The following is a 72,089-nucleotide window of genomic DNA, read 5'->3' on the forward strand; positions in this document are numbered from 1 at the left end:
CATCTGCCGCGCCCTGTAAAGCAGCCACGTTGCCAGTCACCAAGACGTCACTCCGTAAATCTGCACGACAGCTCGGTGAGCTGGGAGGGGCTGGCAGCTTTATGAGGTGACATCTCTGTGATGAATGGGGCTGGGAGCTGTACAGGAGGGAGGTGGTGGGGGGGGAACGAGAGAGCAACCGTGCAGGCGAGGGCATGCACTCACACGCACACGCACACATACACGCACACGTGTGCACGCACACACACAGAAGATGCCAGGCTTTGCCTGAGGATGCCAGGGACACTGAGTGCATTTCTTTTCACAGCTTACTTCATGGCTGGAGCTGCCCCACGCTGCAATATAAAATCAAACAACGGGAAAACACGTTGATGTAGACGTTTGCCTGGTGAAGATTAGAGGCCCACGGGGTATGGTTTCTTCCTCCATCTTGGCATTTTATTTCAGATATTTGGACCTTGAATGGATGCATTTGGAAAAAAGATCTATCAGCTACTGTCCATAACAGGAAGGCAGAGAAAAATGGTAGGTGGGGACATTTATTGAGCACCTACTGTGTACCAGAGCCCCCACTGTCCCACCATTGTCTACGCTTGTCCTCTTGTGTGCTACTTACAGCCCCTCTTTGAAAGGGGGCAGGTGGGGGAAAATGAGGTTTCATTAAGTGTCCCAACTGATATAAAAGGACAGTGGCAGGGCTGGGGGCCAAACCACGGTTACCGATGCCAGCACTGTGCTTGGTCTAACACATCCACCGCATGTAACATGTGTTTATTCAACTGACAGTGAAATATGGCTGCATGCCCAACAAATCCCTTCAAAACTTAATCAGTGTTTACTAAGGATATGAATTATGTACAAAACTGTGCGACTCTTCAAAATCCTTCCCCTGCCAATTTGTAATTTTACTTGGAGGTGCTGTTGATTTATGGTATCGACTTGGCTTCAGTTTTTATAGCTTCCAGCCTTGAAACCCAGAAACTTCTGGTTCGGGAGACTCCTCGAGCCCCAACCCAAGGCTGTGCCTCCAAGGTGCTCATCAGATGCTTGTTAATCAAAGGGGAGGAAATGAAGACATAAGTGAGTAAGAAGATATTGTTTAAGCCTGTGCTTAGACAGGTGGGCGCATGCTTGTCAAACCAAAGGTCATGTAGAAGTGAATTAATTCATGAAGTCAAGGACCACCACCGACCATCGGGGCTAATGTGGTCTGTGGGGCTCTGTGGCACTCAGCACCCCAGAAGCTGGGGCTCACCTATTTGCTCACAGGGGGGTGGCCATTCTCTGACAGCCTGATATTTGGACACCACTGCCTGCAAAAGAGGAGGTGCTGGGAGAAGAAGAGGCTGTGGCAGCAGAGATGGAGAAGAATGAGGACAGACAGACAGGAGGAAAGCTCGATGTGATGCTGGCTCCAACTGTATGCGAGGGGTGAGGACAGGTCGGGCAACTCCCAGGTTTCCAGCTTGGTTAATGAGGCGAATAAATGGGGGCAGTCTCTCTTGACAAAGAGGACAAATGAGGAAAGAGAAACCAAAGAAAGAAATATTCAGAATTGAAACATGGTCTGCAGCTCCAGTCTCTGCCTAGGAGGGAGGCTTAAAAATGCTGAAACACGGAAGCACTGACTCTTCTGTTTCCTGCCACATCTGGAGAGATCCCCACCATAGAATGCCCGATATGCAGGATAAAGCATAAAAAGAAAACAGCTTTTTGTATGCATGCCTGGGTTCGTGGAGACAAAGAGGATATTGTCAGAGCTTGAAACAAGTGTAGAACTGGAGTGGACCAGTTGCTGAAGATTGTCCTTTCCTGGGGATATCTGCCCATCCCTGGTGGCTCATGGCCTGGATTCAATAAGGCACTTGCCTAGGGCCAGAGCACACACCAGGGGGATTCAGCCAGGCTGGAAGTCAGATCAGAAAATCTCAAAGTCAGAACCCCTAAAGAGTGCTACTTCAATAGGCAAATCTTGGTGGAAAAACAAAACAATGTGCCCTGCTGAAGAGATGGTCCTACTCTGGGTGGATCTAAGTAGAGGAAAAGTATTCTCCAAGAACTTCTAATTTAAAGCCTATACTCACAAGAGTTTGGGTGGAGTTCACACTATGACACTCCTGGTGTGGGGAAAAAGAGCTAAAAATTTAAAGAAGTCTCAAGTGGGGGCACCTGGGCGGCTCAGTCTGTTAAGTGTCCTGACTGCAGCTCAGGTCATGATCTTGTGATTCGTGAGTTCGAGCCCCATGTTGGGCTCTGTGCTGACAGCTCAGAGCCTGGAGCCTGCTTCGGGATTTTGTGTCTCCCTCTCTCTCTACCCTTCCCCCATTCACACTCTGTCTCTCTGTGTCTCTCACAATTGAATAAACATTAAAAAAAAGTCTCTGGTAGGTCAATTCCCTGGGCACCTAGAAAATGCAAATTTGGGGGAATGAACTTTAACCCCAGGCCTCAACAGGTAAAATCCTATGGAGCATGAATTTATTCTCAAATGGCACAATTCACACAAAGAAACTAGCCACCATGAGGAAGAGTCAGCAGAAATGACAAATTGCAGAATGTGATCCACAAAGATTGAAGATGTTGCAATTATCAGATGCTAGACCATAAAATACATTTATTTTATCTGTTTCAAGAAGTAAAAGAAAATGTTGAAAGCACTATGGGAAAAATTATCAACACAATAAACAAGTTGATGCAAAATAAAACCAATTAAACTAGTAAATATGCTAATTAAAACTGAAATCTGGGGTGCCTGGGTGGCTCAGTCAGTTAAGCATCCAACTTTGGCTCAGTTCATGATCTCATGGTCTGTGAGTTCAAGCCCCACATCGGGCTCTGTGCTGACAGCTAGGAGCCTGGAGCCTGCTTTGGATTCTGTGTCTCCCTCTCTCTCTCTACCCCTCCCCCATTCGTGCTCTATCTCTCTCTCAAAAATAAATAAACATAAAAAAATAAATAAAAAAAACTGAAATCACAAGCTCAATAGATAGGGTAGACAACAGATTAGATACTGCTGAAGAGAGACTAAGTGAATTAGAAGATCGATCTGAAAAGTTTCCATAGAATGCAAAATCTGAAAGAGGTGAAAATTATGAAAGAGAAAGAGAGGATGAAGACAATGGAGGAAGGGCCACATTGGAGAGATAATTGCTGAGAGTTTCCCACAACTGGTGAAGGGCTCTGATACTCAGGTTAAGAAACTCTAATGATAATCAAGCACAGTAAATAAAAAGAAAACCACTCTAGCAGCATCATAGTGAATTGAGGGACACCAGAGACAAAGAGGGCATCTAAAGATGGAGAGAGAAAACAGATCACCTCAAGAGCAACAGTGTTTGCTCCTCACTTGTTGAAATGTTGACATTTTCAACAACAAAAGAAGCCAGAAGAAGCACTTTCAGAATATTTAAAGACAATAATCCCCAATCTAAAATCCTGTATCCTTGGAACACCTGGGTGTCTCAGTTGGTTTAGCATCTGACTCTTGATCTCAGCTCAGGTCTTGACCTCAGGGTCATGAGTCCATGCCCACATGGGACTTCATGCTGGGCATGAAACCTACCTAAAAAAAAAATCTGTGCCTACAGTATCTTCCAAGAATGAGTTGTGCTAAAGGTTCCTTAGACTGACAAAAATGGAGAGAATTCACAACTATTAGACTTTTTTGAGGGTAATTCTAAAGGAAGTGCTTCAGGAAGGAAGAGAGCTCAAGAAGGTCTGAGATTCACCAAAGGATGGTAAGTATATGGGTGAGCCTGAACACTGACCATAAAAACAACAACAACAACAACAACAACAACAACAACAATAACAACAACAACAATAATAATGTGTAGGCTGTGGGGTGAAAGAAACACCGAATAGCAGTGTATTAATGAAACCAACAGCATTCACATTGGGAAGGGAATGATCAGAGTTAAAACATTTTAGAGTCCTTTTTTAAGAAAGAAAGGTAAAGATTTTTGTCTTAAGCTATATTAATATTAGACCATATAAAAGCTAAAGCAAAGATATTTAGTAGAAATAAAGAGGGTCAATAAATATTGATAAACTGTTCAGTTTAGCAGGGAAATATAATAATTTTAGTCTTGTGTAGCCTAATAATGTAGCTTTAAGATGTATAAAATAAAAATTGGAAGAACTAAGAGAAATAGACAAGAATCACCAACTTAACGTACTACTCCTAGTAATCAGAAGGTGAAAAAGAGAGCTCTCAGAAAGGGTAGACAAGATTGAACCAATGTAATTAAAGGAGTAGGCCCAGCAGGGCTACAGAAAACATCACACCCAACAACCAGAGAGTGCTTGCTCTTCCAAGAATGCGTGGGACATTTCCAAACATTGACCACATATTAAGGCCAAAGCAAGTCTCAACCAAGTTCAGAGAATTCCTATCACGTGGACGGTGTGGTTTAGCCATACTGCAATTGAGTTGTAAATCAATCACAAAAAGACACGTGTGTGTGACCGTGTCACAAATTCTAGCCCAGACTTGCTGATAGACTGACTCAGCCCCGTTGAGGACATCGGCTTCCTCTATCACCTCTCCTGATAGACTAGAGACAGCCTTTGTCTCCAGTCTAGAATGGTTGTTCTCCAGACCTCTTATTATTTCAGACCCCGTCCTCATTGTCATCTTGCTGAGAGAGGTCTTCTCCATGTCATACATCTGTTCAAGCATCTATCAAAGTTTCTGGTGTTAAAAAATCCTCCCAGGTAATCTTCTTGTTCTTTTATGGCTTGCAGGCAGGTCTCCCTGGGCACAAGTGTTCGATGTTTAAGCCACCCCCAAAACCTGGGGGCAGGTCAACCCACTCCACTGTTTCCCTGCACGTGCCCTAGGCTGGAAGGTTCAGCAGCCTGTCCCAAGGCATTCATGAAGTGCATCTCTAAGAGGAATCCCTCACGGGCTTCTGCCACGCAGCCCCTCAGGAAGCCACCGTATCCCATCTCCATCCCTGGCCTTGAGGCAAGATGACTCTGTGGCAAGCCTTCCTGCTCCCAAACTACACAGTTTGTAAGCAGATTCAGTAGAGACACGTGGAGTTAAATTCTGCCTGACAGCACAGCGCATGACTGCAATGACCCAGCCTGCAACATCTGTGGAAACAAAAGAAAAAGTTGCCACATCGTCTGCCATGGTTATAGACCACATCTTCCCCATCTATGGGAGGGAAGGAGAGGGCTCATGTACGCCCATAACACATCCCCTTGTTCCACTGCACTCTGATTTATTTACTGGTTGCATTTCAAATATATAAGCACTGATATATTCTGATGTGTATTCGGAAAATAGGATTCTCCACAGAAGCAGAACCAATAGGATATACAGATACATTAGAGATTTACTATGGGAATTGGTATTCTGTGATCACACAGTCCGGGCAGACCCATGATATGCTGTCTACAGGCTAGAGAACAAGAAAACGGGTGGTGTGGTCCAGTCCAAGTGCAAAGGCCTGAGCACTGGCGGGGAGCAGAGTGGGGTGGGGTGCTGGTGTGGGTCCCAGCATTGGAAGGCTGGACCGGGAGCTCCCATGCGCTCCCATGTCTGTGGCAGGGAGGTCCCATCTTGTTCTATGTGGGCCCTCAGTGGATTGGATGATGTCCGCCCACACTGATGAGGGCAGATCTTCTTTACTTGGTCTACCGAATCAAGTATTAATCTCTTCCAGAAACACCCTCACAGACCCACCCGGAAAGAGTGTTGTGTCTGCTCTCTGGGCTTCCCTTAGCCCAGCTGATGCAGAAGATTAACTGTCACATGCTGGCATATTCTTCTATCATTTCCTAAGGGCCTGTCGATTCCTGGCTCAGGATGATGAAGATGGGGAAACGGGGCTCTTTTCCTTGAGTTTATGAAGAACTCAAACTCACAGAACAGAGGGTTGGGGGAGACAGATATGGGGGGACCGGTCCGTACTGAGAAGTGCTGTCCCAGGGGCCTGGTGGCAGAAGCCACGGAAGCACAGACTGGATCGGCATCACATGGCGTGCGTGTGTGTGCGTGCGTGTGCACACACACTGCTAGACTTCGCGGCCACGGTGACATTCGTGGCAGGTCCTGCAGTCGTGATGTCCTAGCAGCGACATCAGTGTTGATCAAGCTGGGGTCTGTGGCAGTTTCTCTTGGAGGCTTGAGAAACTGCCTTCATATTCTGAATCAACCGATGGCCAACTTCCAAACGACGGAGCCACGTGATTTCTGCACCAACTTTGCATCGTGGTCCTGGTGGAGGGACTGGTTTTTTAATGGCCCAAGATAAAGAGAAAAAACAAAGGCGGCCTGTGAATGAACAATGCATTTGCACCAGTTGGGGGGGGGCAGAGGATTCCAGGGTTCAGCGGGCACGGTTGAGAGAAACAGCTTTCCGCGAGGCACATGGACACGCGGGTGTGCAGACTCACAGGAACGGTCACGCCACTTGGCACCACATCGTCTTTGGAAGAGGCAGGTGGCCTCAGCCCAATAACCATCCATTCATTAAGCAGATACTCTAGGTGGGACCTCAATGGTTGTTAATTTATTCATTCTCATTAGGCATGTTTCTTTTCCTTTTCGGTCACATGAGAGCCATTATTAAGAACCAACACTTCGGTGTGTGTTATGCGTATTCGTGTGGCATCGTCACACAAACAATTAATTAGCTGTCACATGGTGGCTTATTTATGGATGCTGGACATCTGTAAAAATTGCTTTTCCTTAAAGGAATCTGTATATTATACAAGTTTGAGAAACACTGGTCATTTTCTTTTTCTTGTAAAAAATAATTGCTTCTCTATACCATAACACTAATATATCATCACATTTTGCTTATGTCTTTTCAATGTTTCAAACTCTGCTTTTGATTATCAAAGAAGCCGGGCAGTTCTCTCCTCAGACCCACACTGTGAAATAAAGAACATGACATTCCATTACATTAGGGCTTCGTAAATGTTGCAGCACAGTTTCTTAAAAAGATGATGAAAACTGAAAACATCAATGAGTTTTTATCAGAGAAATTTCCCCCACCTTCAGAAAAGACTGGAACTAATTTGTGGAGTCCTGAAAGAAGTCATGGGGACGGTGCTGGCCGAGTTCTTTCTCACATAGCAACACTCAACCCCTTCCAGGCGACTTTTCTCTTAGCTCTCCTAATGACAGAGGTGGTCCCGGGGTCCCCGTGGCGTGTCCCACTGAGGACAAGCTGCCAAGCTGACAGGGGTTGGGGGGGCGTGATGGCCCGTGTTGGTGGGTTTACCCGCCAGCTTGCCCTGTAGATCGAGTGGGTTTCACTTCAAGTCATTACAGCTTTTCAAAAGGAGATTGTGTCCCTTTGAAATTCTCTTACAGAAGAAATTCCATATCTGCTTTTTATTATACTATTGCATTAACTGTTGTATTAGGATAAAAAGAAACATATTCGGTTCTTTAAACAATAGAAAAGGGAAATGGTCCTCTTACCAGCCTTTTCTTTTTGGGGAATTCAAATGCATGCACATCCTGAAAGGCATTTTCATTCTTTGTGGGGAGACTTGAGGGCCAATTAATATTAGCCCCTTGGAAATAGCATGAGTCTCCCTTCCCATGCTTTAGAAACCACCCACAATGTTTTGGTTTTATCTTAATAAACACAGAGATGCCATTTAAGAAGTTCAGGATCCAGCTGGACAGAAGCAAAGTGTTGAGGTAGCTCTGTGTAGAATTATCTGGAAGGAGAGAATAAGTAGCCCCAGGGGGGCCCGCTCATCTGGGCTGTGACAGTCTGACCCGGAACTGCAGAACCTTCTGGTGTCACCATGCCTCCTCCAGTTACCAGTGGGCCTGGATGGCCGTGATAGGCGTGTGGGGTGGGCGGTGTGGAAGCATCGTTCTGTTTGGGCTTCGGGGTAAGAAGTTCTTACTAAGTCAATCCTGAATTTCCTGAGTGTGGGCTGAAGCCGTCAGCATAGGGTCTGGATTACTGTGACAAGAATAACCAAAACCCTTTTGAATTGGAAAGCTAGTTTTGAATGGGAAGCTCAGAGAATGGCTGAAGAATATTATTCTTAAGTCACTGTTTTACTGGCAAAACACACTCTCTCTTGCTTTTCGGTTTGCAGGTTTGTGTGTTCCATGTCTTCTAATCACGGCTTTGTTGTCTTTATAGTTTCTAGAAATGTTTGTATGAACATCCGAGTCACAAGCTAAGCCATTATCAATGTATTCTCTTGCCTAGTATATTGTTTATGACAGAAATATGCAAAATGCTAGTCCTATCTTACGTTTGAGAAATTCCATCAGCATCATTATCACAAGAAGCATTAGCATCTCAGGCCCATTCTTGGAATAGCCCCTGGCTGGAGTCCTCACATGGGACTGAAGTGTACTGAGGAGGGAAGTCTCATTCTCGACCAGTTGAGCTGGGGACATTTGCCAGGCGATGACCCTCACTTAATCCATAGGTTACAATCCATGTGTCAGTTGACTTCGTTATTGTCCCTGCCTGCTTTCATATCAGAGAGCATGAAAGGAACACTTTCTACGACATGTGACCGTCCCAAGTGACAGCAGCACCGATGCTGTCTTCATGCAGGTCTCCCCCACCCTCGTTCTCATCTTCCGTGGACCATGGTTAGTGTCTCTCCAACCAATATGATTTGCCTCTCTTGTTTATTATGCCGACTAACACCAGCCAAGTAATCTACTGGAAAATCAGCAACATCTTTAGACTTTTATGACAGCAGTAGCTACGCTTGATCCAATTTGCAGGAGAGGACATAAAACAAAGAACTGAAAAGTACAGTATCTGAAATAAACATTTCACTGGCTGTGCTTAATGGCGGACTGGAGTTGGCAGAATAAAGGTTGGTGAACTTCAAGTTGGGTAAATAGGAAAGATTCTCTCTGAGCAGTGAAGAGAAAAAACAAAAGAATGAGCGGAGCTCAGTGACGTAACAATTCTGTTTCCAGGGCGTGCCCGCTGTCTTCCTTTCTTTCATGCACGCTTCAGTGCCTGCTTCTCTTTCTTCCACTGGCCGCGAGTTCCATGATAAGACTGGGTCTCACCTGCTTTTGCAACCCCAACACCATGCACAGCACACGGCAGACATTCAACCCTCTGTAAATACACAGTAAAGGAATGGATGGGTATCGTTTGCAGAATGACTTATACGTGGGAAGCAATCCAAACTCCCCAACATAGGGAAGTGGTTGAATGATGTGCGCCTGAATGATGGAACAGATCACAAACACTGAAAGTTTATTTTTGAAGAATATTTAAGGACATGAGAAAATTCTCCTGATACGGTATTAAACAAAGATAGGAAGATACACATCTTTATATGCAAATGACCTTGCTTTTCCTTACAAATTGTGTCTTTTCATTCATTCATTCAACAGACACTTACTTGTGAACATTATTGCTAAGCATCACCTGTTCTAGGGGCTAACTGCGTGTCTGTGTGTGTGTCTCTGTGTATGTGTGCATGTGGTTATGTGTATATGCACATGTACGTGTGTGCATGTATGCATGCACACACATGTTCACGAATGTGTAATATGTGTATATGCATGTGTGGGTGTGTGCACATGGGTATACGTGTGTGCATGCATGCATGCGTGTATGCACGTGTCTGTGTATGTGCACGCCCGCATGGAACTTGTATTCAAGACAGGGTAAACAGACAGAAAACACAATAAATAAATTGTGTATTTTAACTAGGTGGCAAGTTCTATGAGTAAAACACGACAGGGAAGGGATGTGAGCAATTACTTACAGGAGCATCTTTTCAATAGGATTATCAGGAGAATCATGCAAATGTTGAACAAAGACTTGAAGGAGGCGGGAGACCAAACCATATGGATAACTGAGAGGAGACATGGCAGGAAAACCAGGAAGCTCAAGGGCTCTGAGTCAAGAGACTGGTGTGTCCGAACACCCGCAAGGAGGCTGGTGTGGCACAGCCGAGAATGAGGCGAGGAGGCCCCGAGGGTCCAGCATGTGTAGGACCAGGTGGGTCATAGGGAGGACTTCGGTTTTACTCTCAAATAAGACAGTTCAGAACAGAGAAGTGACATGAGCTGACTTGAGTTTTGAAGGAATCATTCTGGCTATTCAGGGGGCTAGGCCCAGAGTATCTGTGTGCGTGCGTGTGCGTGTGTATGTGTGTGCACACTCACACCTGCCGTGTGACTCTGGGCAAAGCCTGAGACACTGCACTCAAGAGGAAGTCTCAGTTTGCTGTCTCTGAAATGAGTCTTGGAGTTTAGAGGGTTGTTCTGAGGAAAGAATTTGAGCAAGCCCGCTGTGAATTGGGAAACAGTATAAATCTTACGAGGTCCCAGATAATAGTTTCCTAGGCAGTTGGAACAGAGCTCTACTGATATTTCTTGAAATAATATTGTGAAATTTTCAGTTCCTTTTCTGAGATTAAGACCAGGTAGTAGGGGAGAGGGAAGTTGGGGGTGGTTCCAAATGACCCCCTCTTAGTAGGACTCAGGCCCCTGTCCTATATGGGAAATGGTTCAAGAACTTGCTGGAATCGCTCCTCGTGTGCCCACCCTGGGCCTCTGCAGCAGGTGGCGTGGGAGCATTATGGAATCTCGTGGACCTTGTGTGCGGTGGGCACTTGGCATGTTGTTTTCCAAAGCTGTAGCCTGGTTTCCAGGGGGAGAAGAATAAGGAAAAATTTCACTGCACCTGTGTGGTCCTGATGGCTTGTTAATTGCATGGCATTTCTTGGTCTATGGCAAGTTGTATCAATTCAATTATCATCCCGTGGCATTAAGAATATCAAGTGATTCTTTTCCACCCCTCCCTCCCCGCCAAACACTCAATCTGTGAACATCTTCATGAAGCTCCTCCTGAGATTAAACTGATCAGGAGGTTACAGGTGACTTCAATTCGACTCTTGATTGAAGGTTGACTGAGCCTTTTCACTTGTCCTCTGCCGTGCCCTGGGGTCCCTGCCAGAAAAGTGGGGATCAGGTGTCCTGGATACATCTGAGTGCACAGCATCACAGGAAACACCTCCTACTGAGCAGCCCCTAGCTCTACGAGCCTGTGTGCCTCATGGTTTTCTGGGTGGTTCTGCCAGAGGCAGTCTTGCTGTGTGTGCCCAGCAACAGAGCCCCCCAACAAGGTAGACACTTTACTCAGTCAGGGGGATGCTCTTAGCGGTCCTTAAGTGACACGTTGTGGATAATCCTACCCATGATTTTGAGCAAGACCTCTTATTTGATTTTGATTTCTGGGGCCGGATGAATTTGCAGCCTCCCTGCCCACACAGTGGCCACATCAGTAGAACGTTTTTCCCTTTGGCTGCCCTTCTGGGGTGGGTCCACTGGCCCCCTGCTCTGCACATCTCTGTCTTCCACATCCCCTGAAGGCAGGTTGTGTTCTCAGACTTGGGTGCTCAGGTTTTGCTGCTAGGAGTTATGCTGACGAGGACCTTTCCCCGTGGGCTCTCTGCAGGATGGCAAGCCAAGCCACGGAAGCCTGCTGCCTCGGTCCCTCCCACGGTGCAGAAGACAGCAGTCGACATCAGGGAGGGGGGGCCAGGGCTCCTGGTCCACTGCCTCCAATGAACTGAGATGTTCGTTCCAACATTCCATATGAAACACGGCCTCTAAGAACGACTGTCTGCTTGGTGACAGCCTATGTGGCCTAACTCTTTGTCTCAGGCTGTGACCCCAGATCAGACATAGATGAATGTCTATGTCAAGTGTCAGAAGGATGTCGTCTGGAACACGAGTGGTGAGTGTGTAGGGATTTCAGGACTGATCGTGGTTCCTATATTGGTTCATAAATGTCAGCCAAAGTCACGATTGTAGACACTGCTCTATACAGAATTTTAACCACTCTGACTTCACAATGGAAACAATTTAAGTGCTATTTCAAAATATTATCCCATGGAGGGGTATTAATTGTATTCAATGAAAGTACAAATCAGTGCATTTTATATGTTATAAGAGAACAATTGTAAGTCATTAACTTGAAGGCTATGAAAAATATCTAGTATTTATCTTTGATTTTTTTATGGCCTTCATAAATATAATTCTAAAAGGTCTGTACAATTGAAACAACATTCACAGTATCTATTTTGGTGTGGATGGTCTGGAGGTTTAGTTCTTTGAATTCCATCAGTTCTAATGGTTCCAAAATCTTTTAATATGAATTACACCCATCTACTGGAAATGCCTGAGAGAAGGCATTGCGACATGTGAATTGTGCACAGACAAAACTTCTAATTATAGGAGAAGCATCTGGTGGCTATTCGTCTGAAACGCTCTCTCTGGGCCAGACGAGGTCATAATTAACTCCTTAAATTTCTTGGATCACAAAAGGAGAGAAAGAAAGAAGAGGCCGGGAGAAAGCCCGGGTTTGGAGGCTTTGGGGTCTCCTAAGAAGTGAGACGGCAGGTTGCTTTAGGAGAAGCAACGATGTGCTTAATGGACTACCCAGGTTTGTGAGCAGGGAGCCGTATCTCGAAAAGTACGGCAGAGGGCTTGACTCTGAGGACTATTCCGCTTTCCAAGATCCCAGCTGCCTGTGCCCATGGGTTTTTGAATAAAATGGTTTTCAGAGCCACAAAATTGGGACCTGCTGTCTCCTCCCAGCCAGACAACACTAAATGACTGCTTGCCGTCGGTGTGCGTGGAGACTGAAGGAATGCGTCACCTTCTCTGAGCGCTCACCGGATGACTTCAATTATTACCAAAAGCAACAGAATGAAGCCATCTCGTCCTGGCTCCGTGTTGCCAACCTCTTCCTCTGTTTCACCCCCAAACCTCTCCGTGGTGCAGACCTGACGAGCTCCCCGTCCTGGAGGAAACGGGGTTGAGGAAAGGCAAGAAGCGGGGTCTGTGACCAAGCGGCTGCTGTCAGCTTGTCACCAGGCTGGCTGGGGTGTGACCCTGGCTGTGGCTCGGCGGGGGCGGCCGGGAAGGTGGATGAAGCACACCCCCTCGCTGGTGTGTTTGCTCAGCTTCTTCCCCCTTCCGTGTCCTTCCCTGGTCCATCCTGCTATCCTGGATGCCCTCATTTCCAGGAGCTCACAGTGCCCGCCTTCTCTCGTGTGTGTTTCATTTCCGTTTCGGAAACACACCATCACTGATGGTTTTAAATTTGAGCTTCCCCGTGGCTCTCCCGAGAGGCAGACAATGAAGCGTTCACCGGGCAAAGGTTGGGAAGATGAATTCAGGCCCTCACCTCCCGGGCCGTGCGGAGCTCTTGGGGGAGTAGAGTCTGCACTCACCCTCCGTGTGCGGGGCTCACGTGCTCAGGGTCTCAGCATTTTGCCGGGGGCTCGTCTGCTCCTGAGTCCCTGCACATTTGTGTGATGCCGTGCTGGGCTTGTGGGTGAATATGACCGGCCTGGGTTTCTGACGACCGACTCCTCTCCTGGCGGGGACCCGGAGCCCGAGGCCGCAGAGAGGGGGGAGCTGAGTTGGGGAGGGGCAGGTATGGCAAGTTGTCTAAACGCTGGAGCCGGGGTCCCTCATGTACAAAATGAGGGTAATCCTGACTTCGTGGGATTGCTGTGGGCATCAAAGGTGCCGATGCATGCCCGCCCCTGGCCCTGGGCCCGGCGTATGGCACCTGCTGTCTGCCCATGGCACACTGGGTAATTAGTACTCAGGGTATCTGCTCATAAGAGATGCACTTCCTATGCTCTGCTGTGTGTGCATGATTTCACTACAGGAGGGGATGACACCACATGGTCTCCTAGTTGCGACTTCTGCACGCTCCTGGTTGCAGAGCCTCGACCCTGGCCCCACGCCTCCAGAGCAGGAATGAGGAGGAGTCTCCGGGCTCGGGGTGCCCAGCAGGGTCCCCGAGCCCCTTGCTCAACTCTCCTGCCTCAGCACCACCTGACCTGCAGACCGCGTCCGACCCCAACGTGCCCGTGGCCCTTTGGGGCTCAGGCCCCTGCGGGCATCTCAGGTGGGGGCTGTCTCCCTTCCTGCACCTGTGCCCAAGGTGGGAGGTGGGGAGGCGTGGTGGGGATCCTCCTGCTGCTGCCGGATTCTGCTCCCACCACGCCCGCCTGCAGAAGGAGCTCACCCTCCTCCCTGGACCTCCTCCCGATGCCCTTCTGCTGTCACCCACACTGTTTCCTCCCCTAGCTTCATACTCCAGCTCCTGGGTCTCTGCTCTCGCCAGAGAGCCTTCTCTCTTAATTCTCGTATTTTCGATACCACTTCTCTCCTGCCTGAGACTCGGCCTCCCTGTTGTGTGGACTGACATCGTCTTGGGCAAATCTGCCACGGTGACCATTCAGTGCTCTGAAGCCTTCCTGGGCACAGCCTCCCCCAGCCCCCTTTCTTTCTTTTCTTGTTTAGCCACACTCCTAAGTGCCCCCTTGGGGCAGAACATCCTTGATCGGCTCTCCAGATCTGACTAGGACCCACTTGTTCCCGTGTGGGGGCTGGGTGGGCTGTGGGAGGTGGGGTTGTGGAGATCCACTTGTCTTGTGGCCCCCCGAGACACGCTTCCATCCGTAAATCCCCCAAATAAGCCATTTCTTGTCAAGCTGGGCTTGTAGGCCTCTTTCTTGGGCTCCTGCTGCCTTTGGGGGCCGTTCTGCACAGACCCCTCCCTTTCATGGGACACCTTTCCCCAGCCTCCTGTCCCCCAGTGATGCCACCTCACCTGGATTCTCATGACCATTAGCCAACCTGGTCATTCTCATTCTAGCAGCCCTGCCGGGTCTCAGCTGCAAGCACCCTGGATGCCACCCCGCCTGCTGCTTCCAGCTCACTCTGTCGGGCACTGGCTTTAGTGCCGCGGCCTGACTTCCATCCCTCCTACACTGTTCCTGGGTCCTTGCCCTCCCACGTCCTCGCTGCCACCCTCCCCAGCCTCGATGTCACAGCCCGTCTCCATTATCCCTGCCTTGGTCACCTCTCTTGCCTTCACACCTGTCACTGTCCTCACTCACAAAACCAACTGCGGTCACCCCTCACCCGGTCCAGCTACAGAGATGTGTGTGCAGGGAAACCCAAGACAGGCTGACCAGCCCATGTACAGTCATCCCCACTGATGCCCTGGGGCTGCCCAGCAGGCTCTTCCATTCCAGTGCTCCTCCCTACCCCTGAGCGAGGACTCATACATCACTACCTCCCTGGTTTCTCCGACATCACTACACCTTCCAGCCCCCATTCTCTCCACCAGCAGAGTCCAGACAGCCCGGAAGCTCCAGGAGTCCTATGTATGAAGCCCCTTTCTGGCCTCCACACACTATTGCCAGGAATGAGGAGGGGGCCTCTCTGTGCTTCACTCCCTTTCACCATCAGCTTGTGATTGTCTGTCTAAGCCCCTAGAAGGTAAGCTCAAACGAGGGCAAGGACTTTTTCATTTTTTCTCCAGTTCTTAGATCGGTGCTTGGCAGGAGTACGTAGCCGTGTATTTATGCAGTGGGTCTGAATGTCCGCTCTCCACCGATGACTTTGCTTCTCCTTTCCTGAGAACATGGAAGAAATCCGATGAGAACTTCCACATCCCCCCGCCTCGACCACCATGTGACTGTACCTGACTTCTCTCCTTCTGTGTTGAACACGATTCCGTCTTATCTGCTTTGTTGGCCGATTGGCTGTAAATCCACATTGTTATTTTAGGGTTTATAGTATATACTGTACCTTTATGTACTGTTCTACCACTTGTCACATTTGGTAGGAGGACCGTATGGCAGTAGGCTTCTGTTTCTTCTTTCCCAGACTTGGTGCTCTGATTGTCCTGCATTTCACATCTACCTTTATTATAAACCCACAATTCAGTCTCAGTGTTTTTAAAGACATGAAGATAATAAGAAAGTAATATCTTATATATACCCACCAATTTTGATACTCTATTCCTTTTTGGCAGATATTTATCTCCATCTGGTATCATTTTCTTTCTGCCTGGAGGAAACATCATTATTTTGTGTAGTTCAGGTCTCCTGATGAATTCTTTCAGCATTTATACATCTACAGAAATTTTTATTTCCCTTTTGTCTTTGAGAGATACTTTTGCTGGGTATAGAATTCTTTTTTTTTTAATGTTTATTTATTTTTGAGAGAGACAGAGAGAGAGAGAGAGAGAGAGAGAGAGAGAGAGAGAAAGTAGCAGGGGACGGGCATAGAGAGGTGGAGATATAGAATCCGTAGCAGGCTTCAGGCTCTGAGCTGTCAGCACAGAGCCTGAGCTGTGAGATCATGACCTGAGCCAAAGTTGGACGTTTAACTGACTGAACCACCCACACGCCTCATGCATGGTATAGAATTCTATGTTGAGAGTGTTTCTTCCAGTACTCTATGTTATATAATTATATATTGTTCCTCTCTCCTCTGGCTTGCGTTCTTTTCTTTCTTCCTCTGTATGCAACATGTCTTCTTTTTCCAGCTGAGTTTGACTTCCACTTTTCACTAGGTTTATGCAGCTTACTGTTGCTTCATGTTTTTAGGGCTTGCAGTTCATGGAGTTTCTTGGATCTGTGGGTTTTTAGTTGTCATCAAATTTGGAAAATTTTGGCTATTATGTCTTCAGATGCTTTTTCTCTTCCCCTTTCTCACTCTTCTCTTTTGGAGGCCTTCATTAAGTGTTTATTGGACTGCTTGAAGTTTTCTCCCAGCCCACTGATGCTCTGTTCATGTTTTCAGTCTTCTATCCCTGGTACATGTTGGGTAGTTTCTACTGCTGTGTCTTCACGTTTCACCGATCTTTCCTTCTGCAATATCTGATCTGTCCTTTGTCCCAGTTATTATTCATCTCCAATATTGAAGTTTTTTTTTTCAACGTTTATTTATTTTTTTTGGGACAGAGAGAGACAGAGCATGAACGGGGGAGGGGCAGAGAGAGAGGGAGACACAGAATCGGAAACAGGCTCCAGGCTCTGAGCCATCAGCCCAGAGCCTGACACGGGGCTCGAACTCACAGACCGCGAGATCATGACCTGGCTGAAGTCGGATGCTTAACCGACTGTGCCACCCAGGCACCCCACCAATATTGCAGTTTTTATATCTAGAAGTTCAATTTTATCGTTTTTATACTTCCCTTGTTTCTACTTCTGTGTCCAGTCTTTCCTGTAGCTTCATGAATATATGGATTATAGTTACAACAACTTTTCATGTCCTTGCCTACTAATTATACAATCTGGGTAATTTCTAATTCAGTTTTGATTGACTTTTCTTCTTTTTGTGGCTTGTGTTTTCTTTGCATGTGTGCTGGTCTTTGATTGGATGCCACATGTGGTGAATTGTACCTTGTTGTGTATTCTGGTAAACATTACTGAGCTTTGTTCTGACACACATTTAAATTATATGTAAGCAGTTTGTCACATCTGAGCTTTGTTTTTAAGCTTTGTTAGGCAGGACCATGTCAACGTTGAGTCTGGGCTAATTTTGCACTGCTACCAAGGCAAACCCCTTCTGAGAACTCGTCCTGGTTCTTTATGAATTTTAAGGTTTTTCCACTGACTGGTCATAATAGGAATGATTCCTGGCTCTTTCCAAGCCCCATGTATTATTTGCTCTAAACTTTGCAGATGGGTTTTCCTGTCTTCAGGAAGCTTCCTCACATGCATGCACTAAACGGTACTCAGCTCAAGACTCAGAGGGAAAGCCCATCACAGATCTCTGGAGCTCTCTCTCCTTCCCCTCTCCCTCTGTCTCCCTCATCTTCCCTTTCCCCTTCTCCTTTTCTTTCTCCCTCCCTCTTCCTCTCCCTCTCCCTCTCCTTCTCCCTCTCCCTATCTTTCTCCCTCTCCTTCTCCCTCTCCCTCTCCTTCTACCTCCCCCTTTCCCCTTCCATTCTCCCTTTACCTGTCCTTCTCATCTCTCTCCCCCTCCCCCTTTCTCACTCTCTCTCCCCCTCCATCTCCCCATTCTTCTCCCTGCCTCCCTCCCTCCCTCCCTCCCTCCCTCTCTCTGAGCTCTTTCCTCTACAGTTTTATGTCTTGCACACTCTAGCCATTTTGGACTTCCCAGACATCCAGTACCATCTTCTCAACTCAGACAGACACTTGGACTCCCTCTCCTCACACTATGGTCTATAAATCCTCTCTGGGTCATAAACTGGGCAACTGTGGGACTTCCCTCATTTATTTACCATCTCTCAGGGGTCACTATCTTTCTTTGACTGATATTTAATGTCTTAAAAGCTATTTTTTTTAATGTACTTTATCTGGGATATTAGCTGTTTCAGACAGGAAATGAATCTAGTCCCTATTAACCCATCTTGGCTGGAAGCAGAAGTCTGACCTACTGTTATAATTTCTATGGATTTAACCTTGAATAATTTGCTACCAAAACCCCCCAAGAACCATAAAAAGATAAGATAATTTATAAAAAGTTATGGAAGTGAGCATTTCAGATTATAAATTGAGTCGATTTAAGTAGTAACACTATAGTAATTAGAGGGTATTTATTGTGATCCGAATAAGTGGAATTTCTTATAGTGAATGATGCTTAATATATAAACACAGGCTATAAATATAATTTGGGATTAGGAAAATCTGGCATACTTTTTTTAATTTAGGGTAAAACTGGTTCGGAAAACTAAATTATAAGTCAATATGTAGTCCACCTTCATAAATATTTTTTGTTCAAATATTAATATTTATAAAAAATTGGTTAGCAATTTAACCAAAATGGGTAACATAAAGATACCACAATTTTTTTAGTTTATTTATTGATTTTGAAAGAGAGAGTGAGAGTGGGGGAGGGGCAGAGAGAGAGGGAGAGAGAATCCCAAGTCGGCTCCGTACTGTCAGTGCAGAGCCCGACTCAGGGCTCAAACTCATTAACCGCAAGATCATAATCTGAGCTGAAATCAAGAGTTGGATGCTTAATGGACTGAGGCACCCAGGTACCTCAAGACATCACATTAAAATTTTTTTTTAATGTTTTTATTTTATTTTATTTTTGAGAGAGATATATATAGAGAGAGCATTAACAGGGGAGGGGCAGAGAGAGAGGGAGACACAGAATCTCAAGCAGTCTCTAGGCTCCAAGCTGTTAGCACTGACCCCGACGTGGGGCTCGAACCCATGAGTCGTGAGATCATGACCTGAGCTGAAGTCGGACACTCAACCAACTGAGCCACCCAGTTGCCCCAAAACATCACACTTTTTAAAGCACTTTGATCATATATACAAAATACCCTTAAAACTCAAGAATAAGAAAAAAAGAAACTGATTTAAAAATGAGTCCTTTGATGGCAAAAAGCATATGAAAAGGTATTCCACATCGTACATCATCAGGGAATGCAAACTGGAACAATGAGATGCCACTACACATCTATTAGGATGGTCAAAATCCGGAACAGTGACACCATCAAATGTTGGAGAGAAAATGGAGTGACAGGAACTCTCACTTAGTGCTGGAGGGAATGCAAAATGGTGCGGCCACTTGGGAAGACAGCTTGGTGGTTTCTTACAAAACTTAACACACTCTTACCATACGCAAGCAATCATGCTTCTTGGTATTTACCCAAACGAGCTGAAAGCTTATGTCCACACCAAAACTTGCACACATTTACAGCAGCTCCATTTATCAAGGCCAAAACTTGGAAGCAATCAAGATGTCTTTTAGGTGAATGGATAAATCAGCTGTGGTCCATCCAGACAATATTATTCAATACTAAGAAGAAATGAGCTAGCAAATGAAAAGACATGGAGGAAACATGAATCTATATTACTAAGTGAAAGAAGCCAATCTGAAAAGTCAACATACACTAGGATTCCAACTGTAGGAGCTTCTGGAAAAGGAAGAACTATGGAGACAGTAAAAGGTCAGAGGTCGCCAGGGGTTAGGGGGTTGGGGCGGGTGATGAACAGGTAAAGCACAGAGGATTTTTAGGGCAGGGGTAGCATAATGACAGACGTATATCGTCACACATTTGTCCAAACCTATAGAATGTACAACACGAAGAGTCATCTCTGATGTAAACTATGAAATTCTGGGATAATGGCGTGTCAGTGTGGGTTCATCAGTTGTGTGTCCATAATGGGGGAGGCCGTGGAGGGGCAGGGACATTTCTGTATCTTCCTCTCAATTTTATTGTCAACCTAAAATGGTTCTAAAAAACAAGGTTTTAAAAAAAAGAACTGAGAAAAAAATGTTCATATGAATTACGTAATATTAATAATGTTACAGAGTGATGGTATGATGGAGAGGTTAAAAAAAAATCAAGGGGCGCCTGGGTGGCGCAGTCGGTGAAGCGTCCGACTTCAGCCAGGTCACGATCTCGCGGTCCGGGAGTTCGAGCCCCGCGTCGGGCTCTGGGCTGATGGCTCGGAGCCTGGAGCCTGTTTCCGAGTCTGTGTCTCCCTCTCTCTCTGCCCCTCCCCCGTTCATGCTCTGTCTCTCTCTGTCCCAAAAATAAATAAAAACGTTGAAAAAAAAATTAAAAAAAAAATCAAGGCAATGATAAAATGGTGTAGCCACTAAGGAAAACAGTCTGGCAGGTTCCCAAAAAACTAAAAATGGAGATACCAGAGGGTCCGGCAATTCCGCCACTGGGGAAGTTCTCCAAAGAACTTAGGGCCGCGTCTCTGAGAGCTGTTTGCACACCGTGTTCACAGCAGCCAAAATGTGGAAGCAGCACAAGTGTCTGCCAGCAGATGAGCAGGTAAGTAAAAGGTGTCACAGACGCATGGCGGACTATTATCCAGCCTCAAAAGAGGGGATGTTCTGACTCCTGCTCCAACATGGATGAGCCTGGAGGACCTTGTGCGGATGAAACAAGCCAGTCTCGAAAGGACAGCTACTGTGTGACTCCGCTTACGTGAGGTCCCTAGAGCAGTCACATTCACAGGGACAGGGAGCAGAGGAGTGGGTGCCAGGCACTGGGGAAGGGGCTGGGGAGTCAGTGTTTCATGGCGACAGAGTTTCCGTTTGGGAAGACGAGACCGTCTGAATGGGTGGTGGTGACAGATACGCAACAATGTGAATGTATTTAATGCCACGGAACTGGGTGACATGGTCAGGGTGGTAAGTTTTACGTGTATTTTACCACAATCAGACATTTCTTAAAGACAACACGATTAAAAAAGAAGACAATGATTTGCTGCTCTGTCCCTGAGTCCGTTGCCAAGCTCATGGGCGAAGCATGGTCCTCGCCCCTTTTGCAAACCCCCTCGGGGCCAGGCTCCTCATGGCTCCCGACGCATCTCTGCTTTTCCCCCCGCAGGGATGCATACGAGGGATGTTCTGCTCCCTGGGAACTGAGGAACGTGGCCCTGGACACCCAGCTCCGAGGGACGTTTCCCTCAGCCTGGCCTCCGTTGTCCCTCCAGGCACTCCCTTGGACTGGGGACGGCTGAGCTGTGATAAAGCATGGCTCCTGCAGGCAGCAGCGAGGCCGAGGCCCCTGCGCCTTCCTGGGAAAGGCTGCCCTGAGCTTGGAACAAAACGAGCGTGCGTGGGCTGGTGGCCTCGCAGCGTGACGGCCACGTGGGCCAGTGGGCAGCCGCGGTGGAAGCGTGGCTCCACCCCAGTACAGATCTCGGGGAGGGGGAGACACCCCCAGGTGTTGGTGAACTGAGGTTCCATCTGAGTCCACGAGGAGAAGGTGGTGCCAAGGGAAGGCGCACGCATGGGGTCCGGGAGGGAAGACGGTCGGTGAGAAGCACAGTTTCCTCCGGGCGCTTTCAGCCCTGCTCAGAGGCTGAGTGCCAGGGTCTCCCCTGTGAAGGGCTGTTGGCCCACAGGGGAGCCAGGCCAGGGGCCACGTTGGGTGGGGGAGGGAACGGCCGGTGGAGCAGAGGGGGTCATCTTGGTGTCTCTTGGCTTGCGGACATTGTCACCCCGCCTCTGCCTCCGTGTCCTCGTGGCCTCATCCCTGTGGGCTGTGTGTCCAAATTTCCCGTCTTGTAGGGACACTAGCCACATCGGACTGGGGCCCGCCCTAGTTTAGTGTGACCTTCCAGTAACTAAACTAATGGCATCCTCAACGATCTTCCAAATAAGGTCGTAGTCTGAGGTAGTAAGGACTAGGGCCGCACGGTATGAATTTGGGGGACGCAATTCAACCCATTACAGGCTGTGCTTCTGCCCAGTGGCAAGTTTCTCTGGTGCTTTCTTCTTTCCCACCGCAGCTGCCCCCCTCCCACGGAGCAGCCCAGGGAGGCTACAGGTACCAGGCCAGGGGCTGGTGTCCAGGGCACGGAGATGTGACCGTGGCCTCCACCTGCTGGACCAGTTCTCCCTGAGGAGCTGCTGCAGGATGCTGGGGCCTCCGGGTCTCCTCCTGTCACCTAATCTCTTTAAAGATGCTTTAATTGTAGACCTCGTCTGCCCCACGATTTCCCTAAGACGTTGCTCTCTTCCGAGTGAGTGAAGATGACACCAGGGATCTCACGCCTCCCTCCGGTGGGGGGGGGGGCACAGAGCTGGTTGTCCCCCGTGTGTACGTGATGCTTTTCATCCTGCTTCTTTGCACACCAGCCTGAGTGCTCCGACAGGGTCGCTGCTTTCTCGTGAAACACAGAGCCCCTGATCACTTCATTAGCGCTCATTAAGGAGCAAGTGGAATTTGACCTCTGGCCTTGGACTCCGCCCACCCCGGCTATCATGCCAAGTTCTAATTTCAGCCTCGGAAACTGCTAACAACTTGCCAAGAGGGAGTCCCTCGCCCCTGCCCCCATACAGTTACGAATACTTCAAAAGACTAAATGTTTTCAGAAGAAATCACAGCCAATCAAGAAGCCATATGGAGAGCGTTTGGGTGAAAAGCATCACACGCGAATGATCCTAACAGCCAAGCTCACCCTGAGCTCCGGTCCCCGGGACTTTGTGGCCTGGCGGGACGTGGCCTGCTGCTCCTTCCCTGTCTCCGTGGCTCTGGCCTGTGTCTTGAACGCTTCAGACACCCCGCCCAGGCCCCCGTGGGCACGTGTGGGCTGCGTGGAGCAGGACTCTGACCTCTCAGGAAGGCAATGTCCCCTCTGCTTCCTCAGGAAGCTTGATGGACCAAAGAGGCTTGCGAGGCCTCATCCGCCATCACCCGTGACCTCCAGAGTCTGGGAAATCCAGAGGCTGTGGCTTTATCATACAGCGGGCATCAGCAAAGGTCCGGCCTTCCCGGGGCCCAGACAGTCACATTGCTGGATGGCCATCTCATGGTGCGGCATCTCCAGCGGGAACTCAAGGACCCAAGACTTCCGGTTCCCAGTGCTCCACAGAGGAGCGACGGAAGTGATGTGAGAGAGCACACCAGGGCCAGGGGACATCCTGGAAGGCTTCTCAGGGGAGGTGATCTTTAAAAGGCATTCCAATGGGCGGAGAATCCCGGGAAGAGATGCGAACAAACATCAGCAGAATCCCCGAGTCTTTCTTGTGCCGAGCGCATCAGGGCAGAGCGCCAGTGCTGGGGAAGAGGAAGCAGCCCGGCCTGGCCTCGTGGGGGTCACAGGCCTGGAAGCAGAGACCACGTCAAGGCTAGTCACTATGGAAGTTACCAGTGCTGACCAATTTCCAGCCGCTGTCAAGAAAGAGATAAGCGGGGCCTTGTCACGAGGGACGATGGGCAGGAGCGCCCAGAGTTGGGCTAACTTCGTGCTGGGCACCGCTGGACGGTCTTGGACCCGGGGGCAGTTCAGTCCTCCCTGTGTGTTTAGAAGTCCCCCTGGCCGTCAGGGCTGTGGAGGGAGGAGCCTGCAGAGGGGCTGACAGGGGCCAGCGGAGAGGTGCGGGTGGGTTGTACGGTGTCCCAGCATCCCAATCCGAGTGAAGACTGGCGTGTCCAGTGCAGGGAGCTCTGTGGCCCCCGGTGCCCCCTGAGGCCTGCCTTTCCACCCCTGGAAGCCGAGCTGTTCCCAGCTTTGCTCCGACAGGGACCCCGAGGTAGGTGTAGATCCCTTGAGGAAAGACGCTCACTAGACGGAAGAGGGACGAGTGTCCGAGAAGTGGGTCAGCATCCAGTGCCTTGAAGCTGCGTGAGCTGTGACACGTGTGTCCACGTGCGGTGCCCCCCACTGCTCAATCCAGAGACGGGCCGGCCCTGCGCCTGGGCCCCGCAGTCCTCGGCTCCCGTGCAGCATCATCGGCTACCTGGGCACTCAGGGCCTCAGAGCCTCGGCCCCAGCGTCTATGTCCCACTTTCCCTGCCTAGGGCCCGTCTGGGGAGCCATCGGTTCAGGTCTCAGTTGGCACAGAATGTTCCAGAGGGTGAGCCGGCTTTGTACCCTTTCTCTAGCCCCTCATCCGTGTGGAGCTTTGTGCTTTTTGCTGTCACACGTCAGAAGGCTGCTCTCTTAAGGGAATTTGTGTCTTTTCCCAGCAGCTTCCTGCAGCGCAGAGTGGGGACGTTGCAGGGAGCCCCCGAGTGGGAGACGACAGGGCCCCCGGGCATCCCACGGTGGGTCTCCGGCTGCACAGCCTGGTTAATGAAAAACACGCCTGGTGTTTCCGGCTAATTTGGTTTCCTGCCAGGACGCAAGAGTCCGAGTGGCCCCTGCTTCCCCCGGGGCAGCGAGGCCGGCCCTTTGGTCCCGAAGCTGCCAGCCCAGCCTCACCGTCGGCCAGCCCCAAGCAGGGCTGCACCCCGCACGGCGAGCACGTGGGCAGCCCTGCTCTCGGTCACGGCCCGGAGGTACGGCAGGTGGGGTGAGAGGGAGGGGGTCCCCCATCCTGACAGGTGTCTCAGCCACAGCTGCCCCCCCCTCCCAAGCACGCGGCGAGGGGATCCCCAATCCGAGGAGTCGCGGATTCGCCCAGCCCTGCAAGACGGGAGTGCCGTCGAAGACACAGCATGGCACAGAGTGACAACCTCCATTTTCCTGCTTCACCCGAGACCCTGTCGTTTTCATCTGATCTGAGAAAACCGTCCTGTGCTTCAGCCCCCCTGCCTCTCGGCTACGCTCGCATGCTGCACAGCAGAGAGCGGGGGCAGGTGGTCTGCTCAGTCCAGATCCTGGACACTTTCTCCCGTTTGTGGGTTCAAGCATGCAACCCTCACGGGCTTTTGAAAAAATGTTTAGTTTTGAGAGACAGAGGGGGAGGGACAGGGAGCGATGAGGACAGAGGATCCGAAGCAGGCTCCAGGCTCTGAGCTGTCAGCACTGAGCCCGACGCGGGGCTCGAGCTCACCAACTGGGAGACCATGACCTGAGCTGAAGTCGGACACTCAACTGACTGAGCCACCCAAGTGCCCCCGGCTTTTTTTTTTTTTTTAATTTTTTTTCAACGTTTTTTAAATTTATTTTTGGGACAGAGAGAGACAGAGCATGAACGGGGGAGGAGCAGAGAGAGAGGGAGACACAGAATCGGAAACAGTCTCCAGGCTCTGAGCCATCAGCCCAGAGCCCGACGCGGGGCTCGAACTCACGGACCGCGAGATCGTGACCTGGCTGAAGTCGGACGCTTAACCGACTGCGCCACCCAGGCGCCCCAAACCCAGCTTTTTATGAATACCTGTACAGCCCCTCTGGGGAGTCTGAGGGTCGGCACGGACACAGTTCTCGCACAGAATCCCTAAAAGAGCCAAGTGCTACTCTTACGTTGAGTCAAGTCCAGCTCAGAGCCAGTGCCTCCGTCATGCACAAACACTGACTGGGCACCTGCCTCAGTGCCCCTTCAGGGCAGGAGGGTAATTCTGGCAGATCTCACAGTCATGGGGGCTGAGGAGGGAATGTCTGGCCTGCACCGGTGACATCGGGCCCTTTTGTGAAGGGACACCTCGAGCAACGGTGCGAGCTCAGGTTGCAGGCGCAGACAGGTGGATGCCCTTGAGCTTGGATGCCGGCCCCACACGTGCCACTGTGTGGCCTGACCCAGCCTCGAACTTCAGCCGTAGCATCTCTCAATGGAGGCTGATTGCCAGCTGAGAGCAGGGAGGAGAAACCAATGTGACCTGGTCCGGACTAGCCTGGGCCTTTGAATTCCAGCATGCCAGTCAGGAGGCTGCTGCAGGTGGAAGAAATGGCCCAAACAACAATAAAAAGTAGAGAGATATACGCGGTGTGCTGGGGGACAGCGCAACCAGATGCTGGCGGTCCCCGAGACGGGTCTTTGGTGGCCTTTGGTGGAGCCAGGGGGAGATAGTACCGTGGTCTGGTTGGACAGACCTGCAATGGGAGATGACAAAGCTGAGATTAGGGTTCAAGGTCAGGATAGAAGAGGGGACAGGATAGAGTTGGCGTAGGGCTAGGAACAAGCCACCGCACGGGGGGTGGGGACAGGCAGGAGCAGCATTTTTCACGGTCAGCTCATTCCCCCAGCGTTTACAGGGACTCCGTTTTCCTGAGTGATGCTGAGAGTCCGGAAGACACTTCCTAAAATTAACTGATATGTCCTGGAGTTAAACACAGTCCTTCGTAATTTCCGAAAGCGTGCTCTCTGCATCTCAAGCCACCTTCTCTCCTGTTCCGCTGGCGGATCCTTCTGAACCCCCAGGACTACAAAGCCCCAGCGGTTTCCCATCAATTAATCATCTGGGATCTGGAGTTTGAGAGCTGGTGGGCGTGTTCCAGCCCCGTCTGCAAATACCGGTGCCCAAGAGGACTTCCCCTCAAAGGGTGTCCGGTGAGTGGAGGTGTCTTACTTCTGTGGCCCCGTCTTTCACTCTGGGCAAGGGGCTCATCTGTGGCGAACCCAGCCGCCGAACCGATCTGCATAAATCGTTTGTAATATTCCTTTATTCTCTTAATGTCTTTAACGTCTTGGTGACCTGACCCCTTTATCGCCATGGAATCACGCTCTTTAGCCCTGGTGATATTCTTTGCTTTGCAATTGACTTTGTCAGATATTAATATCAGCACTCTAGTGATAAAGCAGCATAAATTAGTGTTAGCACAGCAGGGTTTATCTTTTTTCCATCCTTCTACCTTTTACCCATTTGTGTCTTTGTATTTGAAGGGTTTTTTTTGGGTAAACAGCATAGTTTGGGTCTTGCTTTTTATCCAATATGGCAGCACCTGCCTTTTAATGGAGGCGTTTAGACAATTTATATTCGATGTGATTCTTGAGATGGCTCAGTTCCAGCCCATCACCTTCCTTTTCTATTGGTCCCATCTACCAATTATTCTGCAATTTCTAGATTATTTATGACTATATTTATCCCCTTATAAGGCTCATTGGCTATAATTCCTTGTTATGTTATGTTCGTGGTTGACTTCGGGGAAGATTACACACCTGGGGTCACCTGGTGTGACCCCTCAGGTGGAGTCTAAGAACCGGCCAGTGGTAGCCTTCCATCCACCCTCCCCACTCCTGGCCTCTGTGCTGATGTGGTCACACATTTGATTTACACACACACGTGAATTTTATTTTATTTTAAATTTTATTTTAAAGTCAATTTTATTTTAAAGACACTTGTCTCCTAACAACAAGATTAACCTATCGACTAGGTGGTCACCACTTCTGGTGCCTCCATATTCCTGTGTGTCAACCCTTGTTTCCAGTGGTGTCATTTTCCTTCTGAAGAACTTTCTTGGACAGTTCTTGTGTTTTGGGTATGCTGTTGATATATTCTTCCTTCCCTCCTTCCCTCCTTCCTTCCTTCCTTCCTTCCTTCCTTCCTCCCTTCCCTCCTTCCTTCCTTCCTTCCTTCCTTCCTTCCTTCCTTCCTTCTTTCCTTCCTTCCCTCCTTCCCTCCCTCCTTCCTTCCTTCCTTCCCTCCTTCCTTCCCTCCTTCTTTCCTTCCCTCCTTCCCTTCCTTCCCTCCTTCCATTCCTTCCTTCCCTCTCTCCTTCCTTCCTTCCTTCCTTCCTTCCTTCCTTCCTTCCTTCCCTCTCTCCTTCCTTCCTTCCTTCCCTCCTTCCCTTCCTTCCTCCCTTCCTTCCTTCCCTCTTTCCCTCCTTCCTTCCTTCCCTCTTTCCCTCCCTCCTTCTCTCCCTCCTTCCTTCCCTCCTTCCTTCCCTCCCTCCTTCCCTCCTTCTTTCCTTCTTTCCTTCCTTCCTTCCCTCCTTCGCTCCTTCCTTCCCTTCCTCCTTCCTTCCTTCCTTCCCTCCTTCCTTCCTTCCCTCCTTCCTTGCTTCCTTCCCTTCCTTCCTTCTCTCCTTCCCTCCCTCCTTCCCTCCCTCCTTCCCTCCTTCCTTCCTTCCTTCCCTCCTTCCTTCCCTTCTTCCCTCCTTCACTTCCTTCCCTCCTTTCTTCCTTGCTTTCTTCCCTCCTTCCCTTCCTTCCCTCCTTCCCTTCCTTCCCTCCTTGCTTCCTTCCCTCCTTCCTTTCTTCTTGTGATAAATTTTTTCACCTTTTGTTCTCTTGGGGGAAAAAGGCTTTGTTTCACCTTCATTTTTGGAAGATGCTGTAGTTGGGTTAGAATTTTAGGTTGACTTCTCTTTTTGTTTTTGTGATTTAAGCACGTAGCTGCACCAGCTTCCCACTCACATCGTTTCTGGTGAGAAATCTATTCTTATGTTGTCTTTGCTCCTCTGTACAGAAAATGCCATTTTTTCTCCAGCCTCTTTTAAGATTTTTCCTCCCCATCAGTGGCTTCCAGAAGTTGGGCTCTAGTGCGACTTGGTGTGGTCTGCTTCATGTGGTTTCCTCATGACCAAACTTCACTGAGCTTCTTGGGTCAAATTCTTTTTTAGCATTATGTCCATTTTCCTTCAAATATTCTTATATCTTCCCTATTTTTACCTAACTTTTTGGACATATGAAATATTTTTATGGTAACTGTTTTAATTTTTTCCCTGTTAATTCTAATATCTGAATCTATTTCTGGGTCTATTTCAGTTTATTGGCTTTTCTCCTCATTACAGTTCCTACTTGTCTGCTTTTTTCACCTGCCCAATAATCTTCGATTGAATGCCAGATATTGTCCATTTCTTCTTGTCGGGGGCTGGGTATTTTTGGATTCCTGTAAATATTCTCAAGCTTTGTTCTGGGTTGTGATTGAGTTTCTTGCAAACAGTTTGATCCTCTTGAGTCCTGCTTTTAAGTGGGATCAGAGTCTTGTTTAATCAGGGTACTTATTCTCCATGATGGAGATGGGGGCTGGTGTTCTGCCAGCGCCCACGAGGTCCAGTCTGGCTGGAACTGCCACTATTCCCAGACGTGTGTGTCAGGCACCGGCCCAGTAACCTTTGAGGTGATCCTTCTTCTGGTCTTGGGTAGTTTCCTTCACACACATCTGCTGATCAGAAACCAGCTTAACACTTCAAGGTGAGCCTCTGTGGATCGGCGGCATGCTGTCAGGTAATGAAGCTGGCACTCTGCCTTGCAAAATGGGACCGCCTCGGTCTCCCCACACTCTCAACGGTATCCTCCCAATGCAGCGAAGCCCGTTGGGCATGCCTGGGCCCCCCTCCCTGTGCTGAAAGCCCAGCAGGCTGGGCAGTGGAGCCCTCATTTCTCCACGAGCCCACAGGGATCACTGTCCTTCGTTGCCTGAGCCCAGCGTCTTGACACCAGCTCTTTCATTTATTTCGTCTGGTTTTTGCTTATTATTATTTTTTTTCAGGCAGAAGGGTCAGTTTAGTCCCTCTTACTCTATCGTAACCAGAGGGAAATGGCAAGGTCTTCAGTTGTATTTTGGCTTCTCCTTCCCCACTAGATCTGTCTCATCCGTAACATCCCAGTGCCTGCATTGGTGCTGGGCGCACAGTAGGTGCTGAATATTGATGACATGATTCAATGAGTACATGAATTTTACAGGAATAAACGAATAACAAGCAGAAGGTGTTTTTCCCAAGCGTAAGGCATGAAGCCACCATCTTGGAGACTTATTTGTACTTGAGCCTGGTCTCCCCTCGATGACACTCTTGAAGGTATTCGATGATACTTGATGATACTCTGTTGGGTTAATTAATTCATTCACTGATTGATTTTAAGTAAGCATCACACCCTGCACTGAGCCCAATGCGGGGCTTGAACTCATGACCCTGAGATCAAGGCCTGAGCTGAGATCAAGAGTCAGACCGAGCCCCTCAGGCGCCCCTGTAGGGTTTATTCTTCTAACACCCTTAGGACTTAACAACTTTGTCTTGCATGCTGTAGACTTTTAATAAATATTTGTTTAATGAACCAATGAACAGGAGACATTTACACTGGGGGTGTAAACAAACTTGAGTTGAGACACCCCCACGACACACTTTCTTTCTGCCCGGCAGTGCCCTCATTGTCTCCCCTGGCACCACACCATCGCAGCCCCGCTCAGTGGCCGGCCAGTGACAAAAGGGTGATGTGGGGATGCGGCCACCCAACGCAGCATTAATTCTCACCCTCCACGTCTGCGTCTTGTCAAGGTTTTCAGATCGTCATCGGAGGGGAAGTGTGAGGGACAGAGAAAGTTACGCAAAAATGTTAGCTGCCGTGGAAAAGGACGACAGAATGTTAGCGCAAGTCAGTTGGCAAACAGAAGTGTCTCCACGAATGTGGAGCCTAGGGCAGTGCCCGGCAGGTGGGAGCTGCTCACTACGTCTGGCATCCCAACTCCACAGTTCATCAGCTGCTACGGACACAGCTTGTCAGGAGGGACTCTCCCCTCCAGGACGTTCGGGTAAGCAGATGTGGCAGAAGGGTCCCTGGGCAGGCTGGTGACGGGCTTCAAAGCAGCTTGCGTCAGGGGAACAGGTGTCAGCCTTGAAGGGGGGAGTTCATAACTATTAATCAGGACACAGGACACAGGACACAGGGCACAGGGCACACTCCCAACCGGAGGGGTGGCTATCCTGTTCAGTTAGGGGGCATAGGACACAAATAGCCCTCTGGCTGGAGCAGAGCAGAGGCCGTGAGGACCAGAGAGCGGAATGCAGGCGGGGGGAGCCCTTGATTTCTCTCCCCTTTTGGACTAGCTTTCAGGTTTCCCATCTGTGACTGAACGCGCTCCCCTGCCCAGCAGCTCAGGTACAGCGTGTAGGTCACACTGGGATGAATGCAGGCTCCTGGTGGCCCCGGCCACCCGGCCTGCCTCCTCCCCAGAGCCTGGGAGCCTGGGAGCCTGGGAGCCTGGGGTGCACGGTATTTCGTTTTTAAAGCCTGGCAGCAGTGTGATCAATACCTGACCCTAGAATATTTCCGAGCCATTTTCATTGTTGAGCGGATTCCACTTGGTGGTTGCAAGCTGTGCTGGTTCTGAGTGGTGTCAGTTCTAAGCATCCCCCCCCACCGCGTTCTCAGCCCCTTGGAGAAGCCGAGGGGGCACCCAGCCCCCAGAGACAGAGACCTTGAAATACTCCAGGAAAGACCCTCGGCACACGGGCTGTGCTGCACGCTCACAAATCCGCTGCAAGCACTGCCCTCTTGTGGTCACGCCGCAGATGAGACACTTCCTACAGGACGGCTCGTGCACAGTGGAAATGGGTTCCCCGTCAGGAAGAGTCCGGCTGATCCTTCTGTCCATGTCGTGCACAGACACCTACAAGCGAGCGGGACGTGACATCAGGTTATTCTCCTCTGTCATGAAAGAATAACGTGAGCATTCGATTTTCCAAAAAAAAAAAAAAAAAGTCAGAACCGTAGATCATGGTGGTGAATGTCCAGAATCACAGAATGTCCAAACTGGAATGAATGTCTAAGAGGACCTTGTTCAAATCCCCCTTTTGTGAAAATTGCCGGAGACTAAAGTCCAGAGGGGTGAGGGACGTAGATCACGCAGCAAATCTTGGACTGTTTCTGGAGCACTCTTTGTGCGTGGCTCTGTCACACCCGGGAGTGGCTCCCGCCCCCAGGCACCGGGTCCCTTCGCATGATCCCCCAGCAGAGAGGAGGGCAGGGAGACTCAGGGGCAAGAGACCTGCAGGGAGGAGATCTGAGTGGCCCTGTGGGCAGGTGGCTCACTTCTCCCCTTGCCCAGCCCTCTTCCTGTGCTGGGACCATCTCTGGCCCCAGCCTGGCTCGGGGCCCTAGTGCCAGGACCAGACGAGCCGGGCTCGTGTGGCCACACAGTTGAGGCACCAGCTGGGCCTCGAGAAGAGTAGGGCCTGACCCAGAGCCTGGTCTTCCTCTGGATCTGTTTGCTCTCTGCTTCTGGCTGCTCCTTCCTCGTCACATGGGGCCACCGGTGGCTGCCTTGTGACCTCATGGAGTACTTTAGGAGTTTGGGTGGGGTTTTTTATTTTGGTGTACGAATGAAATTGTGATTTTCTTTTTTTTTTTTTTTTTTTTTTTGCTGTGGTGGTAAAATATACATAACATAAAAGGTACGGTCTTCAACGTTTTTAAATGTAGGGTTTAAGGGCTTTAAGTACATTCACACTGTTGTGCAACCATTACCACCATCTGTTTCCAGAGCTTTCTCATCTTCCCAAACTGAAACTCTGTCCCTATGAAACACTGAGTCCCCGTCCCCTCCCCCAGCCCCTGACACCCACCCTTCTTCCTGTCTCTGTGCATCTGATTATTGTATGCCCCGTGTATAAGTGACGTCACGGAGTATCTGTCCCTTTGTCACTGACTTATTTCACTGAGCACGATGTCCTTTTTAAGCCTGAATCACACTCCCCTGTGTGGGTGGACCCCATTCGCTCCCCCAGTCCCCCATGGATGGACACTCGAGTTGTTTCCACAGCAGAGCGGTCACGTCCCTCTCTGCGAGTGGACCCGTGTCCCCCCCCGGGAGCCAGGCATCCAGGAGACCCTAACTGGAGGCCACAACCCCCCTGGGCAACCTGGATTCCTTCCATTCCGGCTCAGGCTGCAGCTGGGAATCTGATCTGTTTGAAGTTTGGAAATGGATTCAGAAGGATCCAGAACCTGAAAAGAAATGTCCTTCCAGCTGATTTGAACACGCAGAAAACTTCTCAGTTCTCTGAAAAGGTGGTTCTCAAATGAGCAAATCCCCACCAAATGCATCAGACGGGAGTGTCCTTAGAGGGCGCGTGGGTGGTGACGATCTGGTGGCCGCAGAGTTGGAGAAAGCTCGGTGTGGCCCGTGGGGAGTTCGGGGTTTCAGCCCACTGTCTCTGCACTGTTCTCATGAAAGCAAACACAGAATCTGTCTGTAACTGGGCTTCCTCCTACCTCCCGTCCTCCCTGAACGTAAATGTGCCGGACGGGACGTTGACGAGTCTCTGTGCCACTCTGCTTTCTGTTCGCGTCTGCACCCACCGCGCTCTGGACCTCGCTGGCCCCGAGGGCTCTTTCCGTCCCCAGAGGCCAGGCCACGTCCCCGGGTCCCCAGCCACCGTGAGGCCATGGCCCTGGCTGTCGCTCTTGCACATTTCCCTGCCCTTGGCGAATTTTCTCTTTAAAATCCTGCAGCGGGATCACCGTGTTCCATGCAAACGGGCTGACTGTGCCTTCCCGCCCCTGAAAGCTCAGGGAGCACAGGTAAACGTCGTCTCTGCTTTGGTTTCACTCAACATGCTTTGTCCAAACAAGGGCGGAGGCCCCTCCTCGCCCCCTGGGAGGACTTGTGCACGGGCCGGGGACAGCGGCCCCCAGGACAGGAGCCCCACCCGCCGGGCAAGCGCGGGTCCCCGAAACCCAGCAGCCTGAGCACTCGAGGGTTACCCAGAGTTCAGTCAAACTCCTCCAATGGAGGGTAAGTGCGATGAAAAAAAGTTCAGGAACGCTAAGGAAAGCCTCAACAATGGACCATAAAGCTATTATTCCCTCTTTAGGAGCTCTAGCAAATTGCTTTGGCAAATGAAAGTGCCATAGAAGGAATATTCCAGTGGGACCCAGGGACGTCCTGTGTGCAACTGGTCACTCAGCAGTCTGGAGGGGGAGGCTGCGGCAGCGACGTTAAAGTTCTGAGTTTGTTTTAAGCTGTGGCCTTGGCTGATCGCGACGGGGCTTTTTACCAGTTTTTCTACCGAAATGATAGTCCACTCAAGTCTTTTAAAAACTGACTTTTAAAACTAAAACTGTGTTCTCATGGCGGTTCCTTCACTTGTCATAAAATTAATGGAGACCATTTCGTAGTTAATGGAATTGTTTCTTTCAAATTACTTTTTAATTTCCACTTACTGGAGCTCTTAGGAACTGCAGGTTGCAAAATTGAAGCTTAGGTGAATTTCTTCTTTATTAGCAGAGAGGAAGGCGCCGAGGCCTTGCCAGACAGCTTTGCACTGAGTTACAAATGAAAAGTAATTTTAAATCGTGCAGGAAAAGATCTCACTGAAATCACACAGCTTTCTTTTTTGCTGGAACTGGGCGACGTTCGAGTCTTTCAAACCCTCGCGTGCAACCGCGAAAAGAGCAAAACCTCTGAGCAAAATATTGGCGAATCCCATGTCAGCCTAGGCATCATTTTATTTTCATTATCTTTTTCTTTAAATCTCTGACTCTATTGAAGGCTCTCTTTACACTTCATGTGTGGGTTAGGAATATGGGTAATTGTGAGTGTATCTTCCCAAAAGGGTTTTCTAGGAGAAGAAAGGAGAGGGTTTAAACCCTCTTTTCCCATTGTTTCAGCTGCATTTCTGACACAGCACAGTGATATTTTTGATGAAAATGTCTATACCAAGCCTCTGGGTTTTCCTGAATTTGTCTAGCTAGAAGGGAAGGACCAAGATCTTTTCCGTCTGTAATTTTTTAAAGGTGTAAGACATTTTTTAAAAAACCCTGCATTAAGTTAGCAACGGAAACAGTGGTCTCTGCTCCTAAGCATTTGTAGAACTGAGAATCCCTTCTCTTCTCTAATTCTGGAGCGTGCACAATTCTCACACAACACCCACGTCCTTACTTACACATGGACACACAGTCACTGCAGACTGCAACATTTCTTCCAAGATACATGCCCCGCGGGGTTTTAAAATGAGTGTGTTGGGCCCATCGACCCATTATATGACAACAGGTTTATGAGACATCAGGTCTGGGACCACTGATTGTTTGCTGAGCCTCGTCCCGGGAAGTGTCTCTCGTAAGGAGAAAACAGCGTGGCAGGAACGAATGGTAGGAGGCTGGTCTCACGTGCCATGCCAGGTGACCCTTGCTGCTTAGCAGTGACACACGAAGTAAGCACATCCGCGGAGGCTCTGCATTTACCTGGTCCTTGATGTTTGGAGAAGGACGGCCGTCTGTGTGCAGGCACGAGTCCACCCGCTCTCGCTGCTCGGACTGGGATGCCTTAACTCCGCGTCGTCTGCCACTGGCTCCCGGAGCGGAAGCACGGCCCCTGACTTTACTGTGCAAGCGCTCCCAGCAGGTTGGAGGCGGTGGGCGCACCTGTGGGGACCCCTCCCCAACACACCCCCCACATCTGAAAACCTTGCCACGTTGCCTCTATCTTTGAGGGGAAACGAGTTTGTGTACTTTTTCTGGATTCATTACAAGAGTGCTCGGCCCGGGTCGGGCCCCAGCTCTGCTCCTGCCCGTAAATCTACAGGTGTTGTCAGCCCCGGTCCAGTCCGGCCCGGGGCCGCCAGCCGAGGGCTCCGTGTAATCAGCTGGGCTCCCCGGCTCGCCTTTAATCAGCTGCTGACACCTCACTGTTCAATATCACGGCGAGCCCGGTCGCACACAATGAAGGACAGACTCCTGGAATTAAAAAAAAAAAAAAAAATCTCTGCTTAGTAACAAACATAAAATCCATCATTATTCAATGCCGAGGAATTTTGTTTTACTGTAACAAAGCATCAGTTCTATTCCTGGTGCTTTATTTTGATTGCAGGAGTTCTTTTTTTGACAAAGCCCGGGTCTCTGTACAAAGAAACATTGTATCTTTTGTTTATTTTCATCCCTCGGAAATAGGGAGCACAAAATAGGGAACAATCTTTTGCGGAGAGCAATTAGTCCCATCCCTGTTTCAGAAAACGTTTGAACACACAGGCTTAGAGAAGAGAATAGTCCCTCAAAAATTAACAACCATTAAGTCATAAAGGCGACTTAGAGGCTATTTTCCTCCAGCAAATAACCATAATTTCCTCGAAGTCCAGTTCTTTCTGTAATTAAAGTCACTTATTCATTTGAGGGTTTAAATGTGCTTTAATATTTTAAATGTTAAATGGCCGCAGTGCCCGCGTAAAACTCAGTATTTTGAGCCCAGCACGGGGGTCAACTACACATATAATTTTGCCACTGCTCTGTAGTGCGTGTTCCCCTTCTTGGAATAACGGTTTCAAACGCTAGCATGCCGCGGGCAGGAATCAGGAGACGATCCGTGCTGTACCCGGCGGGGGCTCTATTTTCCCCGGGCTCCTCCAGAATCTCCCAAATGAGTCTCAAAGCCCGAAGGTTTACGGCAAGGCAGAGAGAGGGTCTCGGAGTGTTTATTGATACAGAATGTTCGAGACTGACAGACAGGCCTTTGCGTATGATCAAGCAACTTTCTGTGCAAATCTTATGGAATGTGGCATTCCAGACTTTAAAGGGAAGGAGAGATCACCATGGCAACGGCACATGGGGGCTGGAGATGGGGAATCCCCTTGGGAGCTCAAAGGCCAACAGAATTTTAAGCGTTTGCAACTTAAAAAAGAAGAGGAAAACTCCGTTAACTCTGTCAACGATGTCTACAGAAATGGGATATGGTTAGAGGTCTCTTCAGAAAGATCCGAATTAACCCAGCTCAGGCCTGGACGGTATGACCTAGAAAGGACAGTTGGTTTTATTTTTTAAAGAAGGGCAGGTCCTGGTTTTTTTTTTTTTTTTTTTTCTGTTGAAGAGGGAGATGTTGTCACTGCTAACATCCGGGAAGGAGCAAAATTTGGGAAAGAGGCCAGGGACCGGCCAGCAAGTGTCGTCGGCTGGGGGCCGCCCCGCCTGTGGGCTCCTGACCACCCAGGCTCAGTCTCTCCCTGCTGGGAAACACGGCACAGCTGAAGGCCGCCTGCGGGCCCCGGGCAGCCTGGCCCAGCACGCGGCTCCGGCTCGGAGACAGGCAGAGCCTGTCAAATACAGCCCGCGGCCAGCGTGACGCGTGGAAGCGTCTTACGACGCAGGTGAGAAACGTGAGAGATGGGGTGTAAACAATTGTGATTTGTAGCATCTACAAGAGACAACTAAGAAAAGATAACAGATTTGTAAATGGGGTACGTCGATCTCACTCAAAGCAGATCCTTTGTATAGCACCCCGCACCCCGCGCCCCGGTGTCCCGTTCCCAAAAAAAGGCCATTCTGAAAGTGCAGTGTGAGGATCCAGGGGTCGCTGATCAAGTGAGTCAGCACGTGCTGGGAGTAGAGTGTCCGCGTGGTGGGGACAGGAGCCGACACGTGGCCCTGGGGCTCTGCAGGACTCCTGGGCCGAGGCCGAGGCCCGGGGACAGACAACACAGATACGGAAGGCACCCAAGGCCTCTGGGGATCCCAAGAGGGCCATGAGCCACAGGCGCAGGCTGCCGGCTTCCCACCTCCCGCGCTGGCCCTTAACGCCCGGAAGTGAGGCAAAGCCTGAGAGTTCTCTGGATGACGAGGTCGGAAGAGGGTTTCTGTCCTGCGTGTTTGTGGCCAGGTTAGTGCAGCCCCGAGTCCCAGGTGGTGGTGAGCCTGGCACGCTACAAGCCACACCCCAGACGTCACGACCACCAGCGTCATGTCACAGTGGCCCTGGTGGCATGGGCTCCAGGGGCTTGAAACAAACACATCGTACGTGTATGTAGAGATGGTGAAAGGGCCCAGGGGCCAGTGGTCCCAGTCTCTGGGGAACAGCAGGGTGGCGGTTGGGGGGGGGGGGTCTGATGTCCCCTGCGGGGCCTCGAGGGGTTCCAGGCTTTCCCACCTAGCTGCTGATCTTGTGTGATTCATTTTGTTTCCCAGAATCTTTATTTTCTTGTCTGAAACACGGGTCTAATAATATCTTTGCCACCTCCAGGGACAAGCAATCAAGAAGAACAAAACCAGGTGCCAATGGAGGGAGGGAGGGACAGAAGTGGGAAGAAAGGAGATGTCCGTAAATGACCTTTGCTCTCTTCCTGATTGTGAAAATGACCTCTGGTTGTCATAAAAGTCCTTGGGAATGTGTAGAAAGTGGACAGGAGAATATGAGGAAGGCAATTCCTACCGGAGTCCATAAAAACCTCTCCTTCCCTCCCCCTCTGTCACTTGCAAATGGGCTCACGATTTGACAGAGTTTTTATTGTGATAAAACACACACATTACCTATAAAATTTACCATTGTAACCATTTTAAAGTACACAGTTTAAGGGCATTAAGTACATTCATGTAAAACTGTGTGGCCATCAGCACCATCCGTCTCTAGAACTTTCTCATCTTCCCAAACAGAAACTCTGTCGCCATGAAACAGACTCTCTGCCCCTCCCCCAGCCCCCAATGCCCGCATCCTTCATCTGTCTCTCTGAATGTAATTACTCTATGTACCTCACAGAAGTGGCATCATACAATATTTTTCTCATGTGTGACTTATTTCGTGTGGCATATGTCTTCAAGATTCGTCCATGTTATAGCCTGTGTCCCAGCTCCCTTCCTTTTTAAGGCTAATGCTCTGTTCCATCCTGTACCACATTTTGTTTATCCATTTATCTACTGACAGACACCTGTGTTGCTTTCTCCCCTTGGTCAACACTTCTTATTCTGGGTTCTCGTTTGTTTGTTTTTTTTTAATAGTCATCCTAATGCATGAGATGTGGCATTTTGTCGTGGTTTTGATTTGCATTTCCCTAATGATTAGTGAGGTTGAGTGTCTTTTCATGTGCTTATCAGCCATTGCATATTTTCTTTGGAGAAATGCCTGTTTGAGTCTTTTGCCCATTTTTGAATTGGATGACTTTTTTTTGTTGTTGTTGTTGTTTATGGATATATATAGATTTATAAAGTGTTCTTCTCACTTTCTATATGGGGAACATCTTTCCTTGGAGATGATAAATGAATGTCTACATTCATGGTTTCCAACCCATCTTTCTGTCTCCCCTGTGCTCTTGCCCTTGAAAGAGGGGTTAGGTAGTGGTTACAAATGCAGACTCTGGCTCAGACCCCAGCTACACGCTTTACCAGCTGTGAATTTCTGGGCAGGTGGCCTCCTCTTTATATACATTTTCCCACCTGTGGAATGGATATTTACTAATGCTGGCCACCTACATCGTGTGGATTACACAAATCGATCCATGTAAAATACTCAGAGTCCTACAGGAACACGGGAAATACACAGAGCACTCAGCTGTGTAATTTGTTGCTGTTGTCCTGAATTCCACACGATGGGTCTGGACGCTAGTCCAAGGAAAAGCAGGCTCACAAGCAGCAGGGTTTCCTGGGATGCCCACATTCATTCTAGTGCTGTCACTGAAACTGAGGCTTGGTTCCCTTCCCTTCTGGCTCTAAATACTACCCTTCTTTGAGATCACAAAATTATCGGTTTAAAGTAACTTACCCCGAGAGGTTAGGTAACTGGTGCTGCGGTTACATTCTGGAAGTGCTTGCAACTTCACTCTGCTTCATGGGGAGGGTGTTTGCAGAAAAGAGCTTGTGTGTGATCACAGGTGTGCTTTGGAGAGAGACGAAATCAAGGTGGCAAGGAGCTTTCCAGCAGCCTGGCCCCATGCTGCCTGCTCTCCATATCGTCTGCCCTCCCCCTGGACCCTTGCTCTGCCCTAGCCCCGCTCTGCACCAGCTCCTCACCAAGCCTCCTCACCCCATCACTCTGTGACCTTTCTCCCCACGCTATTACCTTTCCGATCTCCCAGCCGAACTCCCACCCCGTCCTACTGTCCTGGAAAGGGACTTTCAGCTCAACTTGGGTGGGCATTTCAAAGATGTGGGACTGTGAACAACACATTGGCAGGAGACAGAATACTTGAGTGGCTTTTGAAGGCAATTTATTGAATTAGTGTTGCTGGAATTACACGTGTGTGTGTGAGCATGTGCACACACACACATACACACACACACACACTTTCTACTATCCCCCCATTTGAACAAATTCAGTGTAAATGTAATGAAAGGTAACTAACTGTATATTAAATATTTTTACATATTAAATGTTTTGAAACTAAATTTCGCTTTCTTTTTGTAAGTTTATTTATTTAGTTTTATAGAGAGAATGAGAGTGGGGGAGGCACAGAGAAAGAGAGACGGAGACAGAGAATCCCAAGCAGGCTCCATGCCCTCAGCGCAGAACCTGATTTGGGGCTTGAACCCACCAACTGTGAGATCATGACCTGAGCTGAAATCAAGAGTAGGACCCTTAACCTACTGAGCCACCAGGCGCCCCTAAATCTCTGTTTCTGATGAACCACTAGCTATGTCTTCTTGATTAAAAAGAATAGGTTAGGAATTTTAAACGATGGTGGAATTGTTTTCCATCTTGATTGTGCCGGTGGTTATGGAGCTATATGTCAAGTCTGTCCTTTGTAGTGTAGATTTTAGCCAATGTAAACTACGCCCTAATCAGGACTGGACAAATTCTGGGTCATGAATGAAGGACATCAACGGACTCTACACATGACACCAACAGTCCATCAGCAAACTTTTTTCACATAACGAATAGACTCAGTGGTTATTCTGAAACCTTGGGAGAACTGGTGTCCAATTCTAAATGTGGACCAACTGTGGGAGTCTGTCTTTTTGCCTTTCCAGCCCTCCTCCCTTTCCAGGGAACCGTAGTCTCTCCTTCTGGGGAACTCATCCTCCCCGACATGAACCAGTGGTGCAGAGGGGCCTTGGGTCATGGGGGCGGACATAGCCCCCAGAAGAGCCGGGCTGAATGTATCTATGCAGGTGGTGCTGGTCTACTGGGAGGTGCAGGCACAGGTGAGTCAGCATGCTGTTGATGGCCAAGGTCAAGGTGGCCAACGTCAACTGGGTGAAAGAAGACAAAATGCAGGTGAGAAAGTTGGAACTCATGGACCCAAAGAAACAGGGGCAAGAGAGTCTCAGCAGTGCTCTGCCCCTGGGTCCTCACACAGGACCACCCTCCGTGGTCATGCAGCCTCTGGCCTCCTCTGAAGTGATGTGTCCTGAGTAACGAGCTTGTCTTCTCTGTTTGAAAACGGAGCCAACTTTTTAAAGTGCCCCTTCCAATTTGACCTTCAAAAAAAAAAGGCTGTACAATTATACATGCGCTTTAATCCAGCCATTTCCTTCTAAAGCACTAACCTAAGGAAATCCTCATGAACGTGTGCAGATAGGTAGCTAAAAGTGTGGTCACTGCAGTTCTGTTTATAGTAATAAAAAGTTAGAAATGACCTGAGTGTGAAATGTCAGAGCGACCTGGCCTCAGGCCTTCGGGGTGGGCATAGCCCCCAGCAGATGGAAATGAGACACAGTACACACCACAAAGGAATGCTGTGTAGACATCGGGAGGAGGTCTGATGACATGGAAAGAGGGAAACAGTGTGACTTTGCATTTCAGAAGCAAGCTTTCAAAAATCACGACCACCTTTCTGTTGCATAAAAACAATATATGAGGAGGAAAGAGGGGTATCCTCTGAGAAGTTGACAATCACTATCTCTGGAAGTGGGATTCTGGAGGAGTCATTCTTTTTTGGAAAAAATCTATTATTTTATGTATTTTTCAACAGTCAACATGTGTTGCTTTCGCATTAAACAGTTTCTGGCCTTTTTAACCTTTTACCATTTATTTATTTTTGAGAGAGACAGGGACACAGTGTGAACTGGGGAGGAGCAGAGAGAGAGAGGGAGACGCAGAATCCTAAGCAGCTCCAGGCTCTGAGCTGTCGGCACAGAGCCTGACGTGGGGCTCGAACCCACCAGCTGTGAGATCATGACCTGAGCCAGAGTAGGACACTCAACGACTGAGCTACACAGGCACCCCTGCATTAAATGGAAATAACAAATTTGTAACTACAGAAGAATAAATCAAAATAATATCCATTATCCCCTTTTCTAAAAATCCCAACAGAGATGGGAGGAAATCAGGGCCAGTGTGACTAAGAAGCTTGCCCAAGACTTGACCTGTAGTCATGGAGGCCTAGTTCGGCTGCCCATCAGGGAGGGGAGATGGCAGTCACCCTGAGGCCGGCCGCTCCCTGGACACAGGGTCCTGGCTGGGTCCTCCAGAGGACACTTACGCCTTCATGTTGCATTAAGCGAGGAAGGGCCTGGATCAGGCTCATGGAGTGGCAGGCATACAAATTTGATTAATATCAATTACTAGTAAGACCAGTCGAGTTTGTAAATATACTGTCTTCACCATTTCCAAGTGCAGCTTGGTGGCCACATTTTGTAGTTTTCAGGGTGCAAGTCTTTCTCCTCCTAAGTCTTTAATTCTTTCCGATGCTCTTATACATGGAATTGTTTATTTAATATCACTTTCGGACTTTTCATTGTTAGCGTATAGAAATGCACCTGATTTTTGTGTGTTGATCTTATACCCTGCAGTTTTGCTGAATTAATTTATTAGTTTTATCAGTGTGTGTGTGTGTGTGTGTGTGTGTGTGTGTGTGTGATCTTTAGGAAGGGGGAGGTAGGCAGAGGCAGACAAGCATCTATACAGAGGTGCAGTTCAGGGGAAGCGAAACTCATAGAGGCTCAGATAGGCAGTTCCAAGAACTAAAAGACACTTCAACAAGAGAGTAAAGACAGGCTTTACACCATCTTCTGGACCCCGGGCATTTGAGAGACACTCATTGTAAGACAGATTGTTTCCTTGAGGCTATGGGTTGATCCTGAAGTCCTTTGGGGACTGCTGTGAGCAGTGCAGGTGTGATACAGAGGACACATAGGAATCAGGAGGAGCTGCCAGGCATGTGGACAGAGAAACAAAAGTGAGGACCGAAGCCTGTTTCCCCTCCAAGAGCCGTGGGGTGAGGTAAGAGAGGAAAGTCACTGACACCTGCTGGTCATCGCTTACTCCCCGGTTCTGGGTCTGCACCGCCTGGGAGGAGGGAGTCAGCAATGAGGCAGTGAAGACTGTTCACCTGCAGAAAACTGAGTCTGTAGTGAGGAAAACAAGATTTTCAACGTTATCTCAAAGTGCAGATAAGAAAATTATGAGCAAGAAAATGATAGACACAGAAGACAGAGGATAAAGATCCAACCCATGGAAAAAAGAGGAAGTAGAAAAGGCCAATGAAGGTTATGATAGAAGAAAATGTTCCTGAGCTGTTTGCAAAGACCTGTGCATGCAAGTCAAGAGGATCTGTCACTCACTACCCAGAGTAAATTTCACATCTAATGACTATTTTGGAAAAAGGAAAGAAAGAAGGAAAGGGGAAGAAAGAAACAAAGGAAGGAGGGAGGGAAGGAAGGAAAGAAGGAAGGGAGGAAGGGAGGAAGGGAGTAATGAAAGGAGGAAAGAGGAAAGGTAGAAAGGAGGCATAGAGTAAAGGACAGAAGAAAGAACATGATACTTGGAACTGATTATACCATGTTTCTAGTTAAGGAAGACTAAATATCATAAAAACATAAACTTCTAAATTAATTCAAGTAGAAATTCCTACAGGATTTCTCTCACTTCATTAAAATAGGTGCATCTGGTAGAAGTGGACATGACTTCAACAGATGAGGAAAAGAAGGGACAGGAAGATAGACAGGGAAGAGAAAGAGAGGATCAGCCCATGTAGATATGACCATGCTTCAATCCACAATAATTGAGTAAATTTCTGGTCATTCCAAAGGACGCGGCAGTCATGAGATTTGTCCATGTCTGCTCCAAACACTTAGAACTGCTGATTTAGCCTTAACGTATTGAGCCAAGACAGAAAGCAAGAAAGGAAAATCTCCAGCTCCCAGAAATAAAGAAGAATATTGGCAGCTACAGCACTGAGCAGGGGTTGGGGTTGTGCACTCCCAAGGGGGTTGTGGAGGTTTTGTGGTAGCAGAGGCCACAAGTGACCATGAACAGTGAGGATCTTGAAACACTCTTATTTGAATCGAGCAGATGAGAAATTAGAAAGGACAGAGCAGAAAAATCTGTGCTTCTGGCCCCAGGTCATGGTCTAGAGGAAAACTTTCATAAGGCTGTGCTTTGTGCATGTGTGAGGCCCAAATTCACACTGCTCTTGGAGTGCGCAAACACCATGCTGAAAACCAAGCTCACAGACAAGAATTTGCTGTGGCTAAGTCCAGTGAGCGTCAACCAAGACAGATCACAGAACTCATACCCCCGAGCAGAAGAATTCACACCCAAAGAACCAGATGTACTAGAATAATCTGAATGAAACTCTAAAGATACTTTACATACTCCAAGACCCAAAGGAAAGCAAAAATAAGAACAGGCAATTATGAAACAAACATGGAATCTGAAAAACAATCAAATAGAAACCCCGGTTAGTGAAGTAGAAAGAAGAAAATAACTTCCAGTAATAGACATGATGTAGCTGAAGAGAGAAATCACCAAGTGGAAAAGTTGCTTGCTCAGCAGCAAGCAACACCGAGAGATGAAGACATGGGAATACAAATTGGAAATTCAGAGACATAGAAAACAAATAAGAAGTTTAAATATGTGCCCTGTAGGGCTCCAGAAAGGCAACAGTGGGGCTTCGGAACATGCAGTGTTTGCGGAGATGGCACCTGAACATTTTCTGGAACAGAAGGAAGGTGTAAGAGCTGTGATTTAGAAACATCCTGAAATCGTAGACAGGCTAAATAAAGTAAATTCATATGAAGACAGAGCATAACGAACTGCCAAATACCAAGGAGAAAAATCTTCAAGGCGACCTGGATAAAAGGGCAGACACACAACAAGGGAGCAACAGCTCTGCCAGTCTCCAGGGTAGACCAGACATCAGAACACGGTAAAGACCTACCGGCATTACATTGGTCAATGCAGATCCAGGACAGACAGACGAAAGGAGCAGGACAGATGGCCCAGAGACAGAGAAGTGGGCACTTGACAAAAGGAGGCATCACAAAGCAGTCAAGACTGGGGAGATTAGTCATTAAGTGGTATTCATACAGTTGGTTAGCTAGGTAGGAAAACACACCAACTATCTGCCTCGTACAGCTACCATCGTTAGAGTGAAGACGTAACATTTTAAGTAACAATAATACAAAAGGTGACATGCGTTATGCATAAATTAAAAGTGAGTTCGGGGCGCCTGGGTGGCTCAGTCGGTTGAGCGTCCAACTTCGGCTCAGGTCATGATCTCACGGTTCAGGAGTTTGAGCCCCGCGTCGGTCTCTGTGCTGACAGCTCAGAGCCTGGAGCCTGCTTCGGATTCTGTCTCACTCTCTCTCTGCCCCTCCCCTGCTCATGCTCTGTCTCTCTCTCTCTCTCTCTCAAAAATAAAGATTAAAAATTTTTTTTTTTAAAGTGAGTTTAACATTGATGATGGTCAAAGAAACGCAGATCAGGACAATAAGCTATCAGAAGCAGAGACTTTTAAAATTAAATTAATTAATGAATGAATTTGTAAATGTTTATTCCTTTTTGAAAGAGAGAGCAAGCAGGGGAGGGGCAGAGAGAGACAGGGAGACAGAGGATCTGATGCGGGGCTCAAACTCACAAACCATGAGATCATGAGCTGAGCTGAAACCAAGAGTAGGACCCTTAACCGGCTGAGCCACCCAGGCACCCCTAAGCGGAGAATGTTTTTAAAAATGTTCACGTCCTGCTCTGGGGACAGGGTGAATGCCTGGGTTATGGCAGGGGTGGGGATACAAACTGTAAGGACACTTTCAGAGAGTGTGTGAAGTGTGTATTCAAAGTGACCATGTGTTCATCGTCTTTGACCCAGGAATGCCAGGCTGAATCACCTACTTTAAAGAAATAGTAAAAAATGGAGACAATTATTTGGGCATGAAGATACTCATCGCCACCTCCCTTATAATAGTGAAATCTGAGAATAACTATAATAGCCATCATCAGAGTTACATCTTTAAATTAACAAAGGACGATTAAGCAGTGAAATATTATACAGTCAATATAAACTGTTTCCCAAGAGTTTTTTTTTTTAAATTTTTTTTTTCAACGTTTATTTATTTTTGGGACAGAGAGAGCCAGAGCATGAACAGGGGAGGGGCAGAGAGAGAGGGAGACACAGAATCGGAAACAGGCTCCAGGCTCTGAGCCATCAGCCCAGAGCCCGACGCGGGGCTCGAACTCACGGACCACGAGATCGTGACCTGGCTGAAGTCGGACGCTTAACCGACTGCGCCACCCAGGCGCCCCTCCCAAGAGTTTTTAATCAAAGAAAACGTACATGGGATAATGTTAAGTACAAAAAAAAAAGATTATGTTGCTGTAGACAGAAGATGCTCACAGGTTCTTTTAAAGAGTGCGCAGCTGGCAATGTTTTTGGTGGTTATCTCTGAGCAGTACGTTGTGGGAGACTTCTAGTCCCCTCTTCACACTTGTGTGTAGTTTCCAAGCTTCCTACTGCGAGTACTGCTTTATACACACCACAAAATAATGGATGTTTAAAAAATTAAAACCCCGGAAGGAAACGAATCCTTTGACTTCAAGGTGCACTGTGGTTTAACAAATGGTGAGAAATGTTGCCCAAGAATCTTGTGTCAGAAAGTGTCAGAAACCTTTCTCTGGGGAGAAAAGATGGTGGGAGGAGCACTTGTCAGGGGCTTTGAGGACCCTCTTTGTTCTGGGACCCGATGACATGTGGGGAGAAGGTTCTAGAATGTTAAGTGCCCTTATCCCTTAGCTCTTTGCCCTTGAGCTATGCTGACACCTTCTCTTCTTCCCACAGGACTCAGTCTCAAGTCAAAAATTGTGACCATTGCACCAAGGCTGCCAAGAGGGAGACCAATTAGTACAAAGTAAATATTTCTCAAGTGGGAAAGTGAATGGAGGCCACCAGAGCCCCCCTCCGAAGGCAGAAAGCACAAGGTTTCATGCACCCCCTGGGCCAGCGGCAACCAGAGATGAAAGAGACAAGAGAGTGTCCCACAGCCTTCTGGGCCGGTGCCCACTCGGCAATTAGACCTCAACATTTATTTATGGAGCTAGCATTGCACACAACGCTCCCATTTCCGCCTGCAGATAAAGAGCAGAGATAATGAGCTGGGCATGGGCGTGGAAGCTTCAGGAACTCTGTGCAGGGACCGCCCCGCAGCAGCAGGCTTCCGGAGCGCCTGGTTCTGAATGAGAGTCAAAGAGTTCTGCTCACCCCCCGACTCCCCTGACCCCCTTCTCGCCACTGGCCCTTCCTCCCATGCATCTTCCCAGGGGATATTTATAGGGTTTCCACCATTTCTGGGAGGCAATTTGAAAGGAAAAATAAGGCAGAAGTGATGCACTTTCCTACTCCGAGCTTGGGGATGCTGTCGCTGGCCCTCACTGTCCCACGTCCTCTGCCCCCCAGCCCGACACATTCTGTCACCAAATACTTGCCTGGACCTGGCAGTCTCAGAGATCATTAATAATGAAGACCGAGAAGCCACCTCCCCAGCTGTGCTGGTGATCTTTCCAGCAGATCTGTGCTCCCACAGGAGTGTTCTTGGGCCTTCCGGGTGTAGACCTGCACGGAACAGACAGGCTGCTGGCTCACGTCTGGGGGCAACCGGGAGTCTGAAAATTTATAGCGGCTTGCTCTCACAAAATTTCCTCACCTGTCTTTGGACCCGCTGTTATTAGCATTAGGGTAAAAATAATAAAAAAGAGCTCATACCTTAGAAACCAGCCGGGTGGTAGCTGATGAAACCCGTCACTGTAAACTTGGAGTATTTTCGAGCTAACCGGAGAGAGAGAATGGCCTCTTTCTCCCCCTCAGGTAGGACCACTGCTTCTTCAGACGTGAAATTGAAAGACCAGAGAAAGAAATAGATTACCTAGTACGTTTTGAGATGTGAAGTTAACTTGGCCATTTTAAAGAATTTAGAAGGATGTTTTTCCTGTCCGAATGACCGGAAGCCAGCTTCTTCTAGAAGTTTTTGGAAGTCCCCTTGTACCCATCGTATTGTCGTGTTCAATTAAAACATGTTCAGAGGAACATGAAATGATTAGTTAACTCAAACATACTCTATCGGTGCCTCCGTGAGGTCCTTTAATGCTGATGAAAACATGCCTCGTGGGACAGACTCAGTCCCTGCTGTGTCTCTGACGGCATGGGATCGGATCCAATGACTTGAGAAAAGAAATATGGTGATTTTCCTACAAACCCCGAGAGCTGGTTTGTGTTAGCTTTGTTGCATTAAAAAATAAAATAAAAGGGGCTTCAAACATATAGCGGCCTTGCTGTTTAAAACAGGCAAGGAAAATCTAAACTTCTGAAAGGACGAGCAAGGGTGGCCAGCCAGTGAATGTCAGTCAATGACTTTAGGGGACTGAGAAAGGATCATCGGGTCTTGTACGGGTGCATTTTCACCCCCAAGCCAGATTATCCACATGGGACGAGGAGTCTTCTGTCTTCTATTTTTCCAAAATGCACATGGATGCTGAGCTCACTTTCTGTGTGAGCCGTGTCTCTGAACAGTTGCGATTCATCTTGTGGGGGTTACTGTTACATGCAAAATTTTATCTGAAAAACTACAAGGGAAGTATTAGAAAGAGCTACTTGAAAATGTAGTCTAATTTTGTTTCATTTATAAATTTTTTAATGTTTATTTATTTTTGAAGGCGAGAGAGACAGCGTGAGCGGGGAAGGGGTAGAGAGGGGGGAGACACAGAATCCAAAGCAGGCTCCAGCTCTGAGCTGTCAGCACAGAGCCCGACGTGGGGCTCGAACTCACGAACCACGAGATCATGACCTGAGCTGAGATCATGACCTGAGTTGAAGTCTGTCGCTTAACTGACTGAGCCACCCAGGTGCCCTGGTCATGAATATTTAGTAAAGAGGGGTCATCTCCACTGGAAACAATCCCCACCCAGTCTTGGTTCTCTGCTTGTCCAAGGGAAGAAGAATTACCTTTGGGCACATGCTACCGCTTCTGGGAGGCAGGTGCTCAGGACGGCTGGCCTTCCCAAGCTGTCCTAATCCTCCACCTGGAGGATTCTGTAGACCTGCAGAGCATGACCTTCAGCGTCCTTGACCCCTTGACCGTGGACTTTCCTGGGGTCCCCAGGGCAGGGGAGCCACTTGGTGGCAGAGGGGGCCGTTGGTCTCAGTGGGCACCAGACAACATGTGATGGGTTCCACTTAGGCTCTGAGCTCTCTTCTTGTCCCACGACAGAATTTCCCAGGAGAAGTTACTTTTGAGAGATTTTATGTACAGTGGCAGGACACCTCCATTCCAGTCCCACACCCCAGTGAAATAGTTCCAGGAATCTAAGTGTGGTGCCCTTACACCGATGGGACAGCAAGTGCCCTGAGGTAAGATAAGGGGCAACCCCAGCCTCAGGGGTGGGAGCACCACGTCCATCTCACGGCCCCGGCTTCCCTCTTTCTCCCACTTTGCGAACTGCAGCCGCCGATGGGGCGCAGACAGGGTGGTGAGGCCCCAGGGTGCTCTCGGTGCTATGCACACTCTTAGCTGGGCTGCATTCCTCGCAGACATCCAGAGTCCTCTCTTCGCCTCCTTCTAGTTGATGGCAGAACTCAGTTCCTTGCAGGGGAAGGACCAAGCTTCTCAGCATCTAGAAGTGGGAGTTCGCCAAATGGCTGTTCGCAGGAGAATCTCTCTGGCCTCTAGACCATTTGCTCCAGGGCTCACCTGATTGGGTCAGGCCCATCCAGGATCATCTCCCTTTGGAAGGTGTGGCCCATTCTCAGGAGGAGGGGACTCACAGCGTGGACACCCAGGGTCAGGGAGCCACACTGGGGCTCTCCCTGCCTCCCCTCTGTGTCCCACATGGCAGAGTGTCAGAGTAACTCAGTCCTCGCTCGGTGCTCAGCCTCTGGAACAGCACGGTCCATGTATTTGCCCCTGTCCCGGTGCCTCCTTCCTGATGTTCCACGTCTTCCACACTCTTGTGCATAGAGAACATCCTTCTAGAGTTGCTGTGCTGGTGATAACCTCCTGAGTCTTCCTTCATCGAGCACATCTTTGGTTCCCTTCTGTTCCTAAAGGGTAATCTTGCCGGAGATGAATTCGGAGGTGCTGAGCCCCTCCCTGCTGGTCTCCAGGATTTCTGGTGAGATGCCCTCTGTCATTCCAACTGTCTCCCCCTCTCTGGGTAAGGAATCAATCCCCCTGTGCTGATTTCAAGACTTTTGCTTTGTCCTTAGTTTTCTAAAGTTTGGTTGTGATGCATTTTGGCAGGAGGCTCTTTGAATTTTTCCTGGTTGGGCTTTTGTTCAGCTTCGTGAATCTCTAGGTTTATGTATTTTGCCAAATTTGGGAAACGTTCGGCCATTATTTCTTTGAGTACTTTTTTGGGGTCCTCCTCCTCCTTCTCACCTCCTGAGAGTTCCGTGTCCCCCACGTTCGATCTTGGTGCGTTCCCACAGGGTCCCTGAGGCTCCGTGGTGGGGCTTCACAGGCTGACTTTCTCCCTGTGGTTCAGATTGAACAATTTCTCTTTTCCTCTTCTCAGGTTCACTGACTCTCCTGCGTGTTCTCCTGTGGTGCCAAGCTCATCCACTGGAGCTTTCCTTTAGTGTTTCAGTTACTGTTTGTTCCAAGTATCAACGGACTTGGGTCATACCTTTATTTAAATACCTTACATATAGCTTTTAAACTGGTCTATTTCTCACCACGTCCTTCCATCCCATATTGCAAACCTCGCTTCCTAAGGCGGCAAACGTCTTTCGGTGATCATCGTGCACTTTTTTTATTTTATTTTTTTTAATGTTTATTTATTTTTTAGAGACAAAGTCAGAGGGTGAGCGGGGGAGGGGCAGAGAGAGAGGGAGACACAGAACCTGAAGCAGGCTCCGGGCTCCGAGCTGTCAGTGCAGAGCCTGATGCAGGGCTCCAACTCACGGACCGTGAGATCATGACCTGAGCCAAAGTCGGGCGCTTAACTGACTGAGCCACCCAGGAGCCCCTAATCACGCACTTTTAAAGCCACAAAACCAAGCCTCCAGAAACACTGTACATTTGGAATGGGTTGGCCCCACCCTCGGGATCCAGAGAGCCCTGGTTCATAACCTCCTTGCAGTGAGCCTTTGGGGGCCTCCACTAAAATACACAAGCCATCCCTCGGGACAGCTTGATGGCGAGGCCAAGCGTGAGGCCTCTCCCACTACTGCTGGTGTTGGTCTTAATTTAAAGATCCCAAAGTAGAGCCTGGAGTTCTGGGTAGGACCTCTGTTGGGGTCCGGTGCCTCCCTCCCAAACGAACGAGCAGTCTGGGTTAGGAAACAATCTTCGTTCAGTCGGCCATGCTTAAACATGGCTGCTGCACCCTGACTCTGATGCTCAAACACCCACATTTCAAGTGCTAGCGTGACTTTGACCTTTAGCGTGTGTTCTGAAACCGAAAGCCTGTTCTATTCTGACATTGCCCCCACTGCGTGCAACAAGACGTGTGCATCTGTCTCCTACTGCTGATGGGATGCACTCCGAGGATAGACACGTTTTCTTTTTTCTCTTTCTTTCTTTCTTCTTTCTTCCTTTCTTTTAAGTCATCTGGAAATCAGACTGAGAAGGTTCTCCAGTTAACTTTGCCACATCTGGGTGCTAGTGATTCACGAAGAGGCAGTCTCGTTCTGGTTCTCATTTCAAGTGATGTTTACAAGGAGTTTAAGTGGTTGCCTCTCAAAGAGTCCTCTTTAATATATGGCCACTTGCTTCTCACAGAGCCCGGCTTTTCCTTTTAAAAGCAGAATAACATTTTCCACAACCATATCTTAGGGAAACACTGGAAGGATTAAGGAAACTCCTATTTGCAAATCAATTTCAGATCGACTGGTCTGAAAGTATAAGATGTTGTTATTTTATTTGCTAATTAAAACCATTTCCTAAAAGTTTGCTTTCCTGCCTGATTTGAATAACAAAGGGAAACAGAGATAGAACCACATCTGTTGAATCTTCTCGAATATTTCTGAATAGGGGCGGAGGGAAAACATGAGACACCAAGAGCGTGACGCACAGACACTGAGGAAACCGTCAATGTGCTGACTGGCAGATGGTTGAAGCCAAATGAACAAATGTGTTTCTATTTCTGCTGCAATTAAGCCTTTACTCTCCAACCTCAAGTGCAGGCGACCTGGGGTTGGCTTTTCCTCTTTTACGACAGGACTGAACCAGGGTTACCACGCTCCGCGTTCCTTGCTCAGCCACCCTTCCTCCTTCTCTCCATCCTCACTTTTAATTCCCAACTAAAACAATGCTGATTACATCAGAATCGCCAAAGATTAAAAGGAAAAGGAAACGGATGGACATACAGCAGATTCGTGTTGTTACAAGAGCCTCTCGCTGAATGCAAGGTTTCGGAGGTCTTTCATTTAAACGGTGCGATTGGTGATCTCACATTGCCAACTCAGCCAACAAATGTGCTTTCAAACTTTCCATTTCCACCACTTGTCACCTTAGACACCAGCGCCCTTTCGGACTCCTGTCTTGTGTCCTTAATCACGCCTGTCCAAGTATGGACAGAAACGACTCCAGACCTGAGAGGGACTGCAGTGTCTCTGCTCTGACAGACACATCTTGCATGGTTGCTGTTTAAGGAACCACCTTTCTGGAAGCCAGGGGTGCCGAGGAAACGGCCCTGGACAGACAGTTGGTCCTGGCAACTTGGTCTTTCTGTCTGGAAGCCTGAACAAGAAACTTCCAGAGGGGGACAGCTCTCCCCAGGGGCTGCTGCTGGCATCGGGTGTGGTTGACCAGCTCTCCAGCTGAAGGGCTGGATGTTTGGGAGACAGGGTGCGTGGGACGGGGCATGACTCTCTCCCGCCTTCAGGTGGCAGCAGGAAATCACACCTCCCCCGTGTCCATCCTAGTGACAAGCCATCTGGGTGGGACTGACACCTCCCTTGGTTCCAGTAAATATGGCTCGATCCACCCCTAACCCCGTTTTCGGCCTCAGACAATTGGTCACAGGTCCTGCTGCAGCCTCCTGAGTACTAATCGCAGAACTCATTGCTGCCATTGCTTTTACTGCTGTGTGCCAGCTACTGGGCTTGGATCCCCACCTCCAACTTCTCATAAAGTGTGAAATGCTTCTGTACGGGAGGGGAAGGAGGAGGGGAGGGAGAGGGGGAGGGAGAGGAGGGAGGGTGAAGAGGGAGGAGGGAGAAGGGGAAGGAGGAGGTGAAGAGGGAGGAGAGGAGAAGGAGGAGGAGGGAGGGGGGAAGGAGAAGGGAGGAGGGAAAGGAGGAGGGGGAGGTGAAAAGGGAGGAAGAGGAAGGGGAGGAGGGAGGAGGGGGAAAGAGGAGGGAAGAGAAGGGGAAGGAGGAGGCAGAGGTGAAGAGGGAGGAAGAGGAGGAGGAGGGGGAGGGAGGAAGGGGAAGAAGAAGGGGGAGGAGGAGGGAGAGGAGGGGAAGGAAGAGGGGGAGAAGGGGAAGGAGGAGACGGAGGTGAAAAGGGAGGAAGAGGAGCGGGAGGAGGGGGAAGGAGGGAGGAGGGGGGAGGAGGAGGGGGAGAGGAGGAGGGAGAGGATGAGGAAGACTAAGCCACGGGGGTATATGGCAGCTGGGTGATTTGTGCTGGGAAGCGGGGAGGGGCCAGGACAGAGACTAAGCCTTCACACCTTTCTCCTCTTCCACTCACCTTTCTGCTTCTTTCCTCTGCGCCTGCTTCCTGGTCTCATGTAAGCTCACACACCCTTGCTCCCCCGGCCCCAGGCTATCATAGTTCCTTCAGCCAATACCTCTGTTTCCAGAATTTCCTCGTCTAAATCCTCCAACCCTCATTACCAGAAGCAACTCCTTCTCGCAGTCTTTAGGCAATCAAGCTCAACCACCTGGGCCCGGCATCCCACCCCTCCCAAGTCTGACCCTGCCCACATCCCGACCACTTCCCTCCAGCTCCCGACACCAAGCCCCCTTCCTAGGGGATTGCTCTGCTCACGATCCCGAGGACACCTCTGGCCCCTCCACCACGCGCCTGGTCGCCCAGGAGAAACCGCGGGCTGCCCCTGTCCCTGGAGGACTTTCCTGCCTGCCCTCCTCCTGCTCCCAGGCTGCCCGCCTCGGGAGCCAGTGCACGCGCTGGACACACGGGCTCTCGGCATGCGCTGCCCGCGTCGCCCCTGCGGCCCTTCAGGTGTCTCGTGTGGTGGTCTGGCTGTTCTCGCCAACCAGTCTGAGCACTTGCTGCGGTCAGAACACCTGGCCTTTTTCCGTCTCCCCAACAACGACTTCTCGGTCCTCCCTTTGACTGACTGAGCCTCCTTGGGGTCCTCAGCAGGGTGCCTCAGCCCTTCTGCCCTTATGGGCGCCCTCCCTGATGTACAGGGCGCACGGCTGGTTTCCGGGACACTTGTCACTCGTTCCATCTGTCCTAGGAAGCCTGAGCCCTGCTTGCAGAGCTTCTGTGATCTCGGGGGTCCCCTGAGCAGGAGGGGGTGGGGCCCGGGCTGATGGGGGTCTGGGCCTCCCCCTCCTCCCCTTACCCTGCACTGAGCACTTACGGGAGCCTGTTCAGAACCCAGCTCTGAAGCTTACTCTCCACATGGCCCCTGGGGAACCTGTGCAACCACACTGATGTTTCCTTCTCCTCACCTGTAAACTGGAGAGAATCTCAGCCCTGCCTCGAGGGGCCCTGCGGGGATAGAAGGAGTCTGTGCACAGGTTGCTGGCGTTTCTTCATGGGATGGATGGGGCTGTGGACGCTGGCCTTGGCCCTCACACCCCTCCTACGCTTGGAGTTCACAGTCTCTTTGAGGTTATAGCACGTCCTTGGCAAGAGTTCTGAGCCAGCTGCAGCCAAGTCAGCATCGTTTCCTCCTTGATGGGGCTCTGATGATGTGTCCTCAGTCCCCGTGGACATCAGAATCATCCCCTCTTGCTGGGAGCATGTGACAGCGGTGAACCTCGGGAAAGCACAGTGAGTGGTTACAGGTGTTTCCTCTGTGCCCAGCCCCCACAGGAGCCAGGGCAGCCCCAGACATTAGGCCCCCATCGCAGACAGCTCTAGGGGTAGTGGGCCCCAACACCCCCTGGGACCTTTCTCCCTGGGCTGGGCCATCCGGCTGCAGCTCAGCCACCGTCAGGATCACCTAATCCAACCAGATGTGGGCTTCTCTTTTAACGAGGTGAGCCAGGGAGAGCCCACAAGACGTTGGCACCAGGGACAGGTGGGAATCTGACGACGCGAAGCACAGGTAAAACTGAAAATGTTCAGTATGGGGAAATGTGGGCAAAAGTGTGTGCCTAACAGTGTGTGCTGAGCTGTTTCTCAGAAATAAAGCCCAAGATCTTGGCTTGAGATAAAACGGGCAGAGTAGGCCCACCACTGAGAAGAAGGATGATTTGGTCAAGTTTGGGGCTTAACTGACAAATTGTGATGCTATGCAGTTATCCACTGGAGAAGCACTGTGGAGGGTGGTGGTGAGGACATCAACCCAGGCACCCCGGGCGGGAGGAGCTGATCCAGAGCAACCTGGCGGAATCCCAGCTCTCATTTGCTTATGTGTCATTTCTTTGTCACGCTCTATTTTCTCAGAGACTTGCTTGACTTTTGCCTTCCAAATGCTCTGTTGAGACGTTTATTTCAGGAATCGTGTATTGTTGCTGGGTTACTTTTCTGTTGTCTAAGATCTCGCTCTCATTCTCTGTTCCTTTTTGAATCATCTTGTTCTTGTTTCGAAGACGAAAATATTTTTTCACTCTGAAAACAGATATTATTCATTGAAATATTTTTATTCCCCCAATTATTTCCATTTCTTCTAGTAGCGATGCTTTCGAGTTACCTGGGTTGGCATTTTACACCCCTTCTCTATTTCATTCCTTAAACTTCCAGATAAAAAGTCTATATTTAATGTCTGGGTCTTAGTTTTTGTATCTATGTGTAACTGTATCTAGTGAAAAAAAGGACTACTCTATACCATACTGAATTGACTTCTTTCCAGTCTTTATGTAGCTGATCTAGGCTTAAATGGTAAACTGAATTGGGTTATAGTGGCCAATATCAAAAGGCTAATTGAGGATTAATTATACTGAACATAATTCATGCTATGGTGTGGTTCTCTTTGTATTAAGTAGCGTTTCATGCAAGAACCACCACCACAGTGCTCTCATATCCCAACTCCCCCGATTTGCAGCAAAGCCACCCCACTCCCTCAGGTACACCTGCTGTGAGACATGGTGTTTCCCACAGAGTTCGCACATGTTATGTGGTGCTGGGCACTTTGTCTTCTTTTTAAAAATTTTAAAAAATCTTTTAAAAGTTTATTTATTTTTGAGAGTGAGAGAGACAGAGCACAAACAGGGGAGGGGAAGAGAGAGAGACACACACAGAATCCGAAACAGGCTCCAGGCTCTGAGTTGTCAGAAAAGAGCCCGTCACAGGGCTTGAACTGACGAACCATGAGATCATGACCTGAGCCGAAGTTGGACGCTCAACCGACTGAGCCACCCAGGCGCCCCTACACCTTGTCCTCATGCCATGGTGAATCTATCATGTTCAAGGGCATGAGAATATGTCCTCGCCATGTGCAGGAGAAATGTGCGACCCAGAGAGAAAGGCAGAGGACTGGGGGTCTGCCCACGTGACTTATAACTCCAGCATTCAAACATTCGCTTACTCAAAACTCCGAGAGACTGATCCAGACATCTGCAGTATTTTTTTTTTTTTTCACTCAGAATTGTGGAGGAAGCTTAGTAGTTGGGAGACTCTGGCTCAAATGGATCCCGGCTTTCACTGGCTCTGTGAGAGCTTAGGAAAGCGGCTTGCTCTCTCCAGGCCTTTCCACAAAAGGATGGAGATCAGGCCATCTGCTCTTCAGCACTGTGATGCAGACTGGTGATCGGGGGAGTGGATGGCATGAGAGAGGGATACCGGGCAGCATGCCCACCCTGGCCTCCACAAACTCTTTTATTTCCAGGAATCCAGCCTTTCTATCTACAAGGTGTCAGATTAGTCACCAAGACCTTCCCCAGGAAAGGGGGCTTATCAAGAGCTTTCAAAAGCAAGGTAGGAAGTCACAATTCACCTCGGATTCCATCCTCCTCTGTTATCAACCTCCTTCACTGGTTATTCAAAGAAGACTTTGAAGAGAACATTTTTTTAAAAAATGTCTTTATTTGCCCAAAATGGAAAGCATGAGCTCACTAGACCCAGAGCTGGGATTTCACTTTAGTTTCAGCAGAAAGGATAAATCAGCTCCTTGGTAACAAAGCCCATTAAACACACACACGTTCACAAACACCAAGTGGACCCGGGCAGAACCACTGGCATTTAATTCTAAACAAACACTTCCTGGGGCGCCTGGGTGGCGCAGTCGGTTAAGCGTCCGACTTCAGCCAGGTCATGATCTCGCAGTCCGTGGGTTCGAGCCCTGCGTCAGGCTCTGGGCTGATGGCTCAGAGCCTGGAGCCTGTTTCCGATTCTGTGTCTCCCTCTCTCTCTGCCCCTCCCCCGTTCATGCTCTGTCTCTCTCTGTCCCAAAAATAAATAAAAGTTGAAAAAAAAATTAAAAAAAAATAAACAAACACTTCCTGGTCCACGTTGAGGACTTTTCTAAAGCAATGTACATTTGACCCCATTTCAGTTCAAGAGGAGTTTCATTAGCACCTACGTATGGTGAGTGTTTTGGTACCTTTTGCCGGGGGTGTGGAGCATGTGTGTCTAGGCGGGTATGAGTTTTCCCCTTCAGGAAGCACATAGCCTTGTGGTGAAGACAAGACCGCCTCGCATTGGATCATCTGGAGTAATCGAGATCATCTGAATAACAGTAGTTAACGCTGACTGGGCTCTTGCTTTGCATCAAGCCCTTTCAAGGCATTTCTAAGATTCATGAGGCTGCTGGCACAGATGGTCAGTACATGTTAGTAGCCACTCTCGTTCAGTGTCCTTGGAAGGGGCCGGCCCTCATGTAACTATTGACTGAAAAGACCTCAAATATCATCCGATATTTGACATCAAATATCATCCTTGAAAGGGGAGGAGGCGGCTCTGACCTTGGGCCTGAGGCTGACTCAGTGCTCTCATCTCAAACGAGCTTTGTGACCGTGGACATTTTAACTCCTTAGAACGGGAACAACCTAAGCACTCTCCAAAGCCAATCTCTGCGTCCCAATCTGCACAAATAATTTGCCTCTGCCTGCCTCTTGCCAGGTTTCCCGTTACCTTTGCAGCCTATGGAGTTGGCCCTGAGCTGGGAGGGCACGCAGCCTCTAAGCAGGGGTGAGGGTCACATGACCACTGGGAAATTCCCGATCTAGTCATCACAGAGACATGTCAGATCTCGAAAAGACCCATCCCTCTGACACCAAGATCCCACTGTCAGGTTTTCATGTTGAGTTGGCCTCCATTAGTATTTTCATGGAATCGTCAACCCCTAAAGTTAGCAAGGGTTTTTTTCTTCAGATTTCTCAATTTTATACCTCAGACAGCAACTCTGAATGTCAAAGCCAGAGCAAACCAAAGTGGTTTTTTAACCAACAATGAGCAACTCGGATTTATTGGTGGCAAGAAATTTTACCGCTTCCTTTACCCCAGGTCCTAAAATGTCCTAGTGACCATTTCTTAAATTATTCCACTACTCTGCCTGGAGGTTGGAAGATTCAGGACTGGCTCTGCTGTAATTACGTAAACAGCATTTGAAAGATGTGGAATTGGGTTTCTCTGCAGTCTCACGCCCAGCAAGGCCAGTGCCTATAAAACTTGAAGGTATCGTGGACCAGCCCAACCACACCTTTTTTTAATTAAAAAAGTTTTTTTTTTTTTTTACCATTTATTCATTTTTGAGAGACAGAGAGAGACAGAGTGTGAGCAGAGGAAGGGCAGAGAGAGAGGGAGACACAGAATCTGAAGCAGGCTCCAGATGGGCTCTGAAGCACAGAGCCCGATGTGGGGCTCAAACCCACGAACCACGAGATCGTGACCTGAGCCGAAGTCAGACACTTAGCTGACTGAACCACCCAGGTGCCCCCCAATCACACCTTTTTAAAAAATACATTTTGGTAGTGAAAGTGAATAATTATTGATCTTAATGAGGCTTCATATATATCCATCAAAATTGTTGTGACATTTGGACAGAGGCTTCCCAGGGATCCCCAGCAAGATGCCAGATCTTAACCAGAAAAGAAACCAGCATGAATGAGGCTGCAAACACTAAAACACTCAATCCCAGTGCTTTGCACTTACCCTATGATATTGGCCCAGAAGGGAACTGTATTAGTTTCCTATCACTGTTGCAACAAATTACCACAAGCTTAGTGGTTTAAAACAACACAAATGTATTATCCTACAGTTCTGAGGTAAGAAGTCTGAAATGAGTCTCATGGGACTGAAATCAAGGGGGTCAACAGGGTTGTGTTTCTTCTGGAGGCCCCAGGGAAGAATCCATTTCCTGGCCTCTTCCAGCTTCTAGAGGCGCCTGCATTCCTTGGCTCATGGCCACATCACATCATCTGACTTCTGCTTTTGTTGTTCCATTGCCATCTCTCTGACTCAGACTGTCCTCCCTCCCTGTGATTACACTAAACCCACCTCAGTGATCTAGGATCATTTCCCCATCACAAGACCCTTAACATAATCACATCTGAAAAAGCCCCTTTTCCGTGTAAGGTAACATGTTCAGAAGTTCTGTGGATTAGGATGTGGACATCTTAGGGGGTCATTATTCTGCTTCCGTATGAAGAGTGTTCTAACTTAAAGGATGGTTTTGCTCCTTTTGGGAGAGGAATCATGGGGAGTGAAGTTCTGTTAGTCCCAGGGACCACTGTGGGATCAATTGTGGAGAGGAAACAGAGTCATTAAAGGAATGACCTAGATTACTCAAGGAAGTTCATGTGGGAATGAAAATGAGAACACTACCTAATACCTGCATTAGGTTTCACTCTTTTGCACTCCTTATCTTATTCATTCCTTCAACTTATTGAGGGTGTACCATTCTCACCCCAATGTATAGAAAAAGATACAGAGTCCACAAAAGTCCGAGTTACTTGCCAAAGATTGCATCTGTCGGAAGTGGTAGGGCCTAAATATAAATTGATGACTGAATGTGAATCTTTCCCTTTTATGGTGAGTTTAAATATTTCAGAATCATGGAAGCAGAAGTCCCAGATGATGCAAGGAAAGGACAAGAAAAGGAAATACAAGGTGTATAGATTGGGAAGGAAGACATCTGTCTTTATTTGCCGACGACATGGATGTCAATGTAGAAAATCCACAGGAATCTACCAAAACGCCCTCCTGGAATGAAGAAGCAATTATAGAGGGCTTGCAGGATACAAGAACAAAACACAAAAGCCAATCATTTTCTTTTTTTAATGTTTATTTATTTTTACAGAGACAAAGAGAGGAGAGAGACAGAGAGAGAGAATGAGCAAACATGGAAGGGTGGCAGAGAGAGAGAGAGGGAGAGAGAATCACAAGCAGGCTCCACGCCATCAGCACAGAGCCCGATGCAGGGCTCAATCTCATGACTGTGAGATCATGACCTGAACCGAAATCAAGAGTTGGATGCTTAACCGACCAAGTCACCCAGGAGCCCCACTTTCTTATACACCAGCAATGAACACATGGAATTTGAAATTAAAGACACAATACCACTTACATTAGCACTCCAAAAATATATACAGGTATAAATCTAACAAGATATGTATAAGATCTATATGAAGAAAATTATAAAACTCCAGTGAAAGAAATCCAAGAATTAAGTAATAAAGGTATTCCACATTCATGGATAGGAAGACTCAATATTGTCCACATGTCACTTCTTCCCAATTTGATCTATAGATTCAATCTTAATTAAACCTCAGCAAGTTATTTTATGGATACCAACAAATCGTTTCTGAAGTTTATATACAGGGGTAAAAGATCCAGAAAAACCAAGATAATACTAAAAAAGAATGAAGCTGGGGAACTGACACTACCCAACTTCAAGACTTACTATAAATCTACAGTAATCAAGATAGTGTTGTATTAGTGAAGAAATAGGCAAATCGATTAATGAAACAAAAGAGGAATCCCAGAAATAGAACCACACAAATATAAACTGATTTTTGGCAAAAGAACAAAGGAAATACAATGGAGCAAAATAGTTCTTTCAATAAATGGAGCTGAAAAACTGACATCCACATGCAAAAAAAAGTCAGTCTAGACACAAACCTTATACACTTCACAAAAATGACCTTGAACTGGGTCATAAACCTCAAGAAAAGGGCAAAACTAATTATTAACCTCCTAGAAAATAATGTAGGAGAACACATACATGACTTTGGTTTGACAATGGCTTTTAGGTACAACACCAAAAGCATAGTGCATGAAAGAATTGATCAGCTGAACTTCATCAAAAGTAAAAACTTCTGCTCTACAAAAGACACTATGAAGGGAGTGAGAAGATAAGCCACAGGCTGAAAGAACACATTTGCAAAAGAGACAACTTTTTAAATGTTCATTTATTTATTTTGAGAGAGAGAGTGAGAGAGAGAGCATGCATCTGCAAGAACAGAAGGGCAGAGAGAGAAAGAGAATGCCAAGAGGGCTCTGCATTGTCAGTGCAGAGCCCGACACAGGGCTCGATCTCTCCAACTGTGAGATCATGACCTGAGTCAGAATCAAGAGCCAGACACTTATCCAACTAAGCCACCCAAATGCCCCTGCAAAAGAAACATCTGATAAAGAACTGCTACTCAAAATACACAAAGAACTCTTAAAATTCAACAATAAGGAAAAAGATGGCCTAATTTTTAAAATGGGCCAAAGACTTTAACAGACACCTCATTAAGGAAGGTATATTGATGGTAAATAAGTTAAGATGCTCTATGTCACATGTTGTCGGGGAAATGCAAATGAAAACACTGAGACACCACACACCTGTCAGAATGGCCAACATCTAGAACAACAACACCAGAAACTCTCATTCATTGCTGGTGGGAATGCAAAATGGTACAGCTCCTTTAGAAGACAGTTTTCTGGTTTCTTATAAAGCTAAAACATACCCTTTCCATGTGGTCCAGTAAACATGCTCCTTGGTGTTCACCAAAATGAGTTGAAAACTTATGTTTGCACAAAAACCTCTAGATGAATGTTTATGCAGCTTTATTCATAATTGTAAAAATGGAACAATCAAGAAGCCTTCAGTGGGTGAATGAATAAATAAACTGTGGTACATCCAGACAATAGAATATTATCCAGCACTCCAAAGAGTTGAGCTAGCAAGCCATGAAAGTACCTGGAGGAAACTGAAACGCATACTACTAAATAAAAGTAGCCAATCTGAAAAGACTACATACAGTATGATCACGACTATATATAATTCTGGAAAAAGCTAAACTGTGGAGACAGTCAAAAGATCAATGGTTGGCAGGGCTGGGGAGGAGGGATAAGTAAGCAGAGAGTGGTGGAAATACTCTAATGGTGGATACATTTCACGATCCATTTGTCCAGACCCATAAAAGGCACAACACCAAGAGTGAATCTTAACATACACTATGGGCTTTAGGTGATGATGATGTGTCAGTGTAGGTTTACCAGTTGTAACGAGGGTACCACTCAGGTGGGAGATGATGATAATGGGTGTGCCTACGCAGGTGCGGAGCAGGGATGTCTGGGAATCTCCTCCTCTCGATTTTTCTGTGGCCCAACAACTCGTCTAAAAAAGAGTCTTAAGATGATCACGAAAGAAGATCCTTTCCATGGAAAGGAGGCATTTTTCATTAGCACTTTGCAGAGGAATGACCTTACTGGAAGGAACCATTAGGTCAAGACCCTCAGATACTGGAACGATGCGTTTTGCCTGTGATACAAAGGTCTGTAAGCCCATGATTCATGACGCCAACAATTTCCTGCTGATTCCTCTTAGTCTAAATCAATCTGACAACGTGAATTCTCTGTTTCATGTGCTCTTTAGATCCAGTCTTTTCACAGGACCATGCTTCATGATGTAAGCTGCAGACAATGCAAGTTTGTAAAGTATGATTAATGCGCCATGTGTCAGTGAACGGATCAAAGGTGGTGTGTGTGCGTGCTCTAATATGGTAGGATGTCCTTCCAAAAGTTCAGGGCTCTGGGGCTCCCTTCCCTACAGAGAAGAGGAGGGGAAACACAGCTCCACCGAAGAAGAGGAGGAAAATCAAAGGAAAATCTACACAGGATGAAATATTTTCATGATCCAAAAAGATAAGGAATGTTGGAATGAAAAGAAGAAAGGAGGCAAAGAACAAGCGTGAGCTGCCGTGGGACCAGCACTGGCTTCTCCTCTCTTTCTCTGGAAAGAAGTAAAGACGCCTGATGGCTCCTGGGTCCATACAGAACCCAACTCACAGGTGCTGTTCACCATCTATGTATGGGTCTGAAACAAATACAGACTCCAGGATAAATCACAAATGTGTGGGCTAGCGGTCCTACTCAATGCAGACTCTAGTTGTAAGAGTTCAGCTTCTCTGTGTTCTAGTTTCATTCTGGCAGTGCTGAACCAGCCCATGACTAGGTCCAGGAGGGCCCTGGCCACACGAGCTGGCACAAGGGAAAGGACCAAGTAGGGGACCTCCCCAAGGCCGCTTCCAAGAGCAGAATCATAGCCAGGGCGAGTGTGGTCCAGTGCTCCAAGGATCTCCTTGGAGTAGGGTGTCTATTTAATTTACTATTCAAAATGACATTTTTGAGAGTGAATGAGAATGCTCTAATACTCACACCGGGATGTGATTCACACTACCCATGAGGTGCCAGTCCCGTGTTGGTGCTGGAGATAGAAGAGGAGGAACAAGGACAGACTAGGGCTCCCTACAGATATGCCTGAGTCACCCTCTGCATGGACAGAGGTGGACAGGGCTCTGTCCATAGGGGTCCTGGATAGGATGCACAGTGTAGGGGTAGGGGGCACTTTATGATACTAGATTTTGTTGGGAAGGAATTCGCATTTGGAAAATCCCAGGAATCCCACCTTTAAGAACTTATAAATTATCTCTCCCTAAGACTAGTGACATTATTCTGACAGAGAGCCTCATCGGGTACAAGTTGAAGAAAAGCTCTTGCAATGAGTGATTGAGAAGATGACCTCACGGCTTCTGCTGGCCATGCACAGTCACAGCCTGGCGAGGCAGCCACGCCGCATATCTTCACGTGTGTGGGACAGTGGCCAGCAGGAGGGCAGCTGTGGTGAGGCCTCATTTGGAGAGGCCTTCAGGACTCAATGAGGGGAGTTCTGTTTCTGCTTGTGTTGTAAAAAGCGCACGAGAACATGTCCTCTCCTCCAACCATGAGAAGAAGGCAGGTAGTCTACAGGATCAAGATTAGTCTTCAGTCCCCGGATAGCTGAGGTCACAAGGCAATGGGTAAACTAAATTGCAAAGTGTGACAAGCCTCCTGAGGAGAGTCGGGGCACGTGGGTGAGTTCACGTTGGGTAGAGCATCGAAGGGTGTACTTAGCACACAAGCAGGCAGAAAAGAAACTGCTGAAATCCAGTGGTCGCTTTCCTTTTTTTTTTTTTAATTTCACAGAGAACAAGCCAGGGAGGGCAGAGGGAAAGAGAGAATCCCAAGCCCCGGATATGGGACTCCATCCCACGACACTGGGATCATGACCTGAGTCGAAATCAAGAGTCGGACACTCAACCGACAGGGCCACCCAGGCGCCCCAGAAATCCAGTGAGTTCTTAAATGCTGAATGTAGGTGTACTGGGTTGAAGGGCGGCCCCCTAGAAGCTCTACCCGTGTCCTGATCCATGGAATCTGCTACCCTACTTGGAAAAAGGGTCTTTGCAGATGTAATAGTTAAAGATCTTGAGGTGGAGACCAGCCTGGATTGTTCGAGTGAGTCCTGAACCCAGTGACAAGTTTCCTTATAAGGCACACGGAAGAGGGGAAGGACACAGAGGCAAAGGTGACGAGGGGCCGGGGCCAGAGGCAGAGACTGGAGTTGTGTAGGTACAAACCCAAGGGTGCCAGCAGGTGCCAGAAACTGGAAGAGGAGCATCGAGAGCGGGGTCTCCGTGGGGGGCACGGCCCGTCTTCATCTCAGACTTCTGCCTCCAGGGCTTTGAGAGAATAAATTTCTGTCGTCTCAAACCACGAAGTGTGTGGTGATTTGTCACAGTGGCCCTATGAACGAGTACCCTGTGCTGACATGACAGCGGAGACTCCCTGATAATTCCAGGCACAAGGGGAGTCTGTGCTCAATCACCAACTTTTTTCTCTGGGCCTCTACTGCTTACTTTCAAGAAAGATCAAGGCCAGGGAAACAGACCTGAGAATGTTCTCAGCGAGGCACAGGGACGATTCTCCTCCTGCTTCAGGGAGTCTTCTCTGCTGTGGAGCAAAGGCCAAGCTGGGACAGGGCTGGTCCCCAGGGCCCAGGAAGAGATGGTCTGCCTCAGGGGAGAGGAAGGGGCACCACCTCCCCTGGGAAAGCAAAACGGACACTTTTTAAGACCGATGAAAACTGAGTGAACTAATTCCCTGCCTACTTGCACCACAAAGAAATATTAGAGGAAGTTCTTCAGGCAGACACGGTATGAGATCAGCAGTATCAGGCACATATTTGGATCTACGCAAATGGATGAGGACTCTCAGAATTGGCAAAAATGGGTGAACGTAAAATTATATTTTAACCTTTTTCAAAGATAATCAATTATCTAAAACAAGTAACAACGTGTGGTAGAATTTAAAACATGTATAGACACAAAAACACAAACAGTAAGAAGGCAGAAATGGGGGGAGGGCCCTGGGGGGGGGGCTCAGTCGGTTGAGCTTCTGACTTTGACTCAGGTCATGATCTCACAGTTTGTGGGTTCGAGCCCTGCGTCAGGCTCTGTGCTGACAGCTCGGAGCCTGGAGCCTGCTTCTGATTCTGGGTCTGCCTCTCTATCTCTGCCCCTTTCCTGCTCACTCTCTCTCAAAAATAAATAAACATCAAAAATTTTTTAAAAAGAAGGCAGAAATGGAAGCATACCGTTGTTGACAGTATTTAAAGATAGATTGCGGTAGAGATGCATACTGAGATCTCCAGGACAACCATGTGTGGGAGGGAGATATTGTAGAAATAAGCCAAATGGAAGGTAGAACTGAATACACAAAAACATTTAATAAATCTAAAAGAAGGCAAGAAAATAGGACAAAAGGAACAAGGTACAGATGGAATAGATAGAAAGCAAACAAGATATAGATTTAAATTCAACCATATAACTGCTGACATTGAATGCAATCTCTCCATTTAAACATCAGAAACCAATATTGGAAAGAAAGCAAGATCCAATATGTGCTTTACAAAGCTTTTTAAGATACAAAGACAGCGAGGTTATAAGCAAAGGGATAGAATGAGATATTACATGTAAACACTAATCGGAAGAAAGCTGAAGTGGTTCTATCAGTATCGGAAAGACTAAAATTCAGAGTAAGGACCATCACAAGGAGAAAGCAGAGAGAGGAGCATTTCAAACTGGTTCACTGGTCAGTTCATCAAGAAGTCATGGAAATTCTAGTTGCCCCCGCTGACGAAGCTTCAAATGCATAAAGCAGAAGCTGAGGGCCGTAAGACAAGAAACGGACAAATCCACCGTGGTGGTTGGAGATCTCAGCTCCTCTCTCCGTAACTGATAGGGAACAACACATACAAAGCCAGTAAGGCTGCAGAGGATTTGAAAAGCAGTATCGACCAACGTGACCTAACTGGGCATGTTTCAGAATGCTCCAGCCAATGTTATTCGAAAGCGCACACAGAATATTTGTCGAGATGGAACATATTCTGAGCCATAAACCAAACACAATAAGAGGAAAAGGGTTTAAATAGCACAAAGTACATTTTCTAACCATGGTGCAGTTAACCCAGAAATCAACAGAACAATACTTGAAGAATCCCCAATATTTGGCTATTAAACAGTAGGCAGTCCTTAGGTCAAAGAAGAAATACAAGATAAATGAGAAAAATATTGGAATTAAAAAAATGAAAATGAAAATACAACATATCAAAATCTGTAGGCTGCAGGTGAAGAAGGGCTTAGAGGTCAGCTTATATCATTAACTACTTGCATTGGTAAAGAGGAAAGACATCAGCTGCCTCCATTTCCATCTTACTGAACTATAAAAAAGGAAAAGAGCAAATCAAATCCAGAGCGAGCAGAAGGAAGGGAATAATGATAATACCAGAAGTAAACAAAAAAGAAAACAGCAGGAAAAAAAATCAGTGAAGGTAATCAATTGATAACCACTTATCCAGGCCAAATAAGAAAAAAGAAAGACAACAAAGTACAGATATTAGAAATGAGGCAGATTGAAAATGAAAGGGATGATAAGAGAAGGTTATTAAAACCTCACAGTAATAACATGTGTAACTCAGACGAAATGGACACTTCCTTTAAAGACACAAGCTGCCAAAATTCTCCCAAGAAGAAGCAGATGACCTGAATAAGTCTACATCTAATATAGAAACTGAATTTATCATTGACTTAATTCTTTGGATTCCACAAAGAAAAGCATAGGCCCGTGTGACTTCATGGACACATATCACCAAACATTTAAGGGAGAAATAACACAAATTTACACAATCTCTTCCAGAAGATCGTAGTGGAGGACACACTCCCCAACCCATTGGGTGAGGCCAGTGTTACTCTGTACCCCAACCAAGGAAAGGTATTATGAAGAAAAAAAAATGAACAGACCAATAAACCACATTAGATACAAAGCTCCTTAACAACATATGAACAGCTTGAATCAAGCAATATACAGAAAGGACAGCATATCATGTGTATACAGGGTTTATACCAGGGATGCAGGTTTGTTTGGCATTTAAAAATCAATGAACAACAACAACAAAAATCAGTTAATGGAATTTGCCATACTAGCAGACTAAAAAGAGAAAACAGTATCATCAACTCAAATAGATGGAGTCTGGTAAACTTCAATATTTATGCACCGTTGAAACTCTTAGCTAAAAATAGAAGACAGCTTCCTCAACCCGATAAAGATAATCCATGAAACACCTCTATCTAACATCATACTCAGCGGCAAAAAAACTGAAAGCTTTCCCTCTGCAGGTGGGACAAAGGCAAGGATTTCCACTCACTGTTTTTTTCAACCTTGGGCTGAAGGTCCTACTCCATGCAATAAGCATGAAAATTCAACAAAAGACACATAGGTAAGAAAGAGTGGAAACAACTTACAGACAACAGGATTGTTGATGTAGAAAATCCCGAAGAATTTACACATAAAAAGCTCCTAGAACAGGGAGTGAGTTTAACATGGCCATAAGATCAAATATCAGTGTACAATAGTCAATGCAATGTCTATATACTATCGATGAACAGTTCAAACACAAGAAACTTTGAAAGTTCTATTTACAATGGTACCAGACCAAAACGCAGAACATAAATAATTGCATAGATATAAATCTGCCAATATGTGTACCAGATCTGTTTGCTGAGAAGTGCAGAATACTGGTGAAATAATGAAATAAACCCTACATAAATGCAGATATTCCAAGGGCGTGGATTCAAAGACTCAATATTGTTAAGATGTCCCCGAACTGAGCTGTAGATTCGGTGTAATCTCAATCAAAATACCAGCAGGGTTTTTTTTTTTTTTTTGGTAGAAATTCAGATTCTAAAGTTTACATGAAAATGTGAAGGACCTGGAAGAGTCAGGACAACTCTGAAATCAAAGAGCAAAGCTGGAAGACTCCCACTACGTTACTTTAAGACTCACTTTAGAATCACAGAAACCAAGGGGCACCTGAGTGGCTCAGTCGGTTGAGCGTCCAACTTCGGCTCAGGTCATGATCTCTCAGTCTGTGAGTTCGAGCCCTGCGTTGGGCTCTGTGCTGAAAGCTCGGAGCCTGGAGCCTGCTTTGGATTCAGTGTCTCCCTCTCTCTCTGCCCCTCTCTCACTTGCACTTGGTCTCTCTCTATCTCTCTCAAAAATAAACATTAAAAAAAGAATCACAGAAACCAAGACAGTGTGTTATTAACGTAAAGACAGGTGTACATATTAATGGAACAAAATACAGAGTCCAGAAATATTCTCACACATGTACACTCCCTTGATTTTTGACCAATTTGCAAAGAAAATCAATTGGGAAAGAATAGTCTTTTCAGTAGTGGGTACTGGAACAATTAGACATCAATACGCAATAGAAGTAAACCCAACTGTTACCTCACAGTGTGTTTAAAAGGAACTAGGCACTCCTGGGTGGCTCAGTTGGGTGAGTGTCCGACTCTTGATTTTGGCTTGGGTCATGATCCCCAGGGCTTGTGGAATCGAGCCCCAAGTTGGGCTCTGTGTGAATGTGGAGCCTGGTTAAGATTCTCTCTTCCTCTTCTCCCCTCCGGATCCCACTCTCTCTCTCTCTGTCTCTCAAAAAAAAAAAAAAAGTAACGAGATATGAATCACATGAATCCTGAATACTGGAGCTAAAGCAGTAAAAATTCTAGAATATGTAGAAGACCTTTTTGACATTGAGTCAGGCAAAGATTTCTTAGATGTGATACAAGAAGCACAAACCATAAAAAAGTAATAAATTTGACTTCATTGAAATTGAAAGGTTTGGTTCTTTGAAACACACTGTTAAGAAATGAAACAGAAATATAAAAACTGGAATAAAACACTAGCAAAATGCATATTAAACAAAGGACTTCTATCCAGAATGGATGGCAAAAAAATTTCTTACAATTCAATAGTAAAGAGACAAATGAGTGAATCAAAAATGAGCAAAATATTTGAACAGACACTTCACCAAAGAAGACACACAAATGACAAGTAAGTACATTAAAAGACGTCCATCAAGTCTGGAAATACTTAAAATGTGGAAAACTAAAGAGGCGCTCAGAAAATGACAGGGCCATAACCAAGGAAGGAGGAGCTGGTGTGAAGGGGCCCCGGTGACAGAGTGGGGACAATTGGAACAGTCACATCAACAGTGGTAGCATTAGATCATAACCCACAGTGTCAAGTAAATACTCTCGAGTCAGTACCAGTACACATAAACACTGAATAAATAAATGGGGGAGAAGACACTGCCCTTCCTCACAGTGGAATTCTAATTAATAATTGTACAAGACATAAGGGAAATAGAAAATCACTGTTATGTGAATAATATGATAATAATTGTAGGCAGGAAGCACAGATAGATGCTAGAGTTGCTGAGTGAAAACAATGAAGAAACATGGGATTTTGCCTAGTCTCTGTGCGTCTCCCCACAAGATAGTTACTAATTTGGAATGAGTAATTTGCTTGCAAAGGAAAAAGTGACCTGACAGTGGAGAAATGTGGTAGATGCCACTGGACTGAGGGATCACACATCGACGTCACGCATCACTCCTGTGGTATTCTTGCCCCACATGCACAGACGCCGTCTAGTTATAAGGAGACATCAGAAGCGGTCACTTTGAGAAACATTCTTTAAAATAACTGACGGGAACTCGTCAAAAGTGTTGAAGTCAGGAAAGCCAAAGAAAGAGGGACTGTCACAGGTTAGAAAAAATCAAGGAAATCTGACAGCTAAATGAGAGGTGGGAGCCAGGACTGGATCCTGGACAAGAGAAGGAAGATTAGTGGGAAAACAGGCGAATCAGTCTCTAGATTGGTTAGTTCATGGAAGTGTACCAATGCCCACGTCCTGGTCTCCACAACCACACCCTGGTTTTGTAAGATTAGAGGAAATGGAATCGAAGGCAGAGGGGACTCTGGGCAACTTTTATGTGGATCCAAAGTTGTTTCAGAGTAAGAATGACATTTGGTAGGAAAAAAAATGCCAACTTGATGAGTCATTACGGAAAGATTCATTAAAACCACAATGAGATACGATGCACCTACTGGATGGCTGAAATGGATGAGGCCGAAAGTAGCAAGTGCTGACGGAGACGTAGAGGAGCGGACTTTGTTTTTTCGTTTTTTCATCTTGGTGAAATACCCTCCGATGATTCCTGTCTGTGTCTGTGCAGGTGTTTCCAGATGAGATTAGCATCTGAAGTGGTAGAGAAAAGCGGATGGCTCTTCCCCATGTGGGTGGGCCTTGCCCAATCAGCTGAGGGCCTGGACAGAACAAAGAGGTGGGGGAAGGGAGGAATTAACTTCCTTTGCCTCCTGTCCTGACACTCAGACTGAAACGACAGCACCATCTTTCCTGGTCTCCAGCTTGCAGATGGCAGACCGCGGCAGTTCTCAACCCTCATAATTGCTTTAGCCGATTTCTCATAATGAACATCTTTGGATGTATACATACGTCCTGTTTCTCTGGAGATGACTATTACAGACACATAACATAAAATCTGCCATTAGACAATTACCACATTCATAGTGTTCTGCAGCCATTTCTATCACCTAATTCCAGAATATTTTATCATCCCAATGGAAACCCTATACCCGTTAAACAGTCACTTCCTATTCTGCCCCTCGACCCCACCCCCCAAAAAAAAATGTTCCTGGGATTTATTTACTCAGTAGGACACACAGACAGAAATGATTGTCATGAAGGAAGAGGTTTTCACACTCACAGATCTATAGAAACAGAAGCAGGGCATGCCATGCAGGGCCACAGGGGGAAGCACCAGGGTCAGCCAGGAGGCAGAACTGGGCAGGGGGACATGGGCAAGAGCCTTTATTATGGTTTTTGCAGGAAAGGCAAGGTGAGGCTGGGTCAAAAAGCTGGCCAGTTGGGCTTGGATAGTTTAATACTTGAGCAGGCTCTGGTCCATCGAGAAGGTTCCTACTTGTCAGTAACTGGCCCTGGGTGATTTGGAGCAAGGAACACCTTGCAGACCCGGAGTCTGATAAAAATGAGGTGTGTGTGTGTGGGGGGGAATGCCCTCAGGGTGATTGGTTTGCACATCAAAGGTGTACCTACTCTCAGGCAAGTTGTTTGCCATCTTCGGGAATCCGCTAACTCTCTGGGAGGGGCAATCTTCCCCGCCTGAGGTCCCCGAATGTCAAAGCATCATAAAATACAGAAAATTAAAAAAAAAATGTGATTAGTAACACCTCCTCCTCCCACCCCCTGACAACTACTAATCTGCTTTCTGTCTCTACAAATTTGCCTGTTCTGGACAATCCATGTAAACGAAACCCTGTGACATGTAACCTTTTGTTTCCTGGCTTCCTTCATGTAGCACAATGGTTTCACGTTCCATCTATGTTGTTGCATGAGTCAGCACCTCACTCCTTCATATACCTGAATCATAATCTACTGTAGGGTTACACCACACTTTATTTATCTGACCGTCCATTTGGGACGTTTGGGTTATTTCCATATTTGGGCCGTTGTGAATAATGCTGCCGTGAACACTTGCGAGCAAGGTTTTGTCTGGACACCTGTTTTCAATTCTTTTGAGGATGGACTCAAGGGTAGAATTGCTATATCTTATGGTCATTCTATATTTAACTTATTGAGGAGCCACCAAACTGTCATTCACACTACCTGTACTATCCTACATTCCCACCAGCAAAGCAAGAGCATTCCGATGTCTCCGCATCTTTGCCAACACGTACGAGTTTCTATTTTCTGATCATAGCCATCTGCAGCTGAACCTTTACGCATCATTGGTGGGACACAGCAGATGATCCAGCCATTCTGGAAAGCAGCTCGCCA

At 47.8% G+C, this 72,089-nt stretch overlaps 1 long non-coding RNA gene across 2 annotated transcripts; it reads left to right on the plus strand.

Annotated features, from left to right (window-relative positions):
- The first annotated feature begins 30,208 nt into the window (after positions 1–30,208).
- LOC123379325 lies at positions 30,209–47,802 on the plus strand. 2 transcript variants are annotated; one of them, XR_006583674.1, is made up of 4 exons: positions 30,209–30,386; positions 31,147–36,711; positions 40,298–40,471; positions 46,327–47,802. It is a non-coding gene; the product is annotated as an uncharacterized LOC123379325 (long non-coding RNA). The 2 variants fall into 2 exon arrangements; XR_006583673.1 differs by having other exon boundaries at positions 30,209–36,711.
- Positions 47,803–72,089: the final 24,287 nt, after the last annotated feature.

This window comes from Felis catus, chromosome C1 (assembly GCF_018350175.1).
Source record: "Felis catus isolate Fca126 chromosome C1, F.catus_Fca126_mat1.0, whole genome shotgun sequence".
Classification (NCBI taxonomy): domain Eukaryota; kingdom Metazoa; phylum Chordata; class Mammalia; order Carnivora; family Felidae; genus Felis; species Felis catus.